General features: G+C 41.9%; 1 protein-coding gene across 1 annotated transcript; it reads left to right on the top strand.

Annotated features, from left to right (window-relative positions):
• The first annotated feature begins 57,883 nt into the window (after positions 1-57,883).
• LOC147880342 (uncharacterized) lies at positions 57,884-62,987 on the top strand. Its single transcript, XM_087370846.1, has 3 exons — positions 57,884-60,680; positions 61,770-61,906; positions 62,006-62,987. Exons 1-3 carry the CDS (start codon positions 59,620-59,622, stop codon positions 62,623-62,625), a joined length of 1,818 nt encoding a protein of 605 aa, XP_087226972.1. The 5' UTR covers positions 57,884-59,619; the 3' UTR covers positions 62,626-62,987.
• Positions 62,988-72,089: the final 9,102 nt, after the last annotated feature.

Below are 72,089 nucleotides of genomic sequence, written 5' to 3'. Positions count from 1 at the left end.
AAACTCTTTCTTTCCCCTTCTTTTATGGGCTGATTTAGTCTACTTCCCATAGAGACAATGCTCACAAAATTCAAAATCAGAAAAACTCAAATGCGGTACATAACCCAAACAGCATAAGAGTTTCATTCCATTTTGGCTCATGTGCCCCAACCTGCAATGCCATAAAGAAGTGCTTGGCTGCTCGGTTATTGCAACAACATGATCAAATACCCCTGATACATGTAAGGGATACAAAGTCCCACACTTGGCACCCCTGGCCAAAAGCATAGAGCCCTTCTGAATTTTCCAACTTTGAAAGCCAAAAGTGGTGTGAAAACCAGCATCATCTAGCTGACCCACTGAAATAAGACTCTTGGTCAGCTTAGGCACATGTCTCACATGTTTCAAAACAAATGCAGACCCATTTGGAAAAGAAAACTTTATGTCACCTACTCCCACTATGTCACATGCACAGTCATTTCCAAGATGCACACAACCTGTCTTTCCACTGTCATAAGTGGAGAACCATTCCCTATGGGGAGTAACATGGAATGAAGCACCAGAATCCAAAATCCAATCCTGGGAATATGCATCATCTGAAGTGGTAAGCAACTCTGCAGATAAACTAGACATGAAGTGAACGTCATTGTCACTATCATGTGTGACTACATTGATCTCCTCGATCTTCACTTTTCCTTTGTCCTCCCTTGGACTCTCTTCCTTTTGATTTGCACCCCAATTTGCATTCTTTTTCTTATCCTTTTTCTCTCTTTTTAGCTTGTAGCAATCCTTTTTCATATGGCCCTTCTTGCCACAGTGGTAACACTCAATGTTCCATGCCCTGGATTTGCTACGTGACTTCCCTCTTTCTTAGGACTTCCCCTTGAACTGTGATCTGCCCCTTTGCACATTTAAGGCTGCATCCTGCTTGTTGCCATCCATAGACTTCCGTCTAATCTCCTCGGCCAACAAGCTGACTCCACTAGGTGCAAAGTTACTGACAGCTGTACAGAAGGTATCCCATGAGGATGGCAATGAACATAAGAGAAATATTGCCTTAGTCTCCACATCAAAATTCATCTTCTGAGCCTGAAGCTGGCTGAAAATAATATTGAATTCATTCAAGTGAGAAGTAATGGAGACCCCTTCCTTCATCTGCAGCTCAAACAACCTCTTCATGAGGTAAACTTTATTAGAGGCAGTTTCCTTCTCATAAGTGGCACACAGTTTCTCCACAAATCTTCCATAGTCTGCCCATTTACTACTGTGAAATAAACTAACCCTGCAAGATAAAGTCTAATAGTAGACTTTGCTAATGCATCCAACTCATTCCAATCATCCTCAGACATATTTGCAGGCTTAGCTTCACAATCCCTGCCAAGGGTTTAAGCTACTTCTTTTGAATAAGCACATCCCTTATTTGTTCTTTCCACAAAGAAAAGTTTGTCCCATCAAACTTTTTAATGTTGAAAAACTCCTTTTCAGACATGGAAGATGATGCCATGATGCAAATGAAACAAAATCCCAAATGCTAGTGCCTGCAAGAGAGAATCACACCAAATACCAGGTGCACCCAAATGTGTATGCCACAATAGAGTGAAATATCACCAAAACTCAAAGCTCAAAGCGTCAAAAGATGCATCTGACTCATGTGCATATACTATGCATCCATATGAGCAAATCTGGCCCAAAAGAAAATGCCAACTGCAATGGCAATCCAAAACGTCAATAAGTGCCAAATGACTCAAGCATAAACACCGTCCATTGGCATATGCATTAATAATATCTCATCCAAGAGAGCATAGCACTATCAGTGCATCACCTGCAATGTGTCAAAGCTATCCCTTAGCATAAAATAGCATCCATGTGCAAAGCATCCATAAAAAATAGCATCCCACAAAGTAATTTGGGCCTATCAGCGATCCAATAAGAACCGCAATGCATCCAAATGGCCTATAAATCATCCACTGCAACCCAATGCATTCCACGAATGAGCGCACACTGCTCAAACTGCAACCAGAGTGATCTGCATAAGGTATGCTCAAGAAATCATAGTCCCATGGTAATGACCGCTACTGAAAATAGAACCTGAGATGCCTCAAAACATGGGCACCATTGCATAATCGGACTCAGCAAGAAAATTTGCAAATATCTCTCTTCTGCCAGAACTCCAAAATCCCAACGGATGAGTGAGAAATGAGAGTCAACACTTATCCACTGCCATGTGGCATAAATCTAAGGTTTCGAATGAAAAATGCATAACAGAGAGACGAAATCGAATACACAGAGATCTATAACTCTGAAAATCCTCCACCGAATTGCACAAGAACTGACAGATAGGGGTTTTTGGGCATTCGAAATACAATGGGATAGACGGTTTTGGAAACCGTGGTCTCAATCACTGGGTCCAACACACAGACTAAAAAACGTTTTTGGAAATAGAGCTATTTGTAAACTCCACTGGAGTGCGAATGATGAGCAACATAGAAGTTTTAGGACCTCTTGAGTCTACCGAAACTGACAGATCTGCAAATGGTTGCTCTAAACTTGAGTTCCAACACTCGGGCTAAAAATACAAAAACTGACACTGTGAGTCAGAAATCCAATGAAATGATCCCAGATTCAAGAATGAAGGTGTTTCCAAGCTCTTGAAGTGAAGTGGATACCAAAACAAGTAATAGTTACCTCTACAAGTCAATACAGAGTCTCTGTCATCAAACGGAACAGGAAAAAGCTCAAAAAAACGACTTTTTCTTTGAAAACACTTAACAAGCTCTCAAAACCACTTCGCAAAACCAAAGTGACTTTTCCAAAGGTTCCTCCAAGGTCTCTGCACACTCGGATGCAAGTAAAGTCACCCACAAAGTTTCCCATAGAGCTTCTCCTTCCTCCCATAGAGCTGCTGAGCTTCAAGCATTCACGCACGCTCAGCTAGATCACCCGGGCTTTGATACCAGTTGAGAGTGCTCTTAACGGAAGCAAGAACGGAAGAAGAAGAGAGAGAGAGAGAGACAGAGACAGAGACAGAGAGCCACAAGTTTTGGTGGGTGCAGAACCACCCTAATCTTCTTTTTCATTCATTTATATATGTGTTTGAGTATTGTACATAACCGGGGTAAAGGCACAATTACCTTTAACCCCCACACTAACCCTTTCCTTTATAGCAATCTATATGTGTTAGTCCTATACACATGTAATCACATGATGTTGAGCGTGATCTCTCAACATGGCTGCATGCTGAACATGTCAAAGTTGAACATGTCATGAGTCACTGTGGACAGTGCAACTACTCTAGAGAAGAGGCATCTAGATGTGAAGCTAGTTGATGTAGCTAGAGCAATGTGATCCGATAGGTTGTAACATATGAGAGAGTGACCAACCCAAAAGAATTGACAGCTATAGCAGTGTAATCTCTATCAAATGATGCAGGGTCAAAGAAGACCGCATAGTCAATGTGGACAAAGTCCAGGAGCTAAAAAACTTGGGCCAAAGGTGTAGGTATGATACATTGCTCTATTGAAGAAGAGGCCTAAAAATTTGACAAGGTATGGCAACCTATGAAACCTATATGCTCAATTCATGAGATGAAGGTTGTCTGATGTGTGCATTGCTAAGAATCCATCGGCATGGGATGTATCATCTATCGTAGGTTCAAGGTGGAGCTGACAGTGTAAAGGCCTAGAAGCATGAAATACAACTGACAATGCATAAGATGTCCCTGAGGCATATGCAGTGCCGAACGCTAATGTCGGGATTGATATGAAGTCATGGATCTAACCACTAATCCACATCATGTATGGACTAAATACTATAGCCATAAGTACATGATGAAATATTGAGTCTCCCCACGTTGCATTATGGCTAAACTTAATGACATCCTCTACACTAGGGCAGGACTACACTGATGCATAAACATCCTCATGCTGAGGAATGATCTATTGATCTGAGGTGGTGGTGATAACTGGATCCAAGGCGATGATGTGCTCTGTATTAAATGTGAAAGCATTAGCGATGAATGCTGGAATGGAATCACCTGAAGAGCTAGATGCATTGTGGCATGTATCTCTGCATGTGGCAGAAGATGTGAGTGCCTTGAATGGATGACTTACCTACTACTGGTGAATAACTGCATGATCATAACTGAAGTCCTACTCTGTATCTACATCTGGTATGCCAATAGATAAAGTCAGATCCATGCATGAAAGTAATGGATGTACATCATGTGTATCAGACTATGCTGATGTATATGAGATTGCCTCATGCTGAGGGCTTACCGTCAAGTATGCCTTGTGCTAAGGGCTTACTATCAAATGTGCCTCATGCTGAGGGCTTACCAAGAAATGTTCATGATTAGAAATTGCAAGCTAATCCATGCTAGCATGTGGAACATCTATTTCCAATTGCTTAAGACCAGTGAGGCTCAAGTCTGCATCATAGACTGGTAAATACCTTGTGGCAATAAATGGTCGAAGAAGATTCTCTTCCCACTCATGAATCTTGTTCGTAGTCACACAGATTCAGACACAGAAACTGATTCCAATGCAGAGGATGAGGACAGTGAAGACTCGGAGTCAAATAGCTCTGATAAAGACTCTGATGATGAGGAATCTAGAAAAAGCAAAAAGAAAAAGAAAGATAAGAAGTCAAAGGCCAAGGAGAAGGCAAAAAACAAAAAGAAAGAGGATAAGAGCTCAAAAGGAGACTCTAGATTGGAACAAATGATAAGAGAGCAATTGTAGAATCTAAGGTTGTCACCAAAAAGAGAAGATTCCTTGTGAGTACTATGGAAAAGAAAATAATGACAAAGACAAGTGTTGGTATAACCCAAACTTCAGAGGGAGGATACCCCATCAAATTCAAGTATCAACCAATGCGGTCCTACCATTTGCAATCAATCAGATTGGAGTGGGAGGACAAATGCAACAAAGGTTCAATGATATTGCACCAAGAAGGTAGAACAACTAGAATTGGGTAGCTCAACAAAGACCCAACATGAATCAAGCTTGTGATTATTGTGGTGAGCATGGTCATAGGCAAGGTCCACAATGTGAACTATGGTGTAAGCATAGGAAGGAAAGAGGCATTCCAATTGTGTAGTGCAATGCAAGAGGAAACCCAATTCCACCAGCACAACCACAAATAGGAGTTAATATGGTGTTCCTAGTGAGCATTGAAGAGCCTAAGGAGACTAGGCATCCAAACATGAGTCAAACTCTCACAACAGTCAATACAACCAAACAAAGCGAATCATTCCTTGAAGTGGAACGTGAGGGCACAACATTCAAGAAAAATGAGTAGACTAATGAAGCTCAAAAAGATGTGGATGCAATGGCAATAACAGGATCAAAAGAAAAACAACCACTCCCAGGTTTGGGAGAATCTCCCAAGAATACAATTAAGCCAATTGATTTGGCTAAACAAGAAGGGGTTAGAAACAAAGCCTTAGAGAAAACTCTGCAAATCAATGGAGTAAAAGAAGCAAGGGAAGCTGAGGTACACAAGAAGGGGAAGGCAACAGCAGATCTGATGCCAAAAATATAGTTGTCCAACTTCAAGCTCCCGAAAGTGTTACCAAGAATCAATAAGAATCCCATTCATGCAAAAGATGATAGAGATACAAATATGCCAAGCCACAAGAGGACAAGAGAGCATCTAGCTAAGCCAAAACAAGAAAGGCACTGTCAGACAACTAAAATAAATGTCCATGTTGTCTCTAATTTACGTAAATACAAGTTTCGGGGGTGTTGGTCACCTACAATTGTGTCATTGCTCGTTGTAGCATAGGTGTTCACAAATGTAGCATAGGTCCTCGGGTCATGTTCCGATGAGAGATGTAGGCTAAAGCGTGGAAAGCAGATCTCATGTGCGCATGAATGAGAAAGAGAGCTTGATCATAACAATTGATGGAGGCTCTTACCTCCACAAGAGTTCAAGGGTTTAGAAGGGGATTTCGGGGTTCGAAAGGGGGACAAGGTTGAGAGAGCTAACTAGGAGTTCCAAGGTTCAGAGGGGGTTTCAGGGTTTAGGAGGAGTCTAAGGTTGAGAAGTGGAGACCTAGTCTCCTTCACGGATTCGAGGGATAAGGGTTGAGGAGGAGGGACAAGGAAGGAGGAGGAAGAGAGAGGAGAGTGGAGGAGGAGGGAGGGAGGAGGAGGAGGAGGAGGAGGAGGAGGAGGAGGAGGAGGGAGGAGGGAAGGAGGAGGAGGGAGGAGGAGGAGAAGGGAGGAGGAGGGAGGAAGGAGGAGGAGGGAGGAGGAGGAGAAGGGAGGAGGAGGAGGGGGGAGGAGGAAGGAGGATAAGGAGAAGGGAGGAGGAGGAGGGGGGAGGAGGAGGAGGAGGGAGGAAGGAGGAGGAAGGAGAAGCGATGGGAGGAGGAACAAGAAGGAGGAGGAGGAGGAGGGAGGAGGAGGAAATTGAGGAGAAGGGTGAGGAAGGAGGAGGAGGAGGAAGAGGGAGGAAGGAGGAGGAAGGAGGAGGAGGAGGTAGTACAAGGGTAGAGAGTGCAAGGGTAAGGGCATGCTAGAACATGATAGTGTAAGAGAGCATAGACGCAATGGAGATCAATTGCATGAACACAATAGTGAGCTTGAACACTAAACCCCAAAGAGTGGGAGCTTCATTCCATTGAGAGATATTTATACATTTTGGTCTCCACACAATTCATAGTGAGTACCTCCATGGTGGGACCTCTTTTATAGGAGACCTTTTGGACAGGAGTCCCTCCACTTTTGGGGGGGACCTTTTGGGTCTTTACACAAAGTGGGGGGACCTTTTGGGTCTCTACACAAAGTGGGGGGACCTTTTAGGTCTCTACACAAATTGGAGGGACCTTTTCAGTCTCTACACAAAGTGGAGGGACTTTTTGGGTCTCTACACAAAGTGGAGGGACCTCCGAAAGCATAGGCTTTTAGTATTTCTCTCTCTATATTTAGTCTTTCTCTCTCTAGATCCTGATTTTGCAAGTATGATTGGATCTTTTCTAGAGATGATTTTGACTATCCTCATCCTTTAATATTTATCATACCATCTTTCAAACTCAAAATATTACAAGCGGAGCTTTTGATTGCCCATCCTCGAGTTATGGTTGGGTATGCAAACGATGGTATGCTGCGGTTGTCTTTACCCAATGAGTATGGTAAAGATGGCGGTGGTGATAGATGGAGCAAGCTTGTTATCGATTTTTTCCTTGTAATCCACGAACATCATAGATTGATTGCTTAGCTTTTAAGAAGCCAGTGTCAACCATTTCTTTAAACAAACACACATAATGCCCTTGAAGAGATATGTCTCTTTGAAAGAGGCGACTTGTAGTTTGAGCATCTATGTGTTGATTTGGATTGAAGCTGAGGTTGGGCAAATGGTCGTCAATGGTGAGGGACATCTCTAAGATGATTTCTAAGGCTTCATTGTATCTTGCACTTTTCTTGAATGTTTTTTCATAACTGCTTTGCATAATTGATGCATGTTAGTCCAAGGCTTTGATGAGTGTTTCCTGGCTTGCCCATTTGATTTTAGAGTTTCTATTGATTAATGGCCAATTGCAAGGAGCATCTGCATTATGTGGATCATGATGATTGGCATGACACCGGTAGCAATGAGGCACCACATCAAATGTGGGATGCATGTGAAAGGAGGATAGAGCCTGCATGTAGTCAAGGGAGTACTTTTCTTTGAGTAGCTTTGGTCTATGCCAAGCAAGCTATGGCTCCAACTTCATGCAGATGTCTGGAGTGATTTGTGCTTGGCAGATACTCATTGAAATTCCAGAGAGGTCCCATCCTCCTCTTGACTGCATGTTTGGGTATTGCCTCAAAAAATCACCAATGGGATTACCGGGCTTGGGAATCCTATCTATATCTTGTTGTAACTCCCTTGTAGGTGTGCGAATTGGATTATCCAATTCTTGAAGCTCATTGATGGGATCATTAATGGTATCTTCCATTGAAAACTCATGGGAGATTGGAGGAACATGTGGTCTTGGGGGAGAGGAAGAGGTGATAGGGGAAAAGCTTGAGGTCAAAGCAAGTAGTGAATTTGAGTTGGTAGAAGCTGGGATGTTGGTGGAAAGTGGAGGGAGAGCAGGGCCAATTGATTTAGCAACTTGATAATCCTCAAGGGATGGATTGTCAAGTGTTGGAAAAAAGTTAGGTGTAACTGGATGATAGGAGTTAGATTCTTGGATTAGGCGATAGTGTTGAGAGGCATGGGCAAAGAGGCATGGCAAAAAATATGAATAAGCATGGATTTCTAGAAAGGTATGGAGGATATACTGGAGTTAGGGAGGGATGTGAGTAGATCAAAATAGAGAGTGGCAAGATAGGGGAGATTAGATTGAAGGTAGACCACATATTCCTCTAGCAGATCCTTGTCGCTTTTGGCAGGCATTGGTAGCTTTAATTTTGGATTTTTCCATGAGTTATATCCCATGGAAGTTGCTGGTGATTGTTGTAGTAAAGGTAGGAGTCCGGCTACTACCCGAAGAGGGGCTTCCCATCAAGCATTCATATAGTAGTATTGCATCAGCCTTTATCCGTATGAGATTTGCATGCACTGAGAGATAGAACACATTCTTCTCGTCTTCATCCATATGCTGGCATAGATCTCGAAGAGTCTTGGTGTTTACTAGTCTGGTCCAATCAAGACCAGATACTGCATGTAACATTTTGATTTACAAGTGTTTCCAGAGTATGTGTATTCTTCCTTCAAGGTGATCCTCTTGCTGGAGGATTGCAATAAGCTCTTGGTATAATGTAGTGATGCCTTGTAGCAGAAGATCTTCTGCTGACCCCTCCACATCATCATCGGCTTGACCTAGTAGTTGAATTTCCAATTGGGAAATTATTGCCTTTTGATTTTGCTATTCCATGCACTTGTCTTTATACTTACCCAATGTGGAGGTGTATGCAAACTTTAGACTATTGCATTGTTGAGCTGCTTTTGGATGCCCTGGAAATTGATCATTAAGCACATGGAGTTGGAGTATCTCTTGCTCTTGAGCATCTAGTTCTGCTTTGGTGTGCACAAGTATCTCACTTGATGCCATGCATTTCTTCTCTAGTGCTTGAATTTGACATTTACCTTCTTTGAGACTATTCTGCAACTCATTGTTTGTGTCTAATGTGGCATGGAGATGATCCTTTTTAAGTAGTAATCTTTCATTTAAGTGCACCAATTCCTTCTTGATATCATCACAAGTGGCTTGCATATGGGAGAGGGATAACTCAATCTTTTCCTTTTGGTTCAAGGCATCAAATAGCTGTAGGTGTTTTTCTTGGAGAGAAACCGTGGCTTGTCGGCATCCTTTCTACTTTTTGCTAGAGCATTGTGTGCAAAGAGCTGTTGTTGCATTTGTTCTACCATGCTTTCCTTGAGCTTCATAATTTCAGTCTCGGCACTTTGCAACTTGGATTGGAGTGATGGGAGCATCTGTCTTTCCATTTCTCTTTCCTGCTCATTTGATGCCATGGTAGCAAATAATTGAGACCATTTTTGTAACTATTGGCTGTGATGTTGTATGATATGGAATGCACTATGGCCTTGCTTGTATAGGACATACATTTGACTCCCATGTGCCCATGTGGAATTTTGATCTATTTCTTGAACAACATTCTGTTGTATGGTGCCACTAGAGACATTTGGGGTTTGTGACTCTAGAGTCGTGGAGTCATCAACATTAGTGACTTGTAATTCCTAGAGAGGCATGCTATTTGGATCTCTTGCAAAGTCATTATGTGGCATGTTATCCTCTTATATTTCCATGCTCAAGTCCTTATGTTTGTGGGAACAAGACTGAACTGAGTGGCAATATTCTTTCGCAGAGTTCCACATTGTCATTCTCTAAAGTTTGTTCGGATTGTTGCCCTTCCATGCTATCCATATTGAGAGTAAGTGGAGGGTAGTAAGGTATGCTCTTTCTATGGATCACCATAAAGCCAGACAAGAGTTCTTGGATGACCTCATTGACAAAATGTGTGCCTCTATTTGAGACAATTTCAATGGGACATCCAAATCAAGTGATCACATTCTCGTACAAGGACCTTACTGTGCTTCTAGCATCTATCTTTCTGATGGCTTTAGCTTCATCCCATTTGGCAAAGTAATCAGTGGTCACAGTGATGTAGCATGCATGTGTTTCTTTTGCTGCTAGATGGATGGGGCCCACAAAACCAATCCCCCATTTTTCAAAGGGTTTTTTTGCAAACGATTGTTGTTAGGGGATTGAAGTCTTTGTGTTGTGGTTTAGAAGTTCGTTGGCATACATCACAGCTTTTGACATATTCATAGGCATTTGACCAAAGTGTTGGCCATCAATATTCTGCGAGATAGACTTTTCTTGCTGTTGCTTCCCCTTGGAAACGTCCACTTGCAATGCCTTCATGTGCTTCACTAAGGATTGACATGATCTCATATGGCATCACACATCTCTTTAAAATCAGGTCCTTGGCCATCTTGTATAGTTGTCCTGCAATGAGTTGATAGGGTGCAACTTTTAGAATTAGTTTTCGAGCATCCACTACATTCATTTTGGGAGGTGGTCTTCTTGCCATTAAGTACCCAATGATGTCTGCACACCAATCAGGCAAAATGTCTATTTGAAATAATGCGACATCTAGTAGGTCATCTTCTGTTCCTCTTCTCCTGTCCTCAATCATGACATGTGATCGGTAATGAAATGTTGAACTCCTTTTCTCACCACGATTTTGAAATTGAATTCCTATAGTAGTAGAAGCCATCAAGTGATCCAGCCTGTGGGACATGGCTGATTTACAAGATATAATAAGGCTTGATGATTTTTGTAGAAGATAAAGTTAGTAGTAGCCAATAGATAGTGTTGAAATTTCTTCACACTGTAGATCATTGCCAAGGCTTCTCTTTTTGTTGTGGTGTAATCCACCTTCGCATCATTTAGCTGTCTACTTGCAAAGTCTTTGTTGTGTTTGCTAGGTTGACATAACACACTCCCTACTGCATAATTGGAACTGTCAGTATGTACATGAAAGTCTATGTCCCAATTTGGTGCCATTAGAACAGGGGCTGTGAAATCTCCACTTGAGGGTTTTGAATGCTTGTTCACATTCGTCTGTCCAGATGAAGTTGACTAGAAGCTTATATCGGGGCCTTGCAAGCATGGATACCTCAATATGAAGATTCTATAGTATTCGGCATGTCCCATGAAGACTTGGAGGTAGACTAGGCAGATGTTAAATGTGGCCTTCTGCATTGGAGGTAGGCCCCATTCTTCATATAGCTCTCTTGCCAGAATGTTGACCACCATCTACTATTGCTGAGTATTGACCAAAGGCTTTATGATCTGGCAGGATGGTTATATTTTTTATGTCATCCTGAGCACTGAATTTTACCGAAATTACATTTTCCTCTTCTTCAGGTGGGGGGAAGTATTGTGAAGATTTGATCCATCCCTTGAAACTTTCCCACATTGTAGGGCAATTTTTTAGTAAGGTCCTAATTGGCATTGTGGCTAGGTAGCTTATCAAGCTTGCTAGTGCGGTGCCATCCAATTGGGGATGTTTTGCATGTTGCTCTATTACCTATTGGAAGTTATTGGGATCAATCACCATGTTAATGCTGGGTGCTGATGGTGCTCTAACCTTTGCTGCTCCCATCCTGTCTGCCTCATATTTTTCTTGTTCTTGTTGAACCCATTGCTTCAAGGCTTGGTAACACATCTTTTTAGTTTCAACATTGGGGTATGCTTTCTTGGCTCCTTGGGTGGCACTTTCTGTGGATGTACGAGGCATGGTCTCACTATGTTGGGATTGGCATGGCTTGTTTTGCCAGAGAGCTCTTTGCTTTTTGAGCGAAAAGGAGTTTTTGCCATGCTGTTTCTTTCTATTGTCTTGTTATAATCAAGACTGGCTATGATGCTACACTTCGTATTGCCACATTGTGATTTTCCACACTTATCATCCCCAGGGGTACATCATGATTTACTTTCGTGGTTGGTTGAGGCTTTGTTCTTAGTGGGCAATCCATGCAAACATGCCCAACTCCGCATTCCCTGCACATAGTTTGGAATGTAATGGGGTTACCATTATGTGGGCATTTTGCTATGCGGTGGGTTTCTCCACAACCAAAACACTTGATGGGTGTTCGATATATGGTGGGCCTTACTTGATTAGCATACACTGGGATGAGTCCTTCAGCACCATCCATGTAATACATATGGTATTCTGTTTCATACTCATAGTGAGGTTCCAGCTCTTCAGGCTGGAGTTGTTGCACCGGAACTACGAGTGCAAGATTGGGAGCCCATGGGTATTGCGGAGGATTGGGATTCCTCATTAGTTGAGGCACTTGTGTTCTCACGAGGATTGGGTTGAGATGTGCCACTTGTGTATTAGGTGCCAATGCCAGTTGTCTATACTCTAGGATTGGCAGCTATTGGTATTATTGTGGCCGAGGTTGTGCTACCCTCATATTGTAGAAACAATCTAACCCTATGGTCAACTAACCTAACCTATGGTTAACTAACCTGATCGATGGTCAACTAACCTAACCTAAGTGTTACTAACCTAAATATAGTTAGTTAGCTAGTTTTTTTTTTTGAGAGAGAGAGAGAAGGGGGGGCGACCGGCACAAAGGGGGGGCAGTTGAAGATGCAAGAGGGGGGGGTTGCGAAAGGATGGGGGTGGTTTGTATTAATGGAGGGCTTTAAGGCCCTTAATCTAGGAGGCTGGCTTGGTTGACGGGGGCCCAGGCACTACCAACGCGTAGGAGGGCACCGCCACTATCGATGGGCACCGTCATCGTCCGACAGTGAGTGCCACCGCATGGCGCTTAGGCAGCCAAGCCCTTAGCCAAGGCAAGGCTTGTAGATAGAGAGGAGGGGGAGAGGGAGGGAAGGGGGGAGAGAGAGAAGATAAGAGAGAGAAAGAGAGAGAGATAGAGAGATAGAGAGATAGAGAAGAGGGAGAGAGGGGGGAGGGGAGAGAGAAGAGAAGAGAGAGAAAGAGAGAGAGAGAAGAGGGAGGGAGGGGGGGAGGGGCGTGGAGGAAAGAGAGAGGGGGGTGGGGAGAGAGGGAGAAGGGGGGGGGAGAATGGAGGGGGGGGGAAGATTGGGGGTGGAGGTGGAGGGGAGGGGGATTCTATTTGGTGAGTTTTTTTCTAGTGAGTTTGTGAGTTTTTTTTCTCTTAAAACCATAAAATCCAATAGAAAACTCACAAATTCGCTAGCAAAAGACTCATCAAAGCCTCTCTACCAGGAAGAGTTCTATTGATAGAGAACTAAGAGAAAAATCGCCAAATCGAATCCTCCCTATACAGTGAACATAATCCTCTTGTATCCCCATGCCCCTTCACCCCCCCTTCACCTACTTTCAACCGAGATCCTCCAACCCCCTCCTCCCCATTTGGTGCATCACCCCCATATGTGCACTTCTCTCTACTAGGCCTCACTTCACCTTCCCCCCCAAGATACTCTCTCTCTCTAGCCCCCCACCATCCCCTTAACCTCCACATTCTCACCCACTTCCACCCACCTCATCATCCATAACTCCTCCACTCCATGTTTTCCACATCCCACCCTAGCCCCTCACCCTTACCCTTCTCCCTATTTTGGTAACCTCACAATAATCTCTCCCTCATAGCCTATCGCTGATGAGACTAGCAGAGCTACATTGAAATGCCTTTATAGTAGCTAGATGAACAGTCACATTTGCAAACACACTGAGGGGAAACACAATCCCAGGATGAACTCAAAACACCATGAACTGGGGAACACTGAGATATACCATATACTGATAGCCACCAATAACTGTAGAAAATATCCGTAACATGAATGCTGCATCTTCTTGATCAAACAAGTAATTTCCAACTGTTGCATGAATTTCTCAACATCCTCGCCTGGTATCCCATGAAACAACGGCATGCTTTCTGATGATCAGCCACCAATGATTCCAATCTTGTAAACTGAAGGCCCGATCGCTGATCCTCCATGGAGGCACCAAAAACGTGATGAGACTAGCAGAGATACACTGAAATGCCTTTATAGCTAGATGAATAGTCACGTTTGCAAACACACTGAGGGGAAACACAATCCCAGGATGAACTCAAAACACCATGAACTGGGGAACACAGAGATATACCATACACTGATAGCCACCGATAACTGTAGAAAATACAAGAATGAGATGTATAGAGATCACAACCTCAAAGCAACCATGAACTCATAGTTAGAACCCCTTGTAGGATCAGATAGAACCTTGCTTGCCAATGATGAACTGGATGCCAATGGAGCTCGGATGGAACCTTGGACCTTCACATCAATTCCTTGCTTGGCATTATGGCATTCTCCTTTTTTTTTATATAGAAAACCTTGAGACCATCAACACCTATTTGGCCTGTAATTTCCCACCACTTTGTAAAAGCCTTTAGAATATCAGAGGGAACCTTCCTTTACTTTCCATGTGTTGAAGTGAGTAACAAGACTATACCTAGCATATATTGAAAGAACACTACAAGTGACAAAACATGCATGCCTCAGGATCTATGGAGCACTCTAAGGTGGATGGAACCTATGTGGAGACATGATGAAGAGAGTGCTCATGGCATGTACCTCAAGTCAATTAGGTTCCAAGATAGATTAGCTTGGACTCATAAAGAGAATCTTGAGATAGTGCAAAGTGCTTGATTGATATTACTTCAAATGAACCTCCCTTTTATAGGTGAGGGTACTTACATCCATATGCTTGCTCACATGTGGGATATCTCCTCCATGCCATGTGGCAACTTGCCCTTTACTTATACCTTTGCTCTACATGTGCTCATGGCACCACAACTCTCAACACCTCCCCTTGGTGCCATGATCCTTTGGCTACTGCAAGGTGGTCAGATGTGAGTTACATTCCATCACCTCCCCTTAGTGCATGCATTGCTACTTAAGGTGGTAAAGTGTGGGCTTTACATGTTAATACCTCCCCTGGGTGCTTTCATAGCTACTCTCAGGTGGTCAGGCTTGATTTACAAAATATAGGCAAGGTTAGCAAGGTTTTTGATACATGTTCTCCCTGTCATTCTGCTCATGGCTTCATGATGACTCCACGTAGTTGACCTGCTGGCTGCAATCTTCTTCCTTGTGTAGCTTCATTCATGATGCTTTGTTCTTCCATGTTCCTTGATGCTTTATGTGTGGATGCAATGCTTCGTGCTATGGTCATCTCATGCACTTGTGCTTTTGGCATGTTTATTGCATTCATGCATTGATTTTCCATTTGTTGCAAAGGTCTTACCAATTGATTTCTTTCAATATTGGCAGTGTCTAATTGCATACAATGATTTTGATTCAACAAACGCATAGAGCATAAAAAGATGATCACTTTTCCTTTTTGGAGCATGTCCAAATTCTTCCTGGATTGTAAGTTACGCTTTGTCGAAGCTTTTGTGAAGAAGAGGGGGGTCTTGATGATGTGGCACAGGGATTCACATGCAGATAAAACTGTGTTTACAAAGGGACTGTGCTTGGGTGGCACTATGCCATGTGGTAGTCTTCTAACCAGATTGAGTTAACCCAAGTCTAAGAAAACTTAACCATGGTCCAAGTAACTGAACCTAACCATAAACTTAACCACAGTTGAACACACCCAACCTTATCTTCCACGTGGCCTTTTTAAGGAACCTTGGAGATTTGAAGGTTTTTGAAGGAAATCTGTTGTAGAGGACGTCGACAAAGATGCCCATGGACTCTAACGGAGGCGGGGGCAATGGCCGCTATCGTAGGAGCCAGACGTGGACACGAGAGTCTATTATTGTAGCACTGGTCGAGGGAGTGATGGGAATTGATTTGCTGAGCCGGTGTTCGTAGAAGCATTGCTTGTATTGTAAAAGCTTGGCTGGAGCCTTTTAAAGAGCCATGACCTCTACAGGGCTGATGGACTAGTATAGCTGCCAGGGAGCCTTGCTGATGGGTTGTTAGCATGCGGGTCCTTCACGTAATCACCTCCGATCTCTCAACCTTTAACATTGATTTAGGAGGGTGGCAAGCTCAGTGGCGGAGAAATTGGCTTCTCTTCCATACTGATGCGCCAAACTGAGGTGAGCAAAACCGAACTCCACGAACTTCATCAAGTACCACAACTGAGAATCACCGTAGCCTCCATAGCCTGTAGCTTCCTGTAGAGAAAGTAGATGCACCCATGACCTGCTGTGACGACATTCACCACCCTACTCTCTCTTTACGCACAAGAGTGGTAGATGATCACGTTCTTCATGAACTTGTGTTCTTTCTAGTTTTGATGCGAGCTGCCCATCTTGTTTCGTTGGTACTGAAGGTCATTGAAACAGTGTAGGTCTGTTTTGATTGTTTTAGTGTTGTGAGTGCATGAAAGATTGTTAGAACGCCATCAGTTTTCGAGGGTGGCCAATATTTCAGGGAGAACTTTGAGTTTAGTCAAAAAGTTGTATGTAAGCCAGGTTTGGTTGCTGGAGCACGGTGGGCTGTGCCATCCCCTCTACAATTTGAGATGAGCCAGAAGATGAATCTAAAACAAGGCCATCCACCCTCCTTATAGAGATCCAACTAGTAGTTCCATTAACCCACGTCCTTCCTTTTCCATGCAAAACCTTGGCCATTGATTGGCTCTTTTTCTACTACTAATGGGAACCATCCCTTTAATTTCCTTTTCCTTGTGGCCCACTCTTTCCGTTTGTTGTCGTGCAAAGTGCTCCTTATCTATAGTTCTTTAAGGAAAGCACTAGTACTTCTTCAGTGCCTACTCCCTCCATCATCCATTCCATGTGCCGTGCAAGATCCAAAGCCCTCATCCAAGCTCCATGGGTTATCCAATCATCAATTTGGTCGCAAAATTCTTGTCATCATCTCCTACAATCAGGGTTCTTCATACAAGCGCATAGTTATTTTCAAAATATATGTTCAATACAAAAATTATCCCCAAAAAAAATAGAGAGGGCCAATGTCATGATATTCTCTAGCTACTATCTTCTATCCTATCCCTACTATAGCTTCTCTCCACTGCCTTGCTGCAAGTATAAATAGACCAGTCACCTGTAGAAAGCTGAGGCACAGAGCAGTGCAGGGAGTGCAGAGCAGCTCCCCTAGAGCTGGAGAGAGAGGAGTAGAGACTCAGAGTCTGTGGCTCTAGATCCAAGCGAATCAAACCCTTCTTAATTAAAAAATATATGTAGAAGCTATTGACTAACTTGGCAAATACCCAGTGGGAGAATTGCTCTACATAGATTGTAGGACTTTTCTTTTTTAATGTATTCTCTTTTGGGGGGCTTGTTGCCGAGCCCCCCATGATGTGTATGGAGTTTTTATTTGGTTTACTATTCGAGAGGGCTCAGCGCCGAGCCCCCCTCTGCAAAAGAAAGTGTGAAGTGGCAAAGAAAGTGAGTGCAAGGCTAGTGGAGCAAGTGCAGGACTCCTTTAATTTTTTTTTGTATTCTCTTTTGGGGGGGCTCGACACCGAGCCCCCCCTCCTGATGCTCCTACAGATGCATCTTAGATTTTATCTCTCACATAATAGATTTTGTCAGGACTTGTAATTTTGAGGCACAAATCTACAAAGGTCTAGCAAGAAATCTTGGTCATATATTGTGCTTGGGAGATCTTAAAGTTTGTATATGTCTTTCTTTGATATCCAATCCTCTTCCACTTTTCTAGCTCGCATCTAGCAAAAATTTAGATGGTTGTGGATCTACAACCTCCGAGTTCTGTATGCAGTAGGAATCTCATTATTCTCAACCTCTAAATCCATGGCTACTCAAGAGAACATCTATTGGTCTGATCCAACCATAGTTTTAGAAGCTATCAATTATCTAGCTAGTCAAGATGTAATCTTAAGAGCCCCCACTACTCTCGCCTCTACACCCGATTCCCATCCCTTGTGCGCACGTATTTTTGGGGCCTCTTAGCAAGTCCATTCTCAAAGACACCCTTCAGTGGAACTCATAGGTTGTATCTCTTTTTCTAAGCTAGAGTCGGTTGCATAAGCAATTGTGCTAATCTAACAAAATTGGAGCTACTTTTGTGTCAATTATGCCTTGTTGTTATTGCTGAATAATGTAGTCACCTTCTATCTAAGCACAAACCCAATTTCAATGATCTTGCTATCTTCCTATGGGAGCTTGGATCTTTGTGTATCTGATTCAAATGGCTCAACAAAACTTTGAGTTAGAGCATTGATGGAAGTGTTGATAATGGCTATGGTGTTCTTGATGGACATTGGATCTGTACTATTTCGACCTCCATGATATGCATTGTGATTGTTGGCATTCATGTGGTTTTTTGTGTCTCTGATGTTTTGTTGTTCAATGACCCAAAAAACTTTTATAAGAAAAACATGACTACCCAAAAAGGATTAAGGCCCACATAAAATGGATGAGTTGTCAAAAGAAACAGACGAAAGATAGCATTTGCAAAACATATGTAGATAACATTGAATAGATATAAATTCATTACCATCCATTCATGGAGGGAGAATCTTAGAATGTAAGAGAAGGGAAGCAATGCATTGAATAGCTTCATGACAACTAATCTACATATTGAACATCTCTAAATTTATTCCCATGCATTCATAGAGGGAGAAGCTCAAAAGGTAAGAGAAGGGAAGCAAAGCATTGAACAGCTTCATGACTAGTAAGAGAAGGGCACTAATCAGAAGGTAAGAGAAGGGAAGCAAAGCATTGAATAGCTTCATGACGGGTAAGAGAGGGGCACTAATCAAAAGGTAAGAGAAGGCAAGCAAAGCATTGAATAGCATCATAACAGGTAAGGGAAGGTCACCAATCCACACATTGAACTTCTCTAAATTCATTCCCATGTATTCATAGAGGGAGAAGCTTAGAATATAAGATAAGAGAAGCAAAGCTTCATGACATGAAAACCCCTATGCTATGGTGATTACAGAATTGGTGCCCATTTTAGAACTTCAATATGGGTATTACTTTTCCTAAGGGAAATGCATCCTTTCCTCGAATCTTATCAATATAAGCCTTACTTTTCCTTAAGGGAAATGCATCCTACCCTACATATGCATTCCAAGAAAACCTTGTACGCATGATTTTGCTGCTCAAGTGAACATGGGTCTTAGCTTGTTGAATTGATTTGTCCCTTCCCTATACACTTCAAGAATTTCTTAATTTAATTATTTGTTGAAGATTATTTCTTGTTTGTTGGTATAGGAGAAGTCCTTAGACCCTAAGACAATTGTGGAAAAATGATGGCATACTAAAATGAACAAGTGGGGTATTTCAAATCATAAATTGGGTGAAGAGTGGTTCAAATTGTGACTAGCATTGCCTTGGAGAGGGGGGGGTAAAAATTGGTGTTGAGAAACTGGATATCCTTATTAGAAATTCTTAGTTACCAAATGAGATGAGGCTACCTTGCACTAGGGTAGACTTTTTTTCCAACTTGTTTCTGGTATGGATAATGACAAGAGGATGGTGTCTTTTGTGAAGGAGCTCTTCCTTTCTTTGGAGCATGCTGAAGAGAATGAAGATCTTGATGGTAGCTCAAGTGAGAAAGAAGCCTTTGAAGGAATAAATAAATTGGAAGAGCATGACTAGTGCGGTACCTTTACTTTGGCATCCTATTAAATTTTTTGCTTCTTTATTTTGTGGAGTGCTTGTAATTTTAGATTTGCTTTCCATTGATATATAGTCCTTGAAAATGAATGCATGCATTCATTCCCATGCTATGTGCCAGAAGTTCGAGAATTGTGGGCATGTAAGGAGGATGAGAAACCTCCTAAGAGAAGGCTGAAATTGGCTGCCAAATGTATTTTTGTGGATGGAATTGTAGTGAAGGAAAAAACAATGTAATCTAAGCTATATTTTTTTGGATGACCTACATATGCTTTGAGCAAGCCTTCATACAGTCTGCCAAGTTTTGAAAGTACAATTTATTGTTCCGCTTTATTTACATCATATACAAACATAGCTTACTCTTTTGTTGATAGTGGGCAGGAAATGTATAAGGACAATACTAGATCACTCCTCCACTAGCCCACTTGTCAAAATATTTGGCATGTGCATGTTTACGTACTTACTTGTTTTGCCACATCTCATAATCTTGCAAAAGTTCCATCTAGGAGTGTACTATTTTGATGAAGGTTTGCATTTTTTTTTTGGGTGACTCGTAACATTGATATCTGTGAGCCTTTGGTGTTTGGGCATCTTGCAAATAGAGCATAGTGGTTGCAAGCAACCATGCAAGAAATCGGACATGTGTGCAATATATGACCTAGTCTAAGAATTAGAAACATTTTACAGCTATATGCGAGTGCAGATTGGTACTTGTGACTGCAGACGCGCTACATATATAATAAATTCAAAGGAGAACTTATTAGCCAAACATTCTAGTGAAGAAGATACTGAGTACAAGAATAGAATTGAGCCTGAAAGAGAGAGACTTAGCAAGATGGGTTGGTTAGCTCCTGAGCTATATGATGGTACTACCAAAAGACCTTAGACATCTGCATCAGACATTTTCTCTCTAGGTTGGATATTCTCGGAGCTTTGTAAAATCAACTTTTACATAGCAAAATATGTACCCAGTTTACAGATTCTCACAGACCAAGCACAATGGTCAAGAGATGTTAAAGTAGTCCAATACATTTCCAAAAGCTTAAAGAACATCCAAAAGACCGCATATCACTAGAGAGTTCATGCAAACTATTTTCATCGAGGAGAATCAAGCCTAATATATGTATGCAACCATTACAAGAGATGGGATACGATATGATCCCAAATTAATTTTTTGATGTAATAAAGGCAAATCAAATATACAAAGTCATTCCATGCTAGATGATCCTATATTCTATGTTCCCATTGAATTCATAACTCTTTAAAAAGCACAAAAAGTTATGATCTGAATTTCTGAATTCCCTAGTTTACAATAAATAAGTTCTAATACACTAAAGATACTGTATCATCAACTTGTGAGTAATTTAAGTCAAGATACTGGCTGTTCCTATATTCTATGTTTACAATGAATTCATAACTATTTAAAAAGCAAAAAAAGTTATGATTTGAAGTTCCGAATTCCTGAGTTTTCAGTAAATAAGTTCTAATACACAAAAGATAATGTATCATCAACTTGTGAGTTATTTAAGATAAGATAGTGGATTGACTAATTTCAAGTGTGCGATTGGTCCGTGCAAACTACTTTTTTTAAAAGATCCAAGAAATCTAGTTACAAGCTAGATTAATAATTTATTGTTCAATGATATAGTATTTTGACATTGTTTGTATTTCGAACGTATTGCAGATGCATATGCTTGGCCTGTACAAGAACTTGGATGATGCTCGACTTGCAATACAAATACGCTCATTGAGATCTAGGTAATATATTAGTCTCCTACATAAGTCACGATACTCAATCTCGGTGCTAATATTCTCGACGATTTTAACTGCAGTGCATAGGGAAGGGCCCGTTCCCTCGGATTATAACTCTTTGGGGAAGGAAGCGCGCCACCTCCCCGCCCACACACTGTGTGGATATAAATTATATATACATATATATATATGTTTTCCATTTGATGTTTTTTTTAATAAATCGCTTTTGCATATTCTAAATTCTTCTTTTTATGTTTCTATGTCAAGGTGTTCGCAAGAAGGGAACGCTCAACCACACACGTCGATTCAACGGACCTACTATTCTCAGCTTAATTTATAATCAAGTAGTTCTCTTTTTTTTATTTCCAAGAAAAAAATAATGAAACTTTACAACAAAGGAAATCCTTCATAGTTCTGCAAAGTTCATAAAGAAGAAATTGGCTACTTCGAGTTTGTTCTTTATTAATGTTGGATTATTTGTAGAACACATAAACTAATTTTGTACTCGCTTGGATAGATGCACGACACCTACATTTAGAATAATGGCAACAAACAGGATTATCAAGAAATGATGCCTAGCTTTAACTAGGATGTTAGATAAAAAGAAAAGGAAATTACAGCCCTCAACAATATCCTGGATGTTTCTAGACAGATTGCTAAGTGAATGGAATAGTGGCTGCTCGCAACGCATTAAGAAGCTACAATTCTGTGCATCATGTGGAAAATGCGAGCTTTGGACTGGGAAAAGCAAGAAACTTACACAATCTAATAGTCTACGACAATCCAACATAGTATCTCCTTATTGCTTCTCTAATGTCTTGCAACACATACACACCGAGAAGTCTCACGGAGAACTAGCAACATGCATGACTTGCAAGGCATGTGTATCACATCCTTTTCGGAAGCTCTACTATGTTCCTTATGACGCCGAGTACATGTAATCGATCCTTCGAGCAAATGTCTTCCATGTGCAAATGTTGTCACTATTAGATGTCAACCTAAACGGTATTTGGCAGCAGGACAATTGACATCAAGGTCATTATTGGATAATCCTTTAATATATTGGAATCGCGAAGAGCAATTTTGCCAAAGCACTGAATATTTTTTATCAGATACTAAAGACATCCTATCTCTAAATCTCGTCTCAAACCCATTGTTACAATGATATAAGACGATGCTTGAGAGGCCTCATCCAAGGCTAGGAATCAGTGTTGTCACAGCAGATGTTATCATAGAAATAATAGAAAAACATTCGGTTGGTTCTCCATTTGAGGCAATGGGAGTGCTCATGACAAGAGCTATTTGTCAATCTTAGAGCGAATTGACCAAGTTCCAAATAAGTCACAATTTTCCAGGCCAGCGACGAGAGAAGTCTAAACTATCATTATACGTACAGAGGGAAATTTGATCGAACGAGAAGTGATTGCAGCACAAAATGCCATGATACAAGGCGAGGAGCTGACACTTGAGAACGCGCTTTTTCCATTCGTATTCCCTTTAGGTCATGGTGCACACGATGGCCGACTCTTCTTTCATGAGTACTTAAAAATGAGAATTTCAACATTCTTCTCGCTATTCACACTATACAAACCATATTTATTGCTCATGTACCAAGTCCACCAAGCATTCGCGATAGCACATGGGACACAGACTGCTATTTTACAAAGAGATATCAATCGAAAGCGGCATGAAAGACCAAACATGACAAATGACGAGTTAATGAGAGATGTTTTAAAGTTTGAAATCCCAGCAACAATCCTAGGCTCGCCCTCTTAGCATCACAGGAACTTGAAGGATCTAATGATAATGGTTGATGAGTGGGGCTTACCTAACATATTCTTAACATTGATAGCTAATGAGGTTATGGACACACGATGGTTAGATTTTGATGACCTTGAAGAACTCGTCAAGCAATATAATCCACAATTCACCTGGCAAGACTGTCCCATCGAGTGTGCAATGATTGTCCACCTGAGACTCCAAAAGTTTTTACAGCAATACATCTTAAGTGACAACGGCTTATTGGGAAGGGTAAAACATTACTTAGTCAGATACGAAGTGTAGAGTCGAGGATCGCTCCATGCGCACATTATGCTATGGTTACATGATGATGACGTTGAGCGAGTAACGAATGAAATAGATGCTCATGTCCCATTCGAAGAAGACAAGGCTTCACAGCTTCCACACCATTCATTAGAAATGAAGTTACGCAGGCTTGTCCAAAGAAAGTAGATGCATAGATGCAATAGTGTTGTAAGACTGATCCGCCGTCTGCCAAGTGCAAGTATGGTTTTCCTTTCGACAACCATCTAGAGACGAAGGCATCTGTAGGTCTACAGACACATCAATGGATATACTACTGACCCAGCCAACAACACCGCAATGTGGTCCCATACCATGCTACAGTATTGCTATTATGGCAAGGGCACATGAACATTCAAAGAGTCATAAACACCGGCCTCTCATACTACTTGCTAAAGTACGCCATGAAAACGAAGCCTGTAGGAAATCTAAACTTGAATATTGAAGATGCAAAACGATTGGCCTTGAGACACTTGATCCATTAAAGCTGAAGATGGTTGCCACATACGTGCTATCCAAATCAACATCACCAACCGAGGCAACATTAACGTGTTTACAAGAAGCCACTATTCATTGCAGCGAGGCTATATACTCGGTCGACTCCTCACTGTCCGAGCTTTGACAAAGGTACTTGCGAAACTACTGTGTCACAACAATCCATCCTATCGATACATATTGTGGGCATCCATTGTACTAGAGCAGCTCACGTTTTATGAATATTGGAAGTCATTCATACCCCAAAAAGAACGAAGGCGCAATATAACACAGGGTAAAATGATAGACTCATTCAACAACTATGTATATCCGAGCGCACGGCTCATCCACTTCACTGACTACCATCCAGCTCACCACTTTGAGGGCTTCTTCTTCAATCAGCTGCTTAAAAGGATCCATTTCAGAAATGAACATGAACTACTCTCTCCATCCAATCGAATAGGATCGTACTTTCTCGAATGTCACATTCATGGAATCGTTCAAACGGAGCAAGACCTCAAGATGCTCATCTCAAATTACTATAAGATTCATATGCTAGTTGATGAAAAACGACAACAATTGACCAATATGATATTGCAGAAGAGTCCTTTACGAGCGCTCGACGATACTTCCTTCACCATTTGTGAAGATGCAAGTGACAACACACTAGAAATCAGTCGCATAAGAATCCTGCAACTACTAGACGAGTTCAAGGAGATGCAGACCTCGATCTTGATCAAAGATCAAAGAGGCATTTACAATAACATTTTTGAGACACCAACGGGGTTGCATATTGTTTGCAACACACCTGGGTCAGGAAAGATGTTCACGATCAAGTACATTACTTATCATCATGTCCTACACAAGAAGTCCATAGTCTTGTCAGTGACAACTAGTGTTGCAACACTACGCTTGAGCCGCCTTGCAACAACAGTCCATCATCAATTCTCACTTCCAAAAAAGAATGAGATGTTTCGTAGCACACTTTCCAAATCAGACAATCGCTATTCTGCATTGCTCACTGTAGACACCATCATCATCAATGAGATATCCATGATGACATGCCAAATGATGAACATGTTAGTCCGACAGCTGTGTGAGATTTGCAACAGCAATACTCTAGATCCATTCCACTCCAAAAATCTAATTCTTTTTTGTGACATGCAGCAACTCCCACCAATATGCAAATGCAGAGTTGCTCCCAAGGAATATTGTCATAAGTGTCACATTAGCAACTCACCTTTCTGGAGAATCGCTACATTTCACCATATGCATGCCTCAATCCGGCACTTACAAGATCCAGATTTCAATAGCTTCTTAAACATCATTCACACTGCAATACCAACAGAAGATCAGATCGAACAATATCTCACTGGGACAATCATCACAGACGAGGAGGCACAAAGCTTCATCGACACCAGAGACCATTGTTTTATGCATGCACAGAGAGGATGCACAACAATATAACAATAATATCTTGAGATCGAAATTTTCAATAACTGACACCATATGAGTACAGGTCGTATTAAATGCAGATAACATTCCAGAATTACAAGATTGGATAATCGATTCGGATTTCCATGAGCTTCACCTCCAATCATGCTCACATATGCGATAACCGGACACAAGTCACAAGGCTTGACACTACATGGAAAGACATTAATCGTCATACGTGAATCGTTTGCTCTAGGATTGATGTACGTCATGGTGTCTCAAGTCATGAGCCAGTGATATCTTCGTATCTTGCATAGCATAAAACCTTTCGATTTTGTGTCCATGCCTCATATAGTATACCCACAATCTAATTAAAAAAGGTAAATTCATTCACCATCCATTAATCGATACGACATTTTTATCAATTAAAAACTGAAATGCTAAATATACAGTTCATCATATAAATCTCAGACCTGTGCTTTGAAGCCAATCAAACATTCTACAGTCCTTCATTGTATAACTCAGTCACTATTTAATGCATAAATAGTAATGTTAGCTATAGAATAAATGGAAATCGTAAAGTGGAATTTGAAATTCTATATTTACGAATATTTGATGTAATTTCATGTATATGAGTGCGTAGATAAATTAGAACACTGAATAAAGAAGAGAAACAATGATATGAATTGTATTTTGAATGTTTGGAAATGAAGTTAGACAAATGACATTGTTGCTCAAATCAAATTGTTCCACTTTAAGTAGTAATATTTTTTCACACTCACAGGGTGTCCTTTTATATTATTGTAACCCTTTGAGCCCAATGTTGTGTCCATTCGAGCAATGTATTGACGTTCTAAGTTATTTGCTTCCACTATATTTAGAGTTGATGCTAAGACCTCCACGTTGAAGTTTTTTTCAAATGGTTTGTACCTATGGACATCATCGATCAATTTATATGAGTTTTAGATGGTGGGTTAGTTTTGTGTGGTTTCAGACGGGTTTCAATGTTTGTAGTTTGTCCAATATATTTTTTCCCATTCCATAGACAAGTGATACAATAGATAACTTTTGTTACCGATGTGGTATTGTTGTTTGACATGGCTGGTTCCTTCTTTGTGTTTCCTGATCGTGAAATTGAATAAAGTATGAGTGAAAGTTAAATCTATGATATGGAAAAAGAAAACATACTTCGAAAGGATGTTTTATATTGTCAGTAGGGTTTTACCTTGATTAGGCTGCTTCTTGGGTTCTAGGAAGATTGCTGCTAATGGCCCATAGTTTTTTTCTACAAATTCTAGGGCAATTTTGTATGCTATCTTGTCAATGGTTACTAGCCATTCGCCTTGCTATAGGTTGTACGCATCCTTGAATTGTTGTAATATGCTATCAGCTGCTTGGTTGTCAAGATCGACGAGCTCCTCAAGTTTGACGTTGAAGGCAAAGTGTGGAATTGTTATGCAAAAGATTGATATTCCCTTGGTATATTTATCGAGTATCACTTGTGCTTTTGTGCACGGCAACAACTCATCCATGGTCTCCTGGCCAATGGATAGCTTTTTTATAATGTGTTTTTTCAATCCATCTGCGAGCTCGTTGCTCCCTCTAGGTCTATCCTTCAGAATCTCTATTACTTTTGCCATCAAGGGATGGTATTTCTCGTATGAATCAAATCCAAAGATATATTGTTGTGGTTGTATGCCTGCCACGTTTGCTCTTCTCATCTGTTTATCGTTGAAGAAAATCTTGCTTTCTTTTTTCTGTATCTTTAAGGCACGTTCTTCTTCTTCCTTTTTTTCTATGGCTTTTCGTTTGAACAGTTGGAAAAGCTGAAAAATGAGAATAAATGTATGAATAAAAATGTAGATTGATGTTAAATAGAATGGTTTTCTCAAAGAAAATAGTTAGGAATGCATATGTACCTCTTTCGTTGTAGCCATTTTTTGAATAAAAAAGAGGCATCCCTTTTGTACGATCTGCCAAATTCTAATTTAATATTTTTTTCCATTATTTCAAAAAAACCTTTCTACATCGTTAATCTAAAAGCAATATTTTCCACATTGCTCTCTTTCACGTTATGTGGCCTACCGCACCCTAGTTTTTTTTTCCTTGAGAACACACTCACGGGGTTAGGGCCATAAAAGGGTGGCAAAGGAGTGGGTGGACGAGTAGAAGCCGCAGGTTGAGCAAGGGAACCATCGATGGGAGATCGAACGGCTAAGGGGGTCCAATCAACATAATCTTGAAAGGCAATTTACACACAAACTGAGACTCATCATCTTCTTCATCTTCAATTGTATTGTGTAGTCTATCTTTCTTTCTATCTTGAGCTTCTGAGGTTGCTTCTCCTCCACACTTCACTTCGCAGGCGAGCTCCATCGCCATAGCCATAGCCTCAGCCTCCCCCCCCGCTCCCTTAGCTCGCCATGGCTGCTTGCTCTTCCTTCAGCCATTGCTCCATCTCCTCCCCATTCCCGCCCCTCAATAACCCCCGTAAACCCTGTGCTTTGTAGCCAAACAAACATTCTACAGTCCTTCATTGTATGACTCAGTCACTATGTAATGTTAGCTATAGAATAAATGAAAATCGTAAAGTGGAATTTGAAATTCTATATTTACAAATATTTGATGTAATTTCATGTATATGAGTGCATAGACAAATTAAAACACTGAATAAAGAAGAGGAAGAATGATATGAATTGTATTTTGAATGTTTCGAAATGAAGTCAGACAAATGACATTGTTGCTTACATCAAATTGTTCCACTTTAAGTAGTAATATTTTTTCGCACTCGCAGGGTGTCCTTTTATATTATTGTAACCCTTTGAGCCCAATGTTGTGTCCATTCGAGCAATGTATTGACGTTCTAAGTTATTTGCTTCCACTGTATTTAGAGTTGATGCTAAGACCTCCACGTTGAAGTTTTTTTCAAATGGTTTGTACCTGTGGACATCATCGATCATTTTAGATGGTGGGTTAGTTTTGTGTCATTTCAGACAGGTTTCAATGTCTGTAGTTTGTCCAATATATTTTTTCCCATTCCGTAGACAAGAATAGATAAATTTTGTTACCGATGTGGTATTGTTGTTTGACATGGCTGGTTCCTTCTTTGTGTTTCCTGATCGTGAAATTGAATAAAATATGGGTGAAAGTGAAATCTATGATATGGAAAAAGAAAACATGCTTCCAAAGGATGTTTTATATTGTCGGTAGGGTTTTACCTTGATTAGGCTACTTCTTGGGTTTCAGGAAGCCTTTGCTGCTAATGGCTCATAGTTTTCTTCTACAAATTCTAGGGCAATTTTGTATGCTATCTTGTCAATGGTTACTAGCCATTTGCCCTGCTATAGGTTGTACGCATTCTTGAATTGTTGTAATATGCTGTCAGCTGCTTGGTTGTCAAGATCGGGAGCTCCTCAAGTTTGACGTTGAAGGCAAAGTGTGGAATTGTTATGCAAAAGATTAATATTCCCTTGGTATGTTTATCGAGTGTCACTTGTGCTTTTGTGCGCGTCAACAACTCATCCATGGTCTCCTGGCCATTGGATAGCTCTTTTATAATGTGTTTTATCAATCCATCTGCGAGCTCGTTTCTCCCTCTAGGTCTATCCTTCAAAATCTCTATTACTTTTGCCATCAAGGGATGGTATTTCTCGTATGAATCAAATCCAAAGATATATTGTTCCAGTTGTATGCCTGCCACATTTGCTCTTCTCATCTGTTTATCCTTGAAGATAATCTTGCTTTCTTTTTTCTGTATTTTTAAGGCGCATTCTTCTTCTTCCTTTTTTTCTATGGCTTTTCGTTTGAATAGTTGGAAAAGCTGAAAAATTAGAATAAATGTATGAATAAAAATGTAAATAGAATGGTTTTCTCAAAGAAAATAGTGAGGAATGCATATGTACCTCTTTCGTAGTAGCCATTTTTTGAGTAAAAAAGAGGCATCCCTTTTGTGCGATCTGCCAAATTCTAAATTAATATTTTTTTTCGTTATTTCAAAAAAAACTTTCTACATCGTTAATCTAAAATGAATATTTTCCACATTGCTCTCTTTCACATTAGGCGGCCTACCGCACCCTAATTTTTTTTCCCTTGACAACACACTCTCGGGGGGAGGGCCATAAAAGGGTGGCAAAGGACTGGGTGGACGAGCAGAAGCCGCGTGTTGATGAGCAAGGGAACCATCGATGGGAGATCGGATAGCTAAGGGGGTCCAATAAACATAATCTTAAAAGGCAATTTACACATAAACTGAGGATCATCATCTTCTTCATCTTCAATTGTATTGTGTAGTCTATCTTTCTTTCTAGCTTGAGCTTCTGAGGCTACTTCTCCTCCACACTTCACTTCGCAGGCGAGCTCCATCACCATAGCCATAGCCTCAGCCTCCCCCCCCCCTCCCTTAGCTCGCCATGGCTGCTTGCTCTTCCTTCAGCCATTGCTCCATCTCCTCCCCCTTCCCCCCCCTCGATAACCCCTGTAAACCCTATGCTTTGAAGCTAATCAAACATTCTACAGTCCTTTATTGTATAACTCAGTCACTATTTAATGCATAAATCGTAATGTTAGCTATAGAATAAATGGAAATCGTAAAGTGGAATTCGAAATTCTATATTTACGAATATTTGATGTAATTTCATGTATATGAGTGCATAGACGTATTGTGTAGTCTATCTTTCTTTCTATCTTGAGCTTCTGAGGCTGCATCTCCTCCACACTTCACTTCGCAGGCAAGCTCCATCGCCATAGCCATAGCCTCAGCCTCCCCCCCCTCCCTTAGCTCGCCATGGCTGCTTGCTCTTCCTTCAGCCATTGCTCCATCTCCTCCCCCTTCCCCCCCCTCGATAACCCCCGTAAACCCTATGCTTTGAAGCCAATCAAACATTCTACAGTCCTTCATTGTATAACTCATTCACTATTTAATGCATAAATCGTAATGTTAGTTGTAGAATAAATGGAAATCGTAAAGTGGAATTTGAAATTCTATATTTACGAATATTTGATGTAATTTCATGTATATGAGTGAGTAGACAAATTAAAACACTGAATAAAGAAGAGGAAGAATGATATGAATTGTATTTTGAATGTTTGGAAATGAAGTCAGACAAATGACATTGTTGCTTAAATCAAATTGTTCCAATTTAAGTAGTAATATTTTTTCGCACTCACAGGGTGTCCTTTTATATTATTGTAACCCTTTGAGCCCAATGTTGTGTCCATTCAAGCAATGTATTGACGTTCTAAGTTATTTGCTTCCACTGTATTTAGAGTTGATGCTAAGACCTCCACGTTGAAGTCTTTTTTCAAATGGTTTGTACTTGTGGACATCATCGATCATTTTAGATGGTGGGTTAGTTTTGTGTGGTTTCAGACGGGTTTCAATGTTTGTAGTTTGTCCAATATATTTATTCCCATTTCGTAGACAAATGATGCAATAGATAAATTTTGTTACCGATGTGGTATTGTTGTTTGACATGGCTGGTTCCTTCTTTGTGTTTCTTGATCGTGAAATTGAATAAAGTATGAGTGAAAGTTAAATCTATGATATGGAAAAAGAAAACATGCTTCGAAAGGATGTTTTATATTGTCGGTAGGGTTTTACCTTAATTAGGCTACTTCTTGGGTTCTAGGAAGATTGCTGCTAATGGCCCATAGTTTTCTTCTGCAAATTCTGGGGCAATTTTGTATGCTATCTTGTCAATGGTTACTAGCCATTCGCCTTGCTATAGGTTGTACGCATCCTTGAATTGTTGTAATATGCTGTCAGCTGCTTGGTTGTCAAGATCGGCGAGCTCCTCAAGTTCGACGTTGAAGGCAAAGTGTAGAATTGTTATGCAAAAGATTGATATTCCCTTGGTATGTTTATCAAGTATCACTTGTGCTTTTGTGCGCGGCAACAACTCATCCATGGTCTCCTGGCCATTGGATAGCTTTTTTATAATGTGTTTTATCAATCCATCTGCGAGCTCGTTGCTCCCTCTAGGTCTATCCTTTCCAATCTCTATTACTTTTGCCATCAAGGGATGGTATTTCTCGTATGAATCAAATCCAAAGATATATTGTTGTGGTTGTATGCCTGCCACATTTGCTCTTCTCATCTGTTTATCGTTCAAGAAAATCTTGCTTTCTTTTTTCTGTATTTTTAAGGCACGTTCTTCTTCTTCCTTTTTTTCTATGGCTTTTTGTTTGAACAGTTGGAAAAGCTGAAAAATGAGAATAAATGTATGAATAAAAATGTAGATTGATGTTAAATAGAATGGTTTTCTCAAAGAAAATAGTTAGGAATGCATACGCACCTCTTTCGTAGTAGCCATTTTTTGAGTAAAAAAGAGGCATCCCTGCCAAATTCTAATTTAATATTTTTTCTGTTATTTCAAAAAAACGTTTCTACATAGTTAATCTATTTTCCACATTGCTCTCTTTCACGTTAGGCGGCCTACCGCACCCTAGTTTTTTTTTCCTTGGGAACACACTCACGGGGGAGGGCCATAAAAGGGTGGCAAAGGACTGGGTGGACGAGCAGAAGCCGCGTGTTGAGCAAGGGAACCGTCGATGGGAGATCGGACGGCTAAGGGGGTCCAATAAACATAATCTTGAAAGACAATTTACACACAAACTGAGGATCATCATCTTCTTCATCTTCAATTGTATTTGTGTAGTCTATCTTTCTTTCTATCTTGAGCTTCTGAGGCTGCATCTCCTCCACGCTTCACTTCGCAGGCGAGCTCCATCGCCATAGCCATAGCCTCAGCCTCCCCCCCCTCCCTTAGCTCGCCATGGCTGCTTGCTCTTCCTTCAGCCATTGCTCCATCTCCTCCCCCTTCCCCCCCCTCGATAACCCCCGTAAACCCTCCCTCCCCCCCTCCTCCCCTTCCCCCCCTTCCTCCCGTTCCTTGAGCTCCTCTGCCTCCTTCTCCCACCCCTGCTTCCTTGACTCCCTCGCCTCCCGCGCCCGTCGCACCTCCCTCGGTCGCAAGGACGGCTCCTCGCTGCTTGTTCGTGCTGCCCGGGAGAAGTTCGAGCGGACTAAGCCCCATGTGAATATCGGAACCATTGGGCATGTCGACCATGGCAAAACCACTCTCACTGCTGCACTCACAATGGCTATGGCATCCGAGGGAGGTGGTATTGCCAAAAGGTATGACCAGATTGACGCCGCGCCGGAGGAGAGGGCAAGAGGGATCACTATCAATACCGCTGTGGTGGAATACGAATCCGCCAACAGGCATTACGCTCATGTTGACTGCCCAGGACATGCTGATTATGTCAAGAATATGATCACAGGAGCTGCGCAGATGGACGGAGCTATTTTGGTTGTGTCGGGAGCCGATGGCGCCATGCCCCAGACCAAAGAACATATCCTTTTGGCTAAGCAGGTGGGTGTTCCTCATATAGTTGTGTTTCTCAACAAAACTGACCAAGTTGATGACGACGAGTTTATTGAGCTCGTAGAGCTTGAGATCCGTGATCTTCTGAAGTCCTACGAATTTCCGGGAGATGACATCGCAGTCGTGGCTGGGTCAGCTCTGAAAGCGCTTGAAGCTTTCGAGAAGAGCCCGAAGATTGCTAGGGGGGAAAACGAATGGGTGGACAAGATTTACCAGTTAATAGATGCCGTGGACGCAAACATTCCCATCCCCCAGAGGCAGGTTGATCTTCCATTTTTGATGGCTGTTGAAGATGTTTTTTCCATCACTGGTCGTGGAACAGTCGCCACTGGGAAAGTGGAGAGAGGAAAAGTCAGGATGGGGGAGACGGTTGACCTCGTGGGTTTGAAGGATACGAGGACCACAACGGTTACTGGAATTGAAATGTTCCAGAAGTTGTTAGATGAGGCTATGGCAGGAGACAACGTAGGTCTTTTACTGAGAGGCATCCAGAAAATCGACATTCAGAGAGGAATGGTGATTGCCAAGCCTGCAACCATTACACCGCACAAGAAGTTTGTGGCGTCAGTGTATATCCTTAAGAAAGAAGAGGGTGGAAGGCATTCCCCCTTTTTTGCCGGTTACAGGCCTCAGTTTTACATGCGGACAACGGATGTGACGGGCAAGGTTGTAGAGGTGGAGACTGATGCAGGGGAGGAGACGAAGATGGTGCTGCCTGGAGATCGTGTCAAAATGACAGTGGAGTTAATCCAACCTGTTGCTATTGAGAAGAAAATGAGATTTGCAATTAGGGAGGGTGGAAAGACTGTAGGTGCGGGGGTTATCTCTGATATAATTGAGTGAAGACAGCTATATATTTATCAGGCGGATCAGGTGGCTACCTTACCTGTGTTGTACTGTACTGTGCTGACTGTTGTTACTGAATTTCATATTTTCAAGGTCGAGTCACAGTTTACGGGATTTCTATTTGTTTGAAAATTGATTAGCCCTCTTTCTTCATGGGCTTCTGAGGACTGGACCGGTGGATTGGAATTCCAGCTTGATTTTAGTTTCTGTTGGAATTCTTGCCGGGTTGTAAAGGTCTTTTGTATGACTCGTTTGTTCGTCTTGTAATGCAATGTTGAAATCCCAGTACATGCAGCTAACGAGCGGGAGTCCAGGTTGGTTTTTGTATATTTTGGATCAGATGAGTGCTAACTTAATTAGCAACAGTCATTCGGAACCTGACGTTTAAAGCCAATGACGGCTCTCAACATGGGGTTGGCCATAGACGTCTTATCTAGTGGGAGTCCCTGATATGCTATTGAGTTACAAAAACGAAATCTTCAATGTCTGGTAAGGAGGCTTGGATCTATTGTGTAATTCTGTACCGTGTCTATACGTGTATGCATGCCAAGTTTTATGTCTGTAATGTCTTTATAACTTGGCGCTGCATTTGAAGGGTTGTCACACATGTTGCATGACTGATGAACTACTGGAATTTCTGTTAATATTTGTAAGCTAAATCTTCTTTTAAAGCTTCGCTTCGGATTAAGTGGGATAATATAGTTTTCGCTGACATTTTCTTCTCTCTCTCTTTCGTCATCGGGGGTGTGTGTGTGTGTCTGTGTGTGTGTGTGTGAGAGATCCTTCGAATGAACCTCTGGCTTGCTGCCTATGTGCTGCGAAGTAAACCCCCCTCTCTCTCTCTCTCTCTCTCTCTCTCTCTCTCTCATTTTATCCAAAGCGGCGAGTCTCATATATGTTAATTTCATGTGAACGCTTGTTAACACATCTTTGCGCTGATTACTGAAAAGAGGTATCTGGGTGAAACTCTCCAGAACGCCTGTATGACTCTACGGCCCGTATCACTTGGATAGTGACCATCGAATGAAGTTATAACGTCACAGATTGTCAAAGGAGAAAATGACACCAAGCTGAGTGCTATTGTTTGGGGAGTTTTTCCTGAAGTCTTGTTGCGTGAAGAGGCTGAGGTGTATGGTAACATGTATCAAAGCTATCTGCCTACTGGGTGGGTGCTGAAGGGCATTGGCTGCGCACCCCCCCATTATCTCTGTATTGCTGAGCCATAGGCTGGAATTTATTGGCTCACTAAACATGAGAATGAGAGCTGAGTGCCTCTGCCTTGGATGAATTTCGATGATGGGAGGCTGACAGCTGCTCCTCTCCTCATAGTAACTCAGGGCTTTTGCCCTTATAGAGAATCTGTGCATGCTGATGGTGAAGTGGTTGAAATGGCCTGAACTGAAGCTCTGCCTTGTTGTGCCCACAGGAGTGTGCAGCAACCACTTCGCTGTACTGCTGTCCTGCTTGCTTCATGGCTGCTGTCCATGCCTTTTGGAAGCCTTTCAATGCCCTTACTGCGTTGGCCCTAAGGTTGAGCCGTTTAGTCAAAGTATAAGGATGCCCATGATAATCCCCTCGTAAAGATGAGATACTATTGAAGGCCTTGGTAGTTGGTGAAGAAATTTGCATCAACCTACTGTCTTTGTGTTTGTCTTTTGTCAAATGCTATCTTTGTTGGCTTTGCCTTGTTTGAACTCAAGCACCATGGCCCTCTCTCAGGCAACCTTTATTTTTTCAATGAGCTGTGGTCATTCTTGACCTGGAGTAGCCTCCAATTTTCCTACATATGACTTGAGCTTTTAACTGAAATCTGACCCTTACAGGACAGCCAAAACACTTTCATTTGCTCTCCCTCTCTCAACAGATTCACTAGGGCCCAAGACAATCGTCGGGCTGGACTCCCTTGAAGGTTTTTATTCATCGGAGAGAAATCGAGTCATGAGTTCAGGGTTGAAGCTGTTCATACATACATTCAGATGTAAAAATGAATCATTACATAGGCTTCCTTTCTTGGCAACAAGCCACTTGTCAAATTCTACGTTACTTTTCTAATTACATGCCACTAAGGGCAACTCTGGAGTCTTAGAAGCACTTGGTCACGCAAATTGCCTCCTATACTGTGGCTAGGCTCCCGTAGTGCTTAGGAAAATAACTCTTCCTAGTACTTAGCAACAATTAATCAAAGCACAACACCATGGCACTCATTAATTGTTAGCGTTAGCATGCAAACAATACATTGTGGACTAATTCTAGTCACGGTGGTTGTGTCTCGATTGAACACATGTGCACACATAACAAATACAAAAATATATATTTATTCTTTGGTTGATCGAAGTCAACGCTCTTGATCATAATTAAGGGGCTTTGACCAAGGGCGAGGCATCTTAATTATAGTCAAGTCTCTCCAACTGAAGTTGTTTAACTCTTCAACCGAAGTTGGCACATCTTGGTTAATCGCAGTTAATCCTCTTGACGCATGCCAAGTCTCATTGACCGAAGTCAACACTCTGATCGTAGTCAGCTTTGTAGTTCTCTGGTAGGGATATCTCAAGGTGTATGCCCCAGGCACACCTTAGGTTCTATGTGTGTGTGCTAGAGGCATAGTTAGGTGCTCAAGCACTGTTACGTGGTGGTAGATGTCACATAGGATGATTGAGAGATTCTAGGAGATGATTGAGAAGATGATTGTGGAGCTTGGTGGCTCATGTAGAGGTGCCTACATATGGACCTCACCCTTCTTCATTCTAATGCATTCTCTCATTTCGTGTTTAACTTCATGCTTTCCTTTCACTTCTTCAACAATATGAGGAGAAGGCATTTGAGTAGCTCGGTTATCCGGTAGGTCCTAGTTTGGACACCAGATGGGGGCCATGTGTGGCCTAATGGCTGGACGGCTTCAGATAGAGTTGACACACTGCCAACTAGGCTACATGCAAGTGCAGGAATTCATCTCATGACTGACCGCACTGAGAGTAGACGGAGCATTTTTCGGGGCAGCCCACTCTCGGGCTGCGAGGCCCGCTGTTTGGAGCCCCAGATGATCCCGAATGGCTCTGGGCCGAACGGACACCATAGGTAAGTTACTCTATTTTGTGCCACGGTTCTTACGTGTGGTCGGTGGCCTATTTCGGGACCGCCTCCAGTTGGTCGTTTTGGGCCGACTGGGTCGGTCTCCCAATTGGGTCTAATCAACTACAATTGGTGGCTATATAAGAGCAAGTCTATGAAGCCCATTATCATCACTGGCTACAACAACCCTGATTCCTTAGCATCCAGTCTCTATCCTCTACTGTTTCCAGCACGCCATCGAAGCTTCTCACATAGGAGCGCACGGTTAGGAGGCAGTGCCATCTATTGTATCAGTTTTATAGTAATCAAATTTTTGATTCTCCATACTATCTGCTTTTCTCTCTTGCATACAAGATCTTGTTATCTGTTAAGCACAGACGTATTGTTTTCTTACATTGTATCAGAGCAAGGTCTCTAGCAAGAAGATTTGGTAGTTTGTTTCTGTTTGCAAGCAAATTGTGAGAGATGGCCCAGCCTGCAAGACTGTGAATCCCACCGTTCGGCGAAAGCGAAAAGTTGGACGGCACTAACTATCCACTCTAGAAGTTCAAGATGAAGACCATCCTAAGCGCATATGGGATACTGCTACTGGGGTGGATGTGAAGCCGGTTGCGAATCCAGCCAATGCAGGACACCAGATAGTACCAACTGCGGATGAGATTCTTCCGTGGACAAGAAGAAATGCAAATGCGATGTGTTCTATTGTTTGTAGTGTAAGTGATTCTATCATGGCATTAATTCAACATGTCACCATAGCGGAGGAGGCATGGACGGTCTTGAAAAATCAATACGAGCCCATGAATCAGATGCGGATTCAGAATCTAGAGACTCAACTCACGAACGAGAAACTGTCTGAGTCTAAAACGACAGAGAAGTTCATTACCAGGGTGAAGAATCTGTGTGATCAGATGACTGCGATTGGCATCACCATCACCAGTGAGAATCTAGCACGAAGGTGCATACGCATTCTCCCACCAAAGTACGATGGTCTTGTTATGGTGATGAATACGCAGAATAGAAATTCGCTCCTCAACTTTGAGGATTTCAGCGCAATGCCTCTGGAGGAGGAGATGTATCAAAAGACGAGGACTGGAGAACATTTGGCTTTCTCGGCTCGATCAAAGAAAGGTAAGGGTAAGGACTCTGGTAACCCATCTTCTTCTGATGATAAAAAGAGAAAGAAGAAGATCAAGTGCTTCTATTGCAACAAGGCAGGGCACAAGCAGAATGAGTGCCGAAAGAAGATTGCAGATGAGAAGAACGGAGTAAAGAAAGAGTCCAGCAACAGCACGCAGGCAGTACCAGTAGAGCTGTTCGTCGCAATTGAGGAGATTTGCACGGAGGTAGTTCATGTACCTGTGGATGAACCGTGAATCATTGACAGTGGTGCATCGCGCCACATGACCAGTCAAAAGGATTGGTATACCTCTCTATAGCGAGTAGGGAATGACATCCTGGTAGCAGTCGGCAATGATGTAAAATGTCCAGCAAAAGGAAAAGGTACGATTGCTCTCAAGTCAGATGGAGTTGTAAAATAGTTGTCCGATGTCCTTTATGTGCCAGATATCAAGAGGAACTTGTTGTCCATTTCTGCGATCACGGATCGGAACCTCAAAGTTCAACTTGATAAGAATGAGTGCCAGAAGAAGATTGCAGATGAGAAGAACGGAGTAAAGAAAGAGTCCAGCAACATCGCACAAGCAATACCAATAGAGCTGTTCGTAGCAATTAAGGAGATTTGCATGGAGGCAGTTCATGTACCTGCGAATGAAGTTTGATTATTGACAGTGGTGCATCGCGCCACATGACCGGTCGGAAGGATTGGTATACCTCTCTACATCCGGTAGGGAATGATATCACGGTAGCAGTCGACAATGATGCAAAACGTCCAGCAAAAGGAAAAGGTACGATTGCTCTCAAGTGAGATGGAGTTGTAAAACAGTTGTCCGATGTTCTTTATGTGCCAGATATCAAGAGAAACTTGTTCTCTATTTCTGCAAGCACGGATCGGGACCTCAAAGTTCACTTCGATAAGAATGGCGCACAGATTTTGGATCTTCAAGGGAAGGTCATTGGTAAAGGTACACAGCGCAACATCTACGAACTCTTAGCTTTCAGTGCTCGAGCCGATGTGAGCAACACTAAGCTGTGGCATGAGAGGTTTGGTCATCTTAACCTTAGTTCTTTAAAGGAGATGCATAAAAGTGGAATGATTGCAGACCTACCAGAAATTACAGATCTCCCCGATGTATGTGAAGCTTGCATGATGGGCAAGCAGCATCGGCAGCCCTTTCCTAAAGAGGCCAACAGGGCAAAGGCTCCTCTAGAGCTCATTCACACGGACCTCTGTGGAAAGATGGAGATGGAAGCTTTGGGTGGTTCCTACTACTTCATGACGCTGATCGACGACTACAATAGAAGGATATCGATATACTTTCTGAAGACTAAAGATGAGGCTTTTAGTAAGTTTAAAGAATGGCATGTAATGGTCGAGAAAGAAATGGGGAGGAAAGTGAAGAAGTTGAGATCAGACAGAGGTGGTGAGTTCACATCAAGTGAATTTGAAAGTTACTACAAGAGTCACAGGATCAAGAGGTAGAAACCCCCGCCACATACATCATAGCAAAATGGAGTACCAGAGCACAAGATGCGCATCATCTATGAAATGGGCAGGAGTATGATGAAAGGGAAAGGTTTGCCAAAGACTTTCTGGGCTGAAGCATGTAACACGGCAGTTTATATTCTGAATTGTAGCTACACGAAGGCTGTGAATGGGATGACTCCACTGCAGGCCTTTTTTGGTAAGAAACCTTCAGCTGCACATTTCAGAGTTTTTGGATGTGACTATTTTGTGCATGTCCCTGATGCTAACAGGACCAAATGGGAACCGAAGGGCCAGAAGTATATTTTTTTGGGCTACAGTGAAGAGGCGAAGGGTTACCGTCTCTATAATCCTGTTACCAAGAAGGTAATAGTAAGTCGCGATGTGGTCCTCTCAGAACAGCCACATCAATTGGAAGAGGATGCTTTCTTCCCAGACAATCAGGACCAGGATATCCATCCAGTACAACCACCAATAGTAGACCGAACTCCCCCAATGGTGCTTGGGAGGATTCAAGATAAAGAAGAGGAAGAAGAGCCTACAGAACCACAATGGCAACGGCCATTCTCGAAGTGGGTAAAGCAGCTTTTGGATGGCAGAGTACCTCCAGCCATTGAGGAGGAACCATCCGAACACCACCAGTCCAAGAGTTTAGAGGAGCAAAGAAGGGCACAGGAACACTTGATAAACTACGCTTTGATGACAGAGGTGATCCGTGCTGAAGAACCCAAGTGTCTTGAAGAAGCACAGGGTGATGATAGGTGGATGGAGGCTATGCAGGCGGAGTATGGTTCCATAATGAAGAACAACACTTGGGACCTTATGGATCGACCACCAAAACGCAAGGTAATCGGCACCAAGTGGGTGTGAAAGACCAAGTACAAGTTTAACGGCACATTGGATAAGTACAAGGCTTGGCTCGTGGTAAAAGGATTCACACAGGTACGTGGTTTTGATTATCAGGATACTTTTGCTCCCACAGCTCGACTAACCACAATTCGTAGTGTTTTGGCTTTAGCAGCACAGGAAAGTTGGCCCGTGTTTCAAATGGATGTAAAATCCGCCTTTCTGAATGGAGATCTCAAGGAGGAGGTATACGTGGAACAACCACCAAGTTTTGTGATCCCCGGTTCAGAAGGTAAAGTCTATAAACTGAAGAAGGCACTTTACGAGCTGAAACAGGCCCCATGAGCATGGTACGAGCGGATTGATGCCTACTTTCTATAAACCGGGTTCAGGAGGATCCCATCTGATCCAAATTTGTATATCTATAGAGAAGGAGGTAGGTGTATGATCGTGGTCCTTTATGTGGATGACCTTGTCATAACAGGGAATAATGAAGAGAAGATCTCGCAGACAAAGCATTTACTAGGAAGAGAGATTGAAATGACAGACCTCGGACTAATGCATTTTTGTTTGGGAATTGAAGTTTGGCAAGAGCCAAAACAGATCTTCATTTCACGGCTGAAGTATGCTATAGAGATACTGAAGGCATTTGGCATGGTTGAGTGCAAGACAGCTGGCACTCCTATGGAGGTTGACGTGAAGATCTCAAACGAGGATTCATCACCACTGGTGGATGAAGCGAAGTACAGAAGGCTTGTGGGCAGTTTGATTTTACTTGTGTAACACACGGCCACACATTACTTTTGCGACTGGTGTACTAAGCAGGATTTCTAATAAGCCCTTGGAGAACCATTGGAGGGCAGGGATGTGGGTGCTGAAATACATCAAAGGCACACTTGATTATGGCATCACCTATACCAAGGGCAACACCTTGACAGGATTCTATGACTCAGATTGGGTAGGAGGCGTGGATAGCAGGAGATCAGTGACAGGTTACTGTTTCTCACTTGGATCTGGAGCTGTGTCATGGGTCAGCAAGAAGCAACCCACAGTTGCTCTTTTTTTTACCGAGGCTGAGTACAAATCAGAATGTTTTGCCTCTTGTGAGGCAGTGTGGTTGAGGAGGATTTTAGGGGACATGGGTGCAGTGCAGAACAAGCCTACGCAGTTGTCATGTGACAATCAGAGTTGCATGGCAATTGCAAAGAACCCTGCGTTCCACACTCGCACAAAACACATTGAGATTCAATATCACTCTGTACGTGAGCTCATCATGGATGGAGAGATTGACTTGGTGAACTATCCGACTACAGAGAATGCTACAGACATCTTCACGAAGGCTCTTGGAAGAGACTTGCTGGAGAGGCATCTTCATCGACTTGGCATTGGGCCAAAAAAGTAAGTTCCCTTGCGGGTGGACATTGAGGGGGGGTGTTAGATATCAATGCTCCACTCTCATGTAACTACGCGAGAACCAGCTAAGTCTACTTGTAAGCCCTCCATATGAGGAGAAGGCATTTGAGTAGCTCGATTATCTAGTAGGTCCTGGTTTGGACACGAGATGGGGGCCATGTGTGGCCTAATGTCTGCTCTCGCTCTCCCTCTTGCTCTCACTCTCACTCTCACTCTCCCTCTCTCTCTCGCTCTCCCTCTCGCTCTCCGTCTCACTGTGGCTCTCCCTCTCGCTCTCCCTCCCTCTCTCCCTCTCCCTCTCGCTCTCTCTCTCTCCCTCTCCCTCTCGCTCTCGCTCTTGCTCTCCCGCTCCCTCTCCCTCTCCCACTCCCTCTCCCTCACTCCCTCTCCCCTCTCTCCCCCTCCCTCCTCCTCTCTCCCCTCCCCCTCCCGCCCCCCCTCCCCCCTCTCTCCGCTCCCCCCCCCCTCCCCCATGGAAGAAGGCGTCGATGCCGTGTAGAGGCTCTTCGGCTATGGCTTTCATCTTGCATTGGAGGCAAAACGTCATCCAGCACTTGGAGTCCATCTTTTTGGAGGTGACGAGAAGAGACCTAGCTGCATTTTTCTTATAGCACTCGGTTTATTTACAACTCCATGATATATGTGAAAGGGCCTTTAAAACTTGCTCCATCATATCCTCGCAAGGCCCTGCATGATATCCTTGCAAGGCCTTTAATCCTATGACTCCATGGGTTCGCTTATTTGGCCTGCTGTGGGCAAGGACTTAGCCCCATAGTTGGGGCTAAGTGTGCAAAAATAGTGGCATTAGTGTGCAAACACCCCAAGTGTGCAAAAATAATGGCAATTGCAGCCGCCTCTCTTGAGCCATCGCTTTGGGGGAAAAGGGCCTATATTGTGATGTGGCTCATCTTTCCCTTCTCTTGTGGTACTTGCCTGTGCTGCATTCGACAATGGATTGTGTTGTTCAACCTCTTCCCAACTCTTCCTCGAGTCCTTACACTTGCCGCATTTGACAATCAACTATGACTTGTTCTAGATTATTGTGCTTTGCCTAGCCTAGTTATGTTGTGTGTATGATCATCCCAGCTGTGCCTTCTTTCTTGCGTGTGTGTTGTGTCATGGTGTTTAGGTTGTGTTAGAGTCCTTACATGTGTTGCATTTGAGGGCAACTAGAGGACAGCCGTAGACGATTCATCCATGTTGAATTCATCTCGGAGGTTCATATGAGGGATGGGTGGTTGCAGTACCTTCATTAATGACTACTATAGAAGGGGTTTGCTTAGGTATGCACTTCAGAATCGAATGCTTTATGAAATATTGGGAAGGTGCTTGTACTCCAAGTCCTTGCATGTGTTGTGTTAGACAAGGGCGAGTGAAGGACTCCAAGTTATAAGAGATGGGTGGTTGCAATGCATGCATTAATCGATGCAGATGGGGTTGCTTAGGCGTGCTTCAAAATCAAATGCCTTATGATCTATTAGGAAGTTGCAAATGGACAGTGCATGCGTTAATTTGCTTAGACATGCTTCAAAATATGAATGCTTTTTTAGCAATTGGGAATGGCAAAGGGAAGAGATGCATGCATTTGGCATCTATTGTGTTGATTCGATCATCAAGGATGACATGTTATCGATCACAGTTATTGTGTTGGGGTTCTTCATTGTGACTCTTCGACAAATATTTAGGTGGAGGTATTGGATCTTCTTCGAATCACAATAGCTTATAGTGGCGGTTGGTACCGATTACGATTGTTTGTGCTAGGGTTCTTCATTATGATTGGCTTTGATGCCCTTCATTCTCTCCGATAGGTCTCTAGATTGATTTCTTGTGAGGTAGACGGAAGTGCCATACATCGGAGGAGCTCTCTACTGTGTGATTTCTACCCTGTGCTTGGTATGTGTGAGGGAAGTTGTGGCTCCATTCTCATTCAACTATTCTACTTGCATGTTGCCTCTTTGATGGAGAGAGATCAAACGAACGGCAATTTTCATTAAGTATCTTCAACAATTCATTGCTGGTGCTTCTATGCTGCTACACTGTGTTCAATCTCGGTAATTCAAGCATGGTTTTCACTCAAGCACGTGCTCTTCTTTGTTTTTATTATCTCATTGATTCCAATGGTCGTCCTTCTAAGTTTGTGCATTGCATTTTTATTTATTTTTGGCGGGGAGAACTTCAAATTTATATTAAAGGAAAAAGAATTATACATAGAAATAAAAAGCTGAGTGCCTTATAGTAAGGCAAGATCATAAGCAGGGCATTTACGTCCAAACACACCTTATAATTTTGAAGGCCTCATTCTTATGACCACAATGCTGAAGAGTCCTTTTGACATCTTAGACTACTTTAGGCACAATTTGTCTTCCAAGTTGGGATCTTTTGTAGACTAAGTCATTTTGGTACTTCCACATATTAGCTAGGGTTATAGCTTTAATCAACTGCCAAATGGGATAGAGACTTTCATTCAGTCCCCCGAAATCCCCTAAAAGGGCCATCTTTTGCCTTATCTTGATGTAAATCTAAACTCAAACTTTTGCTTTCCAAACTTCTCTGGTGTAGAAGCAATCCCCATAGAATATGCATATAAAATCCCTAAAGGCATTGCATAAGGGGCAGATTGAGCTAACATCTGTTTTTCACTTGGCAATACTTTCTATTTGCATATTAGTATCCTCCATAGCATCAGATTGAGTTTGAAGGATGGGGTTTCCCTCCACACCCTTCTCAAACTAGTTGTCCAAACAATAGCAACATCCAAAAGGACTGTGCCACTAAACTCGAGTCAATTTTGAAGAGATATTTTAGGGATACTTTCGAGAGCGGTTTGCTCCACCTCCAATGAAATTCATAGTGGCTACAATGGCTGGATCAGAGATAGATGCAAATGTCATATTAAACTCTCCCATCTGGGTGGCCAACCGAGCGAGGGAAAAGCCAACTACTGGAAAATCAAAGCGCAAAAAATTATATGCGATGTTTGGATCCGCTTCTCGCATCTTAACGATTTCCTTTAGGTGGTAATAAAAAGATTGGGTTTTGGGTTGGGATTTGTGCAAAAGGCTATAGCCTCGTCAAAAATGATTCTCCACCTTGCTATCCTAATGGGGGAGCAGTGGGTCACTTCAACCTTAGAAGATCAGTGCACCTGTAGGATTAAAGGACCACACCTACCATCGGAGTAGCAACTCTGCATGCAACTTTTTGTGGATGATAGCATTTCCTTCTAAGAGGAGAACCAAAAAGTGTTGCCCACGTATTCTAAACCCTAGATAAATTTTGCAAAGCCTTGATATCCAAGTGTAGCTGGACCAATACCTTCACAATCAAACTAGATTTTGGCCCGGGCCACCTTGGATGCATGAGCTACATGTCCAATTAGTTGATAAGGGAGAAGTGGTCCACTATTTAGGAGCCCCTATTAGTCTAGGCCTAACAGTGAGACACATATTTAATTAGTTAAAGGAAAAAATCAAAGAAAAGCTCAAACCATGGAATGGGATCTGTTTGGTCTAGAATGTTTGGGCTAGAATGGACAAGCCCTTGTTATTCAGTGCACAACTGTGTTGGGATGGGTAGGAGTTGCTACCTGGTTGTGGAGGAGCCTAGGCCAAGCTGCTCGCTATCTACGTTGCAAGTGTAGGGCTCGTGAAGGTTGGTGTCAAAAGCCAGTCATCATTAAGGGGCTCTAAGGCATGGGTGGAGGCATAGTCTCAAAGTAGAGTGGTGTGTAGAGGTCACCTTTGGAGCCCATTGTAGAAGGCGAATGGGGCATTGGAAAAGCTGCTATTAGGCTTTACTAAGGAGCTTTGGTTGTCATTGTCATTAATGCTCACAGGTGCTGCCCCCAGAGTTTGTTGATTTGGAGGTGGAGGGCTTCCCGTATGCCTTTACTATTGGAGGAGCCACTTGTGGCGCTCTGTGGTTGAAACTTCAGTGGTTGTTGCTTGCCATTTGGGAGGCCAATTGTTGGAGTGGCTTTGTGGAGCTCACGACTACTTTGTTGGTTGAAGTTGTCAGGTCCTGTAGATAGGAGCTTAGCCTTTGTGGGGGCTCTTGAGTAGAGGCCATCTACAGATGCCTCCTTTGCATCCAGGCTTGCATCCAGGCTGTAGCAGCCTTTGCTCAAATGGAGCTACTTCAAGGAGCTATTGGCCAAGGTCGTGGGAGCTTCTGCTAGTCTAACAAAATGAAAATCAAAAGAATATCCTTTTCTCTCTCAAGAAGACTTACAAGACCTTAGGAAACTCTCTCTCAGAAAGCACAAATCTACTTTGCAATCTTCAAGCTCTCTCCTTGGAGAATTGAATCTCTCACAATGGATCTCTCTTACTCTCTCAATGAATGAAACATATCTCAAATGACAAAAATCTCTCAAAGAACAATGAATCAAATGGAAGGAGATTAACGTAATGGAAGGAGATTAACGAAAATCTCTCAAACTCTCATGGACGGAATTCTCTCACCAATGGACAAAATTTTCTCTATCACTCAATGGAAGTGAAAGAGCACTCAATCTCTCAATCTCTCAAGATCAATCACACTCTCACACAAGGATGGTGCCTTAGCAGAAGGCAGAACCATGCTCTGATACCATGACAAAATAACACATTAAAGTGCATTATCACTTCATCCATGAGAAAGTTCTTAGTGAAGAAATCGACTTGATACATTGTCCAACACAAGAACAAGCCACATATATCTTCACCACATCACTTTGATAAGTTTGGACATTTTGGACAATTCAAGCTCAAGATGGGGGGAAGTGAAGGTTAAGTTGTACACCCTTGTACATACTTTTCTCTGCTGTGCTCTTTTTGAACATTCAGAAAATCCAAAATTTATGTTTTGTGTAGCACCTTCTTCTTATGCAGTGTAATTTAACAAGGGGTGTCGAGAATGATGTAAATTGCACCATAGGGTTATGGGACAAAGCCTAACCCTAACCCTAACGTGTCCATGTATATATTCTCAATTTTCATGGAATATAAATTAGTGTACAATCAGTCAATCTCTTGTGCAGTCCTCTCTCTCTGTCTCTCACCTTTTCTATCAGGTGGGTTTGTCATGTTCACATAGACATGCACACATGGCATGCAATCATGAGATGACTCCCCTCATTGAGTCAAATTCAAAGGAGGTTACAAAGAAGGCACACACCCAAGACACAATCTCATAGAGCTCATCACACCTCTAGGTCCCATATAAAATCTCCATCCATGAGGAAGCATCCACTCTAGGATCCAATGTCCATGTACTAATCACTGTCTCCAACACTAAGCTCCATAGCCAAACATAATCTCAACTAAAATCTACTATTATAGTTAGCATACAAGCTCCACTTCCTTCTAAACCTATCTTCTAATATATAACACCTTAGTTAGAAATATCCATTCTAACCACCCACTAGGGTTTTCCTTGACCATAGATGCATAGCTAGCCTGAGTTAGCTAGGGATGTAACATTCTCCTATTCTTCTTCCCTTTGGATATTCACATATTTGGAAGTCAATAGCTCTATCCCGATTCCCAAGATTAATCTTCATCAAGCCCATCTATTGAGCTAACAAAGTACTCATTCATAATCCTTTTTAGACCTCTTCTATAGAACCTTTTAGGTTCATGTGGAACATAGGTCAAATCTTCCAACTCCATTATTTCTCGAACTTCAATTTGTTTTCAAAGAGAGAAGTTCATGTGGTGTGCCCATGTGTTCATGAGCGGGTGTGTGTGTGTGCATGCATGCGTGCATGTGTGTGTGTGTGCATGCATGCGTGCATGTGTGTGTGTGTGTGTGTGTGTGTGTGTGTGTGTGTGTGCATGCACACACATACGTGTGTGTGTGTGCGTGCACACGTGCACGTGCATGTGTGCATGTGCATGTGCGCATGCACGTGTATGTGTGTGCGCACGTGCATGTGTGTGTGTGTGTGTGTGTGTGTGTGTGTGCACGCACGCGCATGCGCACGCACATTAGGATGAGGAATTGGAAGGACCAGAGCTAGAAACCTTCATGATAAATACTGGATGGGACTATGAGCCCTAAATAGGAAATTCTTGATGAGACTGTGACCTAAAAGAGTACATTTTAGGAAAGTAAAGGGTTAATGTGATATGGGTGCAAGAAAATAAAGTATCCAATGCATGGGTAATAGGAATCACGTGCTCATCACTGGGAGAAGATAAGTCACTACCAAGTCTACCATCTGTACATGAACATAAAAAACTTTAATAATTTAAAGCAACAAGATTTAGCTATAAAGCATGGAATATGCTTCTAAGTGCATTAACTATGCTATATGGAGTAGATTGTGTGCTATTTACCATAAAGCTTCATAGCATAACACATACATAGCTTAGATCATGTGCTTCATGACACAAATAAAAATATATTTGCATATCGACCATGCTATGTTGGATACAATATGTTGAATATTGATATAGAGCAAATAAACATGCTATATAGCAGATGGCAAATAGCCAAGAAATACATGTACTATGAGTAGCTATAGAACAGAAAAAATAAGATAACATCATTTAAGAGTCTCACCTTGGCATCATCAACCCTTTTCTACAATTCCTATACATCTTCTTTGGTATGCACTCTTTGGAACATTTGTAGTAACCATTCTCAATTAGCATCCTCTCCAAGGCTACACAATTGAGCTTTAAGCCTATTCATTTCCGTGTACTTGATCTCATAGTATTCCCACATCTTGCACTTTGCTCCTAGATGCCCGTGGGCCTCAGCATGGTCCATTGCACTCTCCGCAAATGGATCCCATGCAATGGTAAAAGTCTGCATGTCCTCATCCCTTTGCACTGACGTGTAGTTCTCCAAGGCAAAAAAATTTGCAAAAAATATCCCAATTTCATAATTTAGCAACCCCTCTTGATACAATTCATAGTGATGCTGCACAAGCTTCTCAGCAAATTCATCACATACATGATACAATTTTATTTTCTTCTATCCCAAAATTCATTTGGGACATGAAAATTCAGACTCCCAGTCTATAAGTATGTTGGACTCTTTTGGACCTCTCATATCAAGATGATGATTATGGGGAATTTAAGAAGGACTGAGCATTGCATTCCATCACACCCTTTAATGGTAATTTCCTTCCTTTGCGTCTAACTAAGAGCTTATCGTTGTTTCTCAAAAAGCTCTTTTTTTCTCAAAAAGCTCTTTTCCAAGTGGTTTCACAAAGATATCTACAACATACTCTTTGCTGTCACAATGTTGCAATTTGATGTCACCAAGTAACATTGTTTCTATGATGAAGTGCCCTCTAACATTAATATGCTTTGTCCTAGAGTGATATATTGGACTCTTGGCTAATGCTTGAGTCAATTGATTATTATCACAGTATATTGTTGTTGGCTTTATCTCATCAAAGTAGTCCATTTCTAACAATAATATTCTGAGCCATGTAACCTCACATACACCTATTGTGAGTGCTCTATATTTTACTTCAGTTGAAGACAAAGAATTAATTGGTTGCCTGTTTGACAACCATGACATAGCACCTTGACTAAGGAAACATGCATATCCTTATGTGGATCTCCTGGTCTCATGATCTTCTGCATAGTCACCATCACAGTATCAATGCAACCTTGGATGTCTTCCTCTATATTCAATTCCAAAATTTCTTGTACCTCTAATGTATCTCAAGACTCTCTTGGCTGCATTCTAGTGACATTGTTTTAGATTTGCCATAAACTATGCAAGTGAACTAACTACATAATAAATATCTAGCATCATGATAGCTAGATATATAAGAGATCTAATGAGTTGTTGATAGTACTTGTCATTGACTATAGATTTTCAAAATCTTTGGTACTAAGTTTCAACTCTGCTCCATGGGAATGTGTGCAATCTTGCAATCTATCATAGGAGACTATCCACATATTTTTGCTAGCTCATGAAGGTGTTGTCTAAGTCTCTCCAGAACTCAATACCAAGACAATAATGCACAAGCCTAAGATCTTTCATGGAAACTTGGTAGATAAGTCTTGTTTTAGCTTTCTAATAAAGCTTTCATTGCTTTCTGTCACAATCATATCATCTACATACAAAAGTGCAACAGTGATGCCTTCCCCTTGATCTTTATAGTAGAGAGTATGACCTACATTGGACTTTATGTATCCCAGATTAACAAAATAATTACCAATTATATTGTACCAACTTTTAGGTGCTTGCTTTAAGCCATAGAGACTTTTCTTGAGATGGTAAACCTGATGCTCATTTCTTGGTTCAACGTACCTTGTTGGTTGCCACATTTTTTACGTCTGGCTAACAATACACATTCCACATGCTAAGTGTCACCAGTGATATAAAAAATCTTATGGAGTCCATCTTTGCTAGTGGATCATAAGTCTCATCATAATCCTGACCAGATTACTGTGCAAATCCTTTTGCAACTAGTCTAGCTTTGTATCTTTAAGTGCTTCCACTTGGATTGTACTTCACTTTGTAAACCCATTTATTTGCAATGGCCTTCTTTCCTGGTGAAAAGTTGCATAAATCCCAAGTGTTTTTTTAATACAAAGCTTGCATTTCTTCACTCATAGCAATTTGCCATTTTGGCATATCAACTCTATCCTCAAAGTAAACTCACTCTTCTATAGCCATGATGGTAGCCATCAGAGCGTAATCAGTGGTTTCAATCTGAATTGAAAAAGAAAAAGAAAATTTGTCTCAAATCAACTCAGGTTGGAAAAAATTGTGTGAATGCACCACCAGTAAGGCTTCAAATCCTCAAACAATGACTTTGAGACCAAACGTGTGGCCAAAGCACGATGCATAGATAAAATTGCTTCACCAGGGTCAAATCAATGATATGTATTATGAAAGGTTCAAGATGGCTTTGAAAGAGTTTATTCAATTGAGGGTGAAAGCATGGAGGGAGTCATATATTATGCATTACATGGTAATCCTATCACCATCATGATCTTTAGCACTTTCTTTATTAAAACTAAAATAATGGTTATCATGTCTGCGACATATCCTCTATTCACACATACCATGGTGTGTATAGAATTGGGGCCCTTTATCCCTTTGGAGCACAAAAGGCATGGACAAGTCACTCTATCAAGCCAAGGCATCCTGCTTCAAGAACTCAAGGCATGGTGGTGGTGTCACTCAAAGCAATGCATTGCACAAGATGTTTGATTGGTTTTTAAGATGTTTACTAGGTAGGACCTTGAAGTATAAAAAGGAAAAGGCATCAAAACTTGTAAAAGAAGTGCATATAGTATCAAAGAATAGAAGTAATTTTGTTTCGAAGGCATTCATAGGAGTCTAGGAGTTGCATGGTGGTGTCAAAATGCAAAAATGACAATGTAAAAGAGAGATAAATTTTAAAGGAAAGAAAGTTTGATTTGCAAGGTCCAAGTTCATATCTTGAGCCATGTACACGCACTAAATCTTCACCTTGAATCCCTTTTTTGTATTTAAAAACCCAACAATGTGACCCTTCTAATGCTTCTCTTTCTTTGCTAGATCCTTTTTGGAAATGTTGAATGGACCTATTTCAGATGGTTGCATTGTGACCGAGGACTGAGCCTAAAGTCTTGAGCAATCCAAACATCACTATCATCCTTCAAACTACGACCCACAAAAGATTGAATTGATATATTTGGTCTAGGGGAAGGCGAGTGCTTCACCATTGTAGAAAGAACAATAGCAAGAAAAGAGAAAGAGGTTGGGAGGAGGAAGAGGTTAAGAGAAGGAAGAGGTTGAGAGGAGGATGAGGAGGTTGAGAGGAGGAAGAGGCCAAGAGGAAGGTCATGAGTCAATGGTGATAGTTTGGGGGGACCCCTAGAAGGTGCCTGCGAGGGTGGGGACACTTTTCCAAAATTTTGATTTATAAAACAAGACCCCAATTTTTGAGGCCCACCAAGAGAGGGAAAAGGATAGGGGGGACTAGCTAGGGGGGGAGTGAATCCCTCAAGTAAGTAGTGGGGGCAAGAGGGATGTAAGTGGGAGCCTAGTGGGGACCAAAGGAGGTCTCTCCACTAATGAGATGCCCATATGATGTCCTTAACTCTTCTAATGCCCAAGCCTTCGCATTGGCCGGTTGGCTAATCGCACATCTTAAGGGCTTAGTCCAAAAACCCTTTCTAAGTCCAAAATTCCCCTAATCAAAGTCCAAAGTAGCCAATGTGTGTGAAGTAGCAGCAAATTTTCACTTGTAATATCTTGAGATTGAATGTAGGCTTGGTAGCTCTACTAGGATGGGAATAGCCAAAGTGATCTATAGAAGAGATATAGACATACAACCTCAAGGTATTGCAAGCGAAAATTTGCCTCTACTCCACACATGTTGGTTGCTCTAGACTGTGCTTTTGACCCTTGTTGCCACAGGTTGTGTGTGTGTGTGTGTGTGTGTGCACACGCGCATGCATGTGCACATGTGCATGTGTGTATGCATGCAAGGGTGGGTGTGGATGTGTGCAAGCATGTTATGTTTATTTTTGTTTATTGTGTCAATGGGGTGTGTGTTGAAGGTGACGAAGGTGAAATCTTGTTGAAAATTTTGGACATTTTTAAAGTCCCAAAAAGCAATATGCATTCAAATACAAGACATGTCTAGCTTCATTAACACTGATCTCACAGTACCGTAACCTAAACCTTTGATTATATCTCGTTTAATAAGTTGGACAAAAAAAAACACCGCCACCCCATAGACCCTTGGCAAGACAAAAATATATCAAGTGGTAACTAAGGACTTGCTAATATGAATCAAATTCAAGAGATCTCAAATGCTCACTTAGTGTGTAAATCAAGGTTGCAGAGGAAGCAAGGATTTTAAGAGAAACAAGAGGAAAGTTTGATTCATAGAGATCTCAAATGCTCACTTAGTGTGTAAATCAAGGTTGCTAGAGGAAGCAAGGATTCCAGGAGAAGCAAGAGGAATGGCGAAGTTAGTTGTAAAAATAATTGACAAATAAGATAATCTTCTTAAAGAGAATTCTATTTTTACAAATCACCTTACCATGCTATGGAAGTAAACTATTTACATGCATAATCTATTTTGTATGAATAGATATAGTTTGTAAGATTTCAAGTAAAACGCATTAATGTGTGAAGTATATTCTACTCTTTTCATAGATTTGACTAACTTTATTCATCTTATGTTATACATCACTTCATTAAATCATAATCAAGTTGTTAAAAGAATGTAAGAACCAAATTTCACGTCATATCAAGAGAATTTGTTGGCCAAATTTGTTTTGCATGACTAACATGTCAAAAAGTCTCAAGTACTAGGTAAATAGCCAAATCTTTCTTGTTCCCAATTAATCATGTGGCAATACAATTACATAAACCTTATAATAGGAATGTTTGTTATGATATGTTTATTATGAGATGTTTTGGATTTCTGCCAACCTATTTAGCAAGCTGGCTTATTTAAAAAGCCAAATCTTTCTTGTATCCAATCAAATCATGGCAATACATTGAAATAAACCTTATAATAGGAACACTTGTTGTGATATGTTTGTTATGATATGTTTTGGATTGCTACCAACCTATATAGCAAGCTAGCTTATTTTGTCACACATCGCAAGAATCAATCTAGTCTGGCAATTAAACATCTATTTATTAACAAATATGAATGTTTGTTCTTAAATGTTTTGGAGTGCTTCCGAACAATTTAGCAAGCTAGCTTATTTCATCCCTCATCAAAAGAATCAATATCCACCATCAATTAAACCTCTATTTAATAACAAATAGGGCTACCAAGAAGCTTCTATTTTCATTTTCAAAAGACTATCCACTCAATAAGTTGCACATCTATTTTTGAAAGCAAACTACACATCTATGTATTAAGGAAATTTGTACTGTTTCTGGTGCAAAGTGGGTTGCATTATAATAAGTACATTGTTGTAAATAAATCTACTTATGTGGGGTGCATTGTAATAATCAATCGTTGTACATGAATGTACTTATCCCAACATTTTCTTTGACTACTCATATAAGCTTTAAGATTTCTAAGATAGTACCATAACTTTCATTTTAATTTAAATATGGATGGAAAAGTACATTTATAGAAGGGCGGTCGACAAATTTGTAAATAAGGTAAATTGCCAAAAAAATAAGTATTCTAGATGTATGATTTCTCACCTAGCCTTGATAACTTTTACATAGTGAACTCCCAAAGATAGCTATCATATTTACATAGCTAACTCCCAAAGATAGCTATCATTTTTCATAGTGAATCTTCAAAGATGGCTCACTTTTTTTGCTATAGTTAAGATGTACAAAACAAGCAAAAAAAAAAGAGGGAACATATGACCTACAAAGAATGTGCTTATGCATAGTTGAGAATAATGAAAAGTAGAGATCTAGATATTAAAAAATGGCACGTTGTCAATAGAGCATCATTGACATTGCTTATACATTGATTGACCATTGGAAAATACATAATGCTTTCCATATTCATCTTCTAAACCTGAAAGGACCTTTATTGACATTCTACTATATGAGAAAGCTTGAATGAAAGTGGATCATATAGTTGGGTGAGGATGTAAGGTAGAGAAACAACAAATTGTTACAATTACTAAAAGTTTTTACACTAAGTATTTTTTGCCATATAGAAACCATCATGAACATGATGTCTAATGAATGTCTCAATAGTTTTGTACAACCATTATCACACTTGTCAACTTATACAGTCAAACTCGCAACTCAAATTACTTGCAATATAAGCAAGAGGGTTACTACATATGATGATATTATTTTCTTATTTAGGCTTATATATAAATTTAGGGATGTAGTCATATTTTTCTTTAATGGAGCCAAAGAGGATGGAGATGATTCTCATTGAGATACTAATTGGTGATCTAATGGCCACATACCACTTTTGTAAACAAATGATTCTTATAAATCATTTGCCAACTTTATTGTAAAGGCATAAAAAGCCTTTTGTGACCTATAAATTGAAATCATGGGGCTACATCTGTAGATCCTTTGTATTTGTAAATATGGGATCATTATGTATAAAAAGATTTTTGTGACCTATACCTTGAGCTTATGAAGCTACGCCTTCCTTCCGATCCTTTGTATTCGTAAATCTGGGATAATTATGTATGTAACTATGTTTGGCTTGTTTCTTTGAAAATGTTGATCCACGCTCATTTTCTTCCACATAGATAATTACGTTTTTGAGTATCTCAAGGATAGTTTGGGTAGATATCTTGAAATAGCTTTGATTCTCATTTCAAAGAAGGAAAACTTAACATTTGCTTGCCTTGGTCTCTCTATAATAGTGAGTTCATACACAAAGGCGTGCATGATGTAAACCACCATTTTTGTGCAACCTCATGAAAGGTTGGACTCATGCATCTAGTGCTTTTTATGAACACATTTACTTATAACTTGGCCAGAAAAAGAGCAACAAGTACATCAAGGGAATGAAGACCAACCGTTCGTGTGTCCTTGAGAAATACTCCAATATGATTGATTGGAAGAATGAGGCAGGTTAAATGATTGAGAACTAAAAGAAGGACTCACGTCACATATTCAAGTTGGAGGGAGTAGACGATAATAAAATATTGAGAGCATGTAGGCGGGGTGGGATTTCTTTATTTATTGTTCTTGTGTCGAGTGAATCTTTAAGGTGATAATGTTGCTCAAATGCATATTAGCAGAACATGTCTGAAAATATGGGCCAATGAAGAGAAGGCCAAAGCTGATGTAAGCCACAATCGTATTAGTGATGGTGACTGGCATTAGTCAGGATCCTATTAGAGGAATGGTCTCAGCCAGTAGCCTTCTTTTGATATAGATAATGCAACAAGATTATTACACATTTCAATGTGTTTCATGGCCTTTAAAAACTAGATTAGTTGACTTGGAAATGTTGGAAGACATTTGTGGGACATGGGCTAAATCCCCATCATAGGAGTGAAGAAGGTGAGTGTGTGGTGCTTCCTAAGAAGTCCACTTTATAAGATTCCATGAGAGAGAGAGAGAGAGAGAGAGAGAGAGAGAGAGAGAGAGTGGTTGGGATATGAGTGGTGTTTTCAAGGCTTGTGATGGTGATGGGTGTTGGGTGTGGCAAGGGGTAAAATAAGAAGAGAGCATGAATGTGAGTGCGCACTTCCTTTTGGCTTATACTGAATAAATCCTATGAATGGGCATTGAAAAAAAGAGAGAAGGTCTAGGGGCTATGATACTTGGGGGAAGGGATCTAAAGGATGCAGATTTTCAATGGCCACATGGTCTTAAAGCTTGCAAAATGCCTATTATAACAATGGCCACATGGAAAGTCACAAAACTTGCAAAGTGCTTGATATAACAATGCTTATAAGGCAATGCTAACAAGTAATGAAAACACAGAAAATGTCAATAAGAAGGAAATACAGGCCTAGATGCCCCCCCCCCCCCCCAACACATACACATACACGCATGCACAAGGGAGAGAGGTGAATAATCGAGAACATGCCTTGCCTAAATGGTGTAATCATCTTATCTAAGCCACCTCTCACTTCATGATTGTGCTTGGGTTGAGAAATGGCGATTCCTTGGGGCTTATGTATAGGCATGCACCAATTGGAGAGCATGCCACATGGCCTAGAATGCCAAGATTGTCATGTCTATGGAGCCACCATCATGTTTATGTAAGAAGGGGTGGGTAAAATTGGCAAGCTTGTGTAGCCTTTGTATTCATGGTGCAAGGGCCACCAACCAAACTAGATTTACTTTTATGTGAGTTTCTATCCACATCACTGTTGACTCTTAACCATGATGAAATCAAGGGAAACCCCAAGTCAATGCTTTGCTATCAAAATGGGCCAAATGAGGTGAGTTTCCCCCAATAGGCCATGGCAAGAGCTCTAACCACCAAACATAGCCCTTGACCTTGGTAATGACAATCAGGTATCTTTCCCCAAGTTATAAATTAGACAAAGGACTTGGGGAGCTCTAGTTAACTAAGAAATTTCAACAAGTGTAGTTAGAAGCCATTTCTTGGTGGGGGAGGCAACCATAGCCCAAATGCCGATGTGGGAGGAGGAGCCCAAAATAAAGGCATGGCACATGGAGATGTGAAGGGCAAGTGGCTCACCATGTGTGGGTAAGTGGTTGGGTTGGTTTAATATGTGTTGTAAGAATTCTCTTGGCAAGTTTCAATGTAGGCACAAGTGGTGGACTATCCCGTGGGGGTAGTTGGAAATTGATGTGGCATTTTTTTTGGTAGGATATGTCTTCAAAATTTTAGTAGGTTCACATTTTAAAAGGTGCTTTCTTGCTCTCAATGGCACAGATTGAGGATGTCGGAAGGGGGAATGCCTTGAGCATCCACAATGGGTTATGCCAACCTTAGAACCATGGCAATTATGATGAGGTATAACTAGTTACCCTTAGAGATGCTATTGTGCTTGTAATGCAAGCATTATAGTTATTCAGATTGTGTAAGGTGGTAAGTAATGACGACAAGGTTGTTGGGTTGGGTTATTAGATGGGGAAGTAGTGGAAAACTTTTTTAAAGGCACACTCAAAGTTAGCCAATTTTTCCATCTCAAAACATACATATGTGTCGATTTATATCTAAATTACCTCAAAATCTTATCCGGTATTCTATAGACTGGGTGAGATCTTACTAGTTTTCAGCCTACGCAAATTACACTAAAGGTGCCTACACACTTGGTGCTCGCCCATCAAAATTCATTGACAGTGTGGGCGGGCGATCGGGATGGAGTGTGGGCACCATGTCTGTGAGTGTTTACACACTCATTGCCTTTTGATGGTAAACCGTTTACAGTGGGGGCAGGCACATCAAGAGGAGTTGGAGTTGGAACAAACGTATTAAGCGAGACAATGCATGATTCTACTTGTGGGTGGTTTGGGCATGGAGTAGTGCAAGAAGAGAATATTTGGGCTCTACTCACCATCTATGTGGGAGTCTCTACTTTTGTGGGATGGATTTTCATGTGGGTGGTGTAAACTTGGAATTCCATTGGTTCACAAAGTGTCTTCCATCTTAGTGTGTAAACATCCTAAGGATCTTTAAACACTATTGGCTGCCATGTCAAGCCCAAAATCTGCCCATGCATGGGCAGCCAAGATTGGGATGGGCACTCTTATTCCAACCAATGGGCTGCTTTCCTGTTTAGAAGATATCCAAAGCAGCCTGTTCAGAAGATATCCACCAATAAATATGTTCGTGTGAGCATTGTGGCTCTGCCCATTACGTAAAGTGCCGAGGAGGGCTCAAATTAATTTTGGGCCTCACTTTCATAATCAGAATTTGGCCTCCTTGATCTTGACTGCAATTAATTTAACCGATCAACAAGTTAACTTTTACGACTCATGTGGTCAAGTCTTGAACCCTCCCTTTGCCCTCCAAGTGGGAGAAAGGGATCTTCCCTATCTTTCTCCCTTTCTCCTATACAAAGATAATACAACTTGGTTCTAAGATACTGGAGGTGGTAATAGCTCACGCAAACCGTGGGGACTTAGGAATTGAGAATTGGATGCAGACATTGCAGAGTTGTGGGATTTGCCCTTGAGTGGTGTGAGAAGCTTGTCGGGTGGAACACGAACGTGAAGGAGAAGAGGTGACTGAGAAGTCGGCAGATTCAAATCATGGATCGAGAAAAGTGGGAAAGAGAGAGAGGCGCGCGCGAGAAACAGAAAGGAGAAACGGTAGCGAGTGAGAGAGTACTGGATCTCCCTGGAGCTGGAGCAGCAGTAACAGTGAGCGACAAGGGTAGGGACAGAGGCGGAGGGAGTTGCTTGGCGATGGGGCAATTGGCGACGGCATCCCGATGAGAAATGGGGAGACTGATTGAGAAGAGAGAAGTGGGGGAGAGGCAAATGATGGAGTGAGAAGGGAGGAGAGACGGTCGAGAGAGTACGGAATCTCCCTGGAGCTGCTGTTGCAGCAGCAGCAGCAGCAGGAGTGCTGAGCTGAGCGACAAGAGAGGAGGAAGAAGAGGCCAGGAGGGAGTAGTCTGGCTATGGCGCATTGGCTATGGAATCCAGACTCGATTACAGAGGCGCACGGTCTGCGAGGTCGGAGCGCCAAAACAAATCATGATCGCACCACTCCACCCTCCACTGATTCATTCACACTCACTCACAGTGACTCACTCACTCACACTTCCGAGTTCAGACTGCTCTGAGCCTCTCCTCTCCACCTCGTAGAAAAAGCGCGGAATTTCAGCAGCTTAAATTTAGGTGGCATGAGCAGGAGGAGGATGAATGATTAAGGCAGGTGAACTTGCTGTGCCATCTTCAGAAACGAGGAGCCACTTAGGGAGGAGCAGTTGCTACAGCAGCTCTAGCCAGAGAGAGAGAGAGAGAGAGAGAGAGAGCTAATACAAGGAGTCCCTCCGTTAGACAAGTTTAAGTAATTGTGAGCTACTTTGGGTCTAAACACTCAAAGTCATTGTGAGCTACATTTGGTGAGTGCCTCCTTAGACAAGTTTGTTTAAGTAATTGTGAGTTACTTACTTCGGGTCTAAACACTTCGTCATTGGAGCTACATTCCTCCTTAGACAAGTTCGTTTAAGTAAGTGTGAGCTACTTTGGGTCTAAACACTTCAGGCATTGTGAGCTACATTGGGTCTAAACACTTCATCAGTCATTGTGAGCTACAGATCACCAAGCTTTGCTAGGAGAAAGTCGTGGAGGATCTTCCTCTCTCTTTCTGTGCGTTCTCTCTCTCTCTCTCTCTCTCTCTCTCTCTGCTTTCTTTCTGTGCTCTCTCTGTCTCCACACCTGAAAGCAAGGAGCTCGAGTTGCTGCTGCGTCAGGAAGTCGTGATCCATAGCCAAAAAGCAAGGTACTTCAACAGCCAAGAGCGAGGTTCCTCTTGGTGCAGAGCAAAGGCACGCCCCTGCACACAAGATCTCTGGCTGTTTCCTCTCTCTCTCTCTCTCTGTGTCTTGTAGCTCTGTGTCTCTCTTTCTGTCTCTTCGCCTTCACGTTGGGAGCGTGCAGCAGCTCCCTCGCACTTCGGGAACACAAGCAACCCCCCCCTTTCAAGGGCCTCCGCCTCCGGAGCCTACCCATCTTCCATCATCCCAATCCCTTCACCCACCTCCTCGTGCTTGCCTCCTCTCCCTCTCCTCAACACCTATCTCTCTTCCTCCTCCCTTTCCGTTTCATCCAGCTTCACCTCCTCCCCCCCCCCACCTCGTACTTCAAACGCCTCATCTTGCCTCGCACATGGACCACCCCACCATCCCCAAGCTCGGCAACCACTCCACCACCTATCCCTCCGACATTTCCGAGATCAGCTGTTTCTCCTTCATGGGCGACACTCCATTCCCTAGTGGCTCTCACTCCGCGCTGGGTCCGCACTCCTGCCCGACCGCAGAGTACTCCGATCATAGCGGTCTTCAGGCAGACGGGACAAGCTTGGATCATTGTTGGCCTCATTCCGGATGGGAGAATGTTAGCTCTAGCACGGAAAGCTCAGACAATAACGAAGTAGATCGTAGCAACGGTCCCCTGTGCAGGTCCTGGGACTGGTGGTCGAATCCCAGTCCATTTCATGGACGCAGCAACCGGCAGCCTTTTCTGAACGAGTGGGAGATCCACGATGACGGGATGGCAGTGGGCGACAAGACGGCTTCCAAAGAAAGTATTTCGGCTTCCTCGTGCTCTGAGACCGGGAGCATTTCTCTTGCCTCCAGCGTATCGGACATTGTTGGTGCTACGCACGTCCAAGAATTCGGCCTTGGGATGCTGTCAGACCAGAAAGCCCCGTCGTTTGATCATAACCAGAAGGCAAGAAGTGGGGGGGCTCAGCTGGCCGCATTGGCTGCGAAGACGCAGATGAACGAAAGCCAGGCGAAGCCGGGGAGCCAAAATGAAAAGACTAAGGTGGCTGAAAATTACGGGAGAGACACGAATATGTTCTGCTTAGATACGTTAGATGGAAAGGAGAAGCTGGTGAAGGAGGAGACACTGACTGAAGATGCAGGATTGACCCTAGAAACGGCAAGGGACAGCTCCATCGGCTTGAAACTCGGGAAGCGAACGTACTTCGAGGATGCTTCAGCGAGCGGGAGCAGCAAGAAAGCACCTGCGCCCAGCTCTACAGCTCTAGGAAAGAAGCCAAAGCCTGGTGCCCAGCCTCCCCGTTGTCAAGCAGAGGGATGCAAGGTGGACCTCTCCAACGCAAGGGATTATCACCGCAGGCACAAAGTCTGTGCCTGGCACTCTAAAGCAAGCAAGGTGAAGGTCGGCGACTCTGATCAACGTTTCTGCCAACAATGCAGCAGGTTCAGTACTTTGACAGTTCCTTATTTCTGTCTCCCGTTTCCATCTTCCTTTCCGAAATAAATTACGAGTAAAATATCTGAAGATTTATATATTTTCCAGTTGCAATTCGGTAGCATCTGCTAGTGATTAAACCAAAATGGGTGTGGAGGACAAGGCCAGCGTAGCTTACATTTATTTTGTACAGCGCTTCGGCACGTATCATGTATGTCATCCGAGGAAATGTCGGAGGGGATAGGTGGAGTGGTTGTAGTGCCTTTGAGTGAGGAAGGTTTCAATTCACTCAAAGGCACTGCAACCATGCCTCAAAGGCCTTACCCTGGTTACCACCTGATGAAGAAAGTAACATTGGTACATAACACCGAGTAACTAGCTAGTCTCATGATAACATGCAACAACTTTTATGTGGGCAGTCAGTTGCTCTACGGGTGAAAATGGCAACAAATTTCTATGCCTATCTCCATAGGCCTGTCATTAGGCCTCTATTGGTATGTCTTCCCAATGCTGGTAATTGTTGAGATAAAATTTACTTGTATTCTGATGAGGTTCACCGAAACTCGAACTTTCATCTTTGCCTGCTTCAGTATGTATATCATACCGTTGTGAAGGCTATGGTTAAGAGTAATGCCTCTGATGTAGGGAGGGTTTTCCTTGGGAGGGTATGCTCTCAGTCTTGGACTTGGTTTGTCAAGCCCTATCTCTGTAAGGCTGTATGTAGATTATGCTTAGTTTTCCCTTGACAGACTTGCTTCGGAATGTGTGCTTTAAATTCTGCTGCATTTGATGTAATATGTGTGCTCATTGCCGCAAGACAAATTTGAAATGTAATATTCTGTTCTCTCTCTCCTCTAGTGGAGTACAATCTTTTGGGTGGTAAGTGCTGTCTCTCATATGATGAAACATCATGGGCTTGGAACATATCCACCACATTAGACACTATCATGGTTAAAAGTGTAGTTCAGTTATTATAAGTGCATCCCCTATCATTCTTCTGGCTAAATATTTGAAGTTTGAACTCCGTTGTTGTGCAGAGTTGATTGTCTGTAGACTCTGCAACAATTTATAATTGTTGTCCTTTTTACCTGCTACAGATTCCATGTTCTTGGAGAGTTTGATGAGGACAAGCGGAGTTGCAGAAGGCGGCTTGCGGGTCACAATGAACGACGTCGAAAACCGCAACCTGAGATGATACCTTCTTTTACTGGAGGTATTTGTAGTTTTCTTGGAGGTAATGTGCAACTGCCCATTGTGTTTATGCTGGCCTTTAATATTTGCTTGCAAATATAATGTCCTGTATTTCCAATTTCTTGGCTGCTTGGTTTTGCAGATGGCCGACACCCTTGCAGCAGCTTCATGCAACATCCATACTTCATGCAGCATGATCAAGCATCACTGCTATGTTCAGCCCTAGATCAGTCATCTTTAACATATGTCTCTCATGCCAACATGCCTTCGTTTCGTTCAACACTCCAACCTACGTCTGATCAGGGCCTAGTGCTGTTGCAGGGTGCCCACACCATTGGCAATTACTTGAGCCACAAGCCTCAGTGGCCCATGCATGAATCTGTATGCAATTTTGGGGAGGGCCTACCACTAAAACTATCAACAGTCCAATCTAGCCTGGAGGTTCTACCAGCCTCCCAGAGCCTGTCAGAAGTTTCTGACTCTGGGCGTGCTCTCTCTCTTCTGTCATCTTGGGGCTCCCCAAACTACTTTTGCCCCACCACTTTAGATATCTCTACGCACACCAATTCATCTTCAGGATCCTCTTCACATAACCCCATGTTCCTGGAACAGTTTTTTGGTGATACTCCAGTCATGACCTCACAGCGAGTTATAACTACCAGCCCCTCTTCTGAAGGACGAAATGCTTCCTCTCAAAACCCAGGGAAAACATCTGAGTCAGCCTCACAGAATCTGGCGAGTTTCTTTCAACTTTTGGGATAAGGACCATCTCAGGACACCAGTTGGCGGGGACTTACCGTCTACTGCTTAGAAGGTTCTAGAAATAAGTACGACTGGATAGAGGGTGTGTTGACACCTCTACTTTGATGATTTGCGACAGAATGCTTGCAGGTTGAGCTGCAGATATCTTATTCAGTGGGGTAATCAAGTGCTGTCTAAAGCTCTATGATGGGAGCCTACCATTTCATTAGATCTTATGGCAGCAAGTGCACTTGTTTTGATGTGCACACCAGCAACTGTTACAACATTTGATTATTTGTGTCTTTAATGTTTTTTTCTGCGGATGTATCTGACTTATGCTATAAATAATATAATTTAGGCAGGCTGGGTCTTTATTTTCTGCCCTTGGATTGTTTTCAAATGTGTTTGGCTGTCCTGCACTACCTTACAGGGCCACAGGAGTTGTGTTCTTAATCCTAACGTTCCTGTCTCTCCAGGCATGTAAAAATTTAGTTCACTTTGATACATGCTTTTTTAAAAAGCATTCTAGTGGATAGCTTGTAACTTGACTGAATTTCTCCAGCCACTCATTTCCTCTCACCAATGTAGGATTTACCACGACTTTAAACATTTGAGGTCATGTCATTAAGCAGTAATTTACTTTGTTGCATACTTAGAACTACAGAAAAAAAGAAATGAGCTCTTTGAGGTCACTTGTATTTTGTAGATATTATTTCTGATATTCTCAGGTCTTCAACTGCATGATATGCCTCATTATTCTGCATCAACTCCAAATTGTGTTCCCCCCCTTCCCCAGTCATGCCTAGCTGAGGCTCTATTTAATAGTCTCATCTGAAGGAAAATGAGCAAAAAAATGTTGATTTTAGTCAAAATGATGCATCTGAAGGTCTACATTGTCTGCACATGCATCAAGGGTGATATGTGCGGGTTAAATGGATGCTGATGTGTAAGGCTATCTGGATTATGTATGCATTGTGTACTGATGTGAGTTGGGATCTCAATACCGGTAGTTGCTGTGCACCATAGATTCAATGTCCCAGTCCTTTCGGTGACAATGTAGTGAACGCTGCACTGTGTGGTTAGGTTTACTATCTTAGCCTGCTACGCATCGCTTTAGTAAACTTGGAGGATAGTTGCTGTGCTCCATAGATTCAATGTTCTAGTCGTTTCGGTGACAATGAAGTGAACGCTGCACTGTGTGGTTAGGTTTACTATCTTAGCCTGCTACGGATCGCTTTAGTAAACTTGGAGGATAGTTGCTGTGCTCCATAGATTCAATGTTCTAGTCCTTTCGGTGACAATGAAGTGAACGCTGCACTATGGGGTTAGGTTTACTATCTTAGCCTGCTACGCATCGCTTTAGTAAACTTGGAGGGTCCTTTACTGAGAAAAGTCAATAAGTTACTAACCTTTATTGATCGTACAATCTTCTTTTGTAACTTACAAGAGTAGATACTTAAATTTCTCTGAATTCTCAATAATATCTTCTTAGAATGGCTCTTTTGGAATTTGACAATGAAATTTTATATTAGAATTTCAAAATTTTAAGTTATTCTTATCTCAAGTAAGAATTTTGAATTTTCTGACGAATGGCAGACATGGATGAACTCTACATAGACTATGGATTCTTTTCTCTCATGAAGCAAATGATGACATAAATTAAATATTGGAATTATAAAATGGAGACAAGTGAGATTGATTGGATTTAGGTGCACGCTTCTTTTCTTGGAGAATAATGGTTATGGCGCCAACCCCAATCTTCTTGATTTGTGGGTGAACCATATGCATAATGACGTAGTGACAGTATTGAGACATCATAAAATTCAAACCTTGGTAGTATGTAGTTTCCACTGCTCTCCATGTCCTTCCAAGAGCTGCAAAACTACAAGTAATATATTCGCTCATGCGGGTCTGAAATGATCCTTCGCTTTTTATGCATCTTTGCATGGGTGATGCGAGGGCTGCAATGGTCGAGTAAGAGACCTTGCCGGCTGGAGTCGAGGAGAAGGTCTTCATCTTAGGAAGATCCATGGTGGCCTGCGTGGATTGGGCAACCCCTTGCTGGAACTAACCCTCAGGTTGGGCTGGGGATCAACCTAACTCGGGGTTAGGGGAGAGAGAAGAGAAAGAAGGTGTGGACTGACTTGAACGGGGAATTGTGAACTGAATTAAAAGGCCGACGAAGTGAGTAAACTAAAGCTTGGTGGCGGCATGAGGCAAAATGAGAAACGAGATGGAGAGACAGCTGCAACTTGGGCTCAAGCTGAAGACTACGTAGAACAGCCCCGGCGCATCGAAATCTGAGCGAACAAACGGGCTGAGGCGAAGGCTAAGTAGAGGCGGGAATCGAGTTCAGGCGGAAGCTAATAGGCCGAGCTCGGAGTTGAAGTTGAGAGGCGGGAGCGGGGTAGGAGCTCAGAGGCTGGGAGCTGGCGCTGAGATGCAGAGAGATAGTAGGGAGGATACTTCGGCCCACTACCCCATTGCCAAGGTAATACAGGTTTGCTACCCAGGGTTAGCAGAGGAGAGCTTGTGCTGCATATTCTATGTCTTTACCAAGTGATGATGGTTTTGGCCTTCTCTCCTTTCTTCTCACCAGTCCTTTGCTTCCAATATGTCTACCAAACCAACTTTAGTTTCCAAATGTGATCTTTAGCACCTATTATCCAATTCGCTTTTGAAAATGATGCCATCATGATATTTTGGCGTCCTTGTTGAACGGGTGTTAAGTAGCAAGCTTTGATTTTTTGAACCTTAGAACTTGTAACTTTTCAATGTTTAAAAGATATCCATGAAGATGGTATTAAAAACGTATGAGTCAAGACTAAGATATGATCAAAACTATTAGAATAGTGAGTGACACTAATGCCATGATTAGGCTTTGGAATGGTGACAAAAATAATCAACTCTAATTTAAAATCAGGAATTAAAATTTAGGTTCAACTTGAGCTTGAAATGATGTAGAAATGGCTTACAAAGATGGTTTAAAAATGAGTACCCTTAGACTTGAATGGATTATGAAGTATAAGAGCTACAAATTAGCTCTCCTACTATATGGAGATATGGAAAGTTAACAAGGTACACTTAAGCTCTTCCTTTAGTACTTCCTTTAATAGATCTTAGGAGCTTAAAGCTCCATTACCATTGCCTAAGGATTGAAGATCTCTTGCAAGTATCTTAGATTCCACTCCCTCGAAGCCACACATGTGAAGATGGCTCAGCTCTCTCTCTCTCTCCAACACTTAAATGGAAGCTAGCTAAAATGACAAATTTCACAAAGAGGTGTAATGGGCCAAACTATGCATTGCATTGTGATCAACTAAAATGAAGATACATACATATAACTCTCAAGGTCATAGGTTAAGATCTCCTTGTTACCTTTATAAGACTAATATATCCAATCTTGCAAATTGAACTTTTTGTAGAACAAGCAATAGAACAAAGGAAAATTTTTAAAAATGAACAAATGAGAAAAATGAAAATGAACTTAGTAATAAAGGCTCAAGAAGATAAAAGTATGGGTAAAAAAGTTGGGATAATTCATCATTGCCAAACAAGGTTGCTTGGACCTGACAAAAAGCAATGCAATAATGTAAGGCTCAAGAAGATAAAAGTATGCATGAACGTCTATCAACCCTCATCTAAGAGCATTGGAGAAGACAGTGGTACCAATCATTGCAAGGCATCTAGGCTAGGAAGCGGTAGGTTTATTTAGAGCACAAGCCAACAGCACAACTACCTTTTGTGGCACTGATGCACACCCTTTCACTAAGTAAAACAAAATTCATTCAATAAAGGATTCATATTACAAACATTTAACAGCGCCAACCCTATAAACAGTTCACTGGTACCTTCTTCGATGACATAATTGTCTTTTCTAAGTTCAAAGCAGAGCACAAGGAACATCTTGCTATAGTGTCTCAAGAGCTGAGAAATCATCAGCTCTATGCAAACAGCAAGAAAAGTGAATTCTTCCTGGAAGAAATCCATTACTTGGGGCATATAATATTCAAAGATGGGATACGGATGGATCCGGCAAAGATCCCCCGTGCCATTCACGAATGGCCAGAGCTAAAAACTGTCCATGAAGTTCGAAGTTTCCTAGGCCTGTGTTCTTACTACAAAAGATTTATTAGGCATTTTGCGGATATAGCCGCTCCACTCCATGATCTTACTAAGAAAAATGCAGCTTTCAGATGGGGAATTCCTCAAAAGATAGCCTTCATCACACTCAAAGAGAGGCTGACCATAGAGCCAATCTTAATAGTTCAAGAATTGTATTAGACATTTGATGTGGATTATGATGCTTGTGGGGAATGTGTTGGGGTTGCATTGCATCAGAATGGTCATGTAGTGGCCTATGAGAGCAGGAGACTCCGGGATGTAGAAAGATATCTGGGAATCTATGAGAAAGAGTTATTGGCTGTAATTCATGCCATCCATACATGGAAGCATTATCTTTTGGGTGTAGATTTTACTATTAAAACAAATCACCAAAGTCTGAGATATTTTCTAACTCAGACAAAATGCTGTCAATGTATCATTTTCAGATTGTCCATACCCCAAGAATTCGAAAAAGAGTGGCAGATGCCTTGTCCCGAAGACCCCAGGTCAATAATGTGACTATTGCCTATCATCAAGACCTGGAAGGCATGAGGGAGCAATATGCTAATGACGCAGATTTTGGTGAGATTCTACAGCAAATGCAAGAGGGGCAGTCCACTAGTCACTATTCCCTGAAAGATGACTGCCTATGCATCACCCAGGAGATGAGGAAAAAGATTTTGGAGGAATGCCATGCACCTCCCTATGCTGGACATAGAGGAATTACAGCAGCAATTCTAGCACTAGAGAGGTATTTCTTTTGGCCAGGGATGCGGAAAGATATACATCAGTTTGTTACTGAATGCCTTACGTGTTAGAAAGTGAAGTATGGCACCGTGGGAAAGTATTACAATGGACTTTATCTTTGATTTGCCAAGATCAAAGTCAAGGAATGATGGGATTTGGACTATCCTTGATAGATTCAACAAGCAAGCTCATTTCATTCCCGTTCGCAAAACCATAAAGGCAGATCATATGGCTAAGCTTTTCATGGCACAGATCTTTAAGTATCATGGTATGCCTAAGTCCATTGTCAGTGATCGAGATCCCAGAATGACCAGTCTATTCTGGAGAGCTTTATTTGATAACATGGGGACGAATTTGAATTTTTCTTCTTCTTTCCATCCCTAGACAAATGGTCAAAGTGAAGTAGCAAATTCAACAGTATTGGATATGCTGAAATGCTACGTGGGTAACCAAGGTTCAGACTGGGAAAAGTACCTACCATTGGTAGAATTTGCTAATACAGTACACAGCTCTACAAGGAAAGCCCCCTTTGAGATCATATATGGAAAGGTGATTCTGCCACCTATCCTGAGGACCAAGGACGAAATATTTGCAACTGATCAGTTTGTGAGAGACCTCCAGACATCTTATAGCCAAGTCCGGACAGCAATTGAAAGGTCTCAAGAGAAACATAAAAGAGCTGCAGATAAGCATAGGAGACAGTGAGACCTCAAGGAAGGGGATTGGGTACTTTTAAAGTTCGAGAGCGCTAGGCTCCGCAAGTTTAAAGCCAAACAGAAAGTGTATGCAAAGTTATCTTCCAGATATTATGGCCCTTTCAAGGTTACAGAAAGAATAAATGAGGTTGTGTACAGATTGGCATTGCCAGAGCATTGGAGGATTTACCATGCATTCCATGTGAGTCTTCTAAAGAAATTCCAGGGGCCAGAGCCTACAGACCCAGTATTAGAGGATCCACCAGAAGTGGATGAGCTGGAGGAGGTCCTTCAACCAGAACAGATTGTGTACCATACCATACGCAAAGGCCCCCAAGGCAAAGATACCTTGTAAAATTCAAGAATTATATGACATTAGATGCCAAGTGGATGGATGAAGACATGTCTGATCATCTAGAGCTTTTGGATGTTTACAAGGAAGCTTTTCAGTTGAGGTCAACTGAATAGAATCCTAAGTCAAAGTACAGTTGACCATTTATTTGATCATAATTAAAGAGTTTTCCTTCTGGGTTAATTATGGTCAAAGAGTTTTTAATGGTCAGAGAATTGACTTCTTCGAGGAAACTTGGTTTATTACCAAGAGGGTTAACTACTACCGGGCTTGCATGCATGATCACTAAGAGTGCAATAAATTACCAGTCACCAGGCTTGCATGCTCAGTAGAGTACTAGAGTGCATGGTAATGAGTGATTAGAGGTGATTAGAATTCTTGATTTACTTTTGTGGTAATTACTACCTAGTGGTGGTGGCTCTCATCAGCTACATCTGTCATGGCTAAGATTCCAGCAGGTTGGCAATTAATTACTTGACACCATAGTGGCGCCACCGGGCTGAAGCATGCATGATCACTACGAGTGCAGTAAAAATTACCAGTCACCGGGCTTGCATGCTTAGTAGAGTACTAGAGTGCGTGGTAATGAGTGATTATAGGTGATTAGGCTTCATGATTTACTTCTATGGGAATTATTGCCCGGCGGTGGTGGCTGTCATGGCTAAGTATCCACTGGGATGGCAATAGTTATTTACCAACCACCGCAGTGGCTTGCTCACCCACCACTAGGCTTAAGCATGAATGATCACTATGAGTGCAATAAAAATTACTAGTCACCGGTCTTGCATGCTCAGTAGAGTACTAGAGTGCCTGGTAATGAGTGATTAGAGGTGATTAGGCTTCATGATTTACTTTTGTGGGAATTACTGCTCGGTGGTTGTGGCTCTCATCAGCCACGTCTGTCATGGCTACAATTCCACCGGGTTGGTTGCTAATTACCAGCCACCGCAATGGCCTGCTCACCCACCACCAGGCTTAAGCATGCATGATCACTATGAGTGCAGTAAAAATTACCAGTCACCAGGCTTGCATGCTTAGTAGATTACTAGAGTGCCTGGTAATGAGTGATTAGAGGTGATTAGGCTTCATGATTTACTTTTTTGGAAATTACTGCTCGATGGTGGTGGTTCTCATCAGCCACGTCTGTCGTGGCTAAGATTCAACCAGGCTAGCAGTTAATTACCAGCTAGGAGTGGCTTGCTCACCCACCACCAGGCGTCTGCTTCATGATTACTAGCCCGCTATCTGGGGTGGCACCTAAGATTCCACCGCGGTGGCCTATAATTGATATGGATGGAACCCTAGACTCCAGCCACCACGGTGGCTCAAACTTTATAATATATAAGAATCATGGCAATTGGAATTTTACTATGTTGCTCTCATCTGCCCCTGCTCTACTACAAGTTGCTCCACATGCCCTTCTGCTTTGTTCCACACCCCTCCTCCAGCTCTTTTTTGCCCCTACTCTACTTTGCTCCACGCTCCCTCCTCCAACTCTCGTCGCTCATCTGCTGCTCACCCACCCATCTTCACCATGCCTACTACCCCCCCCCCCTCGATGCTCTGTGATCCCAATGTTATCTACCTTCTCATATAAGATGATTGTTTTGCACTCACCTAGAGTAGAAATGCTAGCACTACTAGAGACCCTTTGTTTCCACAGTCGATTCCCCCCATATCTGCATGTCACCACCTTAGATGATGACACGCTCAGCTTTGGCCTCTTTATGGCTATGCTGTATGCGTTCTCCCTAGAGGTCGACAAAGGCCTTAGTATTTTCACAACAGAGTATTCTCGACTTGTTGGGGGGGTCATAATCTAAGTCTTGACAATGTGCATGGTCTTCGTCCTCTCCATCGTCTCCTCTTTTGGCTCCCTAAAAAATGTTAATGCAATGAGCTAGACTGGCAAAAATACTAAGTTGTACGAATTCCCTCTTGCTCGGACGAGGCTCATAACCACTCAACAATGGCTAGATGTAATCTTTTTTCCTCTAAGGCTCTCAACGATCTTTTGGCTCACTGGATGTAATGTTTTGGTCTCTAATATTCTTAGCAATTTCTGAGTTTTTATTACATTTATGTAATCTCTTTTTGTTCAAGTTGAGGCTCTCAATATGCACTGTTGTTAACTTTTATATTTGAATGGTTATGGTTGCTAGCTATAATCTTTTGGCCTTTAAGGCTCTTAGCAATTGATGGGTTTTTATAAATGCAAGCCTCCTCTATTCAAATTTTGCTCAATATCAGTTGATAATTTTTATATAACTTGTTATATTGGATGTAGATGTATATTGTAATCTCTTTTGCTGAATTCTCACTTGATGAATTGTAGTTGATTATCCGGATGGCACCACCGGGCCTCTAGTCACCGAAGTGGCTCAGAATACTTTTTCCCTCATTTATATTTACTCTACAACAAGGACTAAAATACTAGTAAAGCAGGACTACAATTTCCTTGGTTTATGACCAAAATAGCACTGAAATAGCTCCAATGACCCACCGTTGTGGTTGCATGGAGATACATCTAGAAAAATACAATTGAACTTTCAAAAAATGCAATTGACGACCGATAAGGCCCTTAAGGGGTCCCCTCTACGGGCAAGGGCCATATCGACATGCATTATACAATATCCAAGATACCATTGGACAGATATGGCATGTCGATATGGCCCTTGCCCCTAAAGGGGACCCCTCAAGGGCCATATCATTAATTGCATTTTGCTTGGTTGCACAAGGAAATACATTTTCCTTGGTACATGAATATATAACTCCAAGGACCAACACTATGACTTTCATAGATCTCCTTTTGTTTTCCAACGCACTAGTCATCATAGAACTCCTCCTATAATACGTAAAAATAGGTAACGGAGCTATAACTCCAAGAACCAGTGTGGTGGTCACTCTAAGATAACCTTGAATTCTGGGTGATGACAGGTCGTCAGGCCAGAGACTCTGCACTATAATGGTGTTCAAATGATAGATTGCATCTCATTATTATGCCAAGAACCACCGCAATGGTCTCTTCAAAGCAACCTTGAATTTTAATGTTCTGCATGGGTGCAATGCTCAGTGATAGGTGACAAAGCTGTGGCAAAAGGCTATGTAATGATAAGTGGTCAGACCAGAGGATGCATTGCATGAAGCAGTACAGAGATGCAGGATGTAGTGTAGAGCTGCCATAGAGCTGCCATGTATTGAGCTATGTGGTGTTCAAAATAAATAGATTGCATCTCATTATTATGCCAATATGGCATCATGACATTGGGAAAATTTCTAGCGAGAGCATGGGTCTGCACAAAATTCAAAATAGTGCATCATGTCATGGCCCCAAAAAATAGTTCCACGATTGGCTACACCCAAGCAAATGTTGACCCCATACTTTGAAGTTCTTACAAATAAAATGTAGAGCGGCTTTTCCCTGTTGCCTGATGAAGAGATTCAAAAAATCCTACAAGCAGAGGCTTTGAGACATGCAAAGGAGGTGGAGAGGAGACCACGGTTTAAATCGGGTAAAGCAAATGGCACAGTCTGTGAGCTAGAAGTGGAGGATATTTGTCTAGAGTTGGAGAAACTTGCAAGAGGTG

This window comes from Dipteris shenzhenensis, chromosome 32 (assembly GCF_047967505.1).
Source record: "Dipteris shenzhenensis isolate YYH24624 ecotype China chromosome 32, Dip_SZ_1.0, whole genome shotgun sequence".
Taxonomy (NCBI): Eukaryota; Viridiplantae; Streptophyta; class Polypodiopsida; order Gleicheniales; family Dipteridaceae; genus Dipteris; species Dipteris shenzhenensis.
Note: the sequence above shows the minus strand (reverse complement) of the source record. Positions and strands in the feature narration are given on the sequence as shown.

Bases quoted from the DNA above. Each gene is read 5' to 3' on its own strand.
- LOC147880342 (XM_087370846.1), top strand. From the start codon at position 59,620: ATGGACCACCCCACCATCCCCAAGCTCGGCAACCACTCCACCACCTAT. The intron at 60,681-61,769 runs GTTCAGTACTTT...TACCTGCTACAG, and splicing joins TTCTGCCAACAATGCAGCAG to ATTCCATGTTCTTGGAGAGT. The intron at 61,907-62,005 runs GTAATGTGCAAC...TTGGTTTTGCAG, and splicing joins TATTTGTAGTTTTCTTGGAG to ATGGCCGACACCCTTGCAGC.